The following is a 72,089-nucleotide window of genomic DNA, read 5'->3' as shown; positions in this document are numbered from 1 at the left end:
AGTGAGCCACCAAAAAAGGCATTTCATTTATTAGAATGTTCAACTGTTTTCATACAGTTAATTTTTCCTAATCAGAAGTGTTTATTCTTCTTCGAGAGTACAATGTTTATAACATTTTCAAACAGTAACTTGGTTATTGATCTTAGAAGTCAAAGTTCATTACTCCTCTGAATTAATCAGAATAGAAAACTTTTATTGCTCTACAATAGGGAGATTTGGGGGTGTCTGCACCAAACAATTAACCTGACGCCGCCAGATAGATTTGCTTCGCATATCCATCTGGAAACCTTCCGTTGAAGTAATTTTGGGAAGGGGCGAAAATACTGGTTAGCTGATTGGCCTATGTTGGTGATAGACGGGCCAAATAAACCAATCAGATCAATGAAGCATATGACGTACTCGTCAACATGCTTCGTCGTCGCTCTGTTACGAGTGACGACGAAAACACAACCACAAGCCAAGCTACTCTTGCTGCTGCAGGTAAAGGCTCATTAGCTCAGCAAAGAAATACTGATAAATCTTGCCGATAAAACTTGCTCGATAGCCACACTAACGCTAGTTTCATCAGCTGAAGCCGCCATGTTCTTTAGACTGAACTGATGCGCTTCTCGTTGCGTCACACCTCAACCCGCTTCAAAGCCAACGCTGATTGGACGTTCGTTTGGTGAACGGCTCCAAATTTTCTTTAACGGAAAGTAGCCAGACTGATCTGCGAGTGAAACCTTGAAAGCTCGCGAGATCAGAATGGTCTCACGAGGCTACCAAACAATAAGGCAATTAAAGTATACAGGCTTATAACGCAGAAAGCATACCCAAACTAAAATCAATAACAAAAAACTGCAAAAAAACAAATAAATCACACTGGTCAGCCTATAAATTATAACAACACTGTAAGGAACGATCTCCTAAAATGTTCCTTTGTCCACCTAAGCTAAACCTTTAATTAGGCTCAAGTACCACTCCACTTCTTATTGGCTTTATGCATGAACTGGGAAATATTGTTCAACTATGAATATGTTGACTGTGTTATCAGCTGAAAGTATAAAGCATATAGATGGAATTAGAAATGCCTAAAAATATAGACCAATTTGTTTTGTTTTGTATTGAGCTCAGCACAAAATATTAAACACTTAACGCTCTGCAAAAACTATTGGGCTGCAAATCTTAATGAAAACTTCATTTTTTCAAAGTCAAAGCACTGAAAAAGTAGCCGACTGTGGTTTGTTTTGGATCCAGCTCAGCTCCAGCAAAGAAAGAAAAACGTAGCACTTTATTTTGAAGCAGCGGGCTATAATGACGTCATCGGCTGAAATTAAAACATATTATCTGCGAAACCAAAGCAGCACAAACGCTAATTTTAATGGCACAAACCTGCACAAACGAAGCACTAAAAAAGTTGACCAGTTTGGTTGGATTCGAAGCAAAATGGGGGGATGGTGAAATATTCTTTAATATCTTCAAAACCAAAACAGCACAAACGCTAATTTTAACGGCACAAACTTGCACAAACGAAGCACTAACCATTCCGTCTATTTCAATGAGTTTTTTCTGTGGGTGGGGTGTCAGCTTCACGCAGCTGTATTCATCCCGTAAGCCGCTCACACCCGCAGCAGCGCGAGCTGGGCGGAGCCGCGCGCCTCTGCGTCGTCGTCGTCGTCGGAATTTTCTGGAACTTCTTCCAAAACAAAGCAGGTACAACAGCTAAACTGGGCTCCCTTCTTTGTGATAAAATGACAAAGCGTCCAAGCGGCATAAGGACATAACGCATGCAGTAACATGCTTCATAGTGATGGATATGTCTGCTGTTCTCTGCAGCTGAAAAACCTGCCACTCTTTATTTAACCAACCAAAGTTGGTTAAATAAAGATTTAATTGGAATTCTGTTTGTGTTCTTTATTTAAATCAAATCATTTAGCAAAATTATAAAATGTCCAGGCAGAGCTGCACATAAGATATGGTTTTAAATATTTTCAATAATTATCGATATCGATCAACATGCATTTTTTTTTTAATCGATAAGCTTTTTTTCTATATCGCCCAGCCCTAGTAGACATAAATTTTACTCAACAAGTCACAGTGCTGTATATAATGTGGAAAGCCGAACAACAGAACAACATTGTAGAGGCCAGTGTCTCCCAACACCCAACACCCGCCGAGTACCATCACCTGTTTCAGGAGCTGCATCTGAATTATAGTCTCTTCCAGCAGTTCTTCGGTCTGTATAGGACCCAGCATGAGGACCTGCTGTCCCATGTCGGAGGACACTATCTCCACTGCAGAGCACCTGTCCATCGGTCTTTAGTCAGTAAATAAATCCTAAAGATGCAACATAAAAAACATACTTGTACTTGCATAAAGGGATGAGGGGGATGCTTTTTACAATGTGAATTGAGTTCAAATGGTTGAACTCACGGGAAATTTCACTTCACGCACATCTCTCGTCCACTGCTCCATACGTAGTTTCGCTTCACTCTATTGGTGCATGCACTGCGCCGTTCACTGTTTTGCTTCAATCTTTTCGCCCAGTTTACACCATTGCTCATAACTCATCATCCGCATCATCGACTGTTAATTCACACCTGACTGCTTTTACATAGGGATAACATGTAAACCACCCGCTCTATTTGCCGTGTTTACATTCGGTGTGAAGGCACCTTAAGGCTTGCAAAAGTACTCCTTACTACTCTGGAAAATGTTTCACTTTAGGAGCTCTCTGAAGGACAACAATCCTTTGTGTGTGTGTGAATATCTTATTGAGCTGATACTCTTAGAAAAATCTCAGAGTAAGAGAAATTCTAAGAATGTTCCTAAAATGATGTTACTAACAAAGGTAGCCAGGAAGATGACCGAGACAGACACTTCATCACTATTACAGGAAGACTCACCCTAAATCTCAGAGGGACAAAATCTTGACCCTCTGGTAACCCCAACAGAGAACTCAAACCTCCCCCCAGGCACAAGCCCAGAGTGCACCAACCTCCGCTCTTTTCCAACTTAGTCCAGATGTCGCTTCCCTGGATTACACTAACAAAATAAAAGAGGTTTTGAAAATTGAGACACAACTAATAATAAATGTTACATATTCTCAACACAGCCACCTGCATGGCCCAGCCTTTGCTACTAAACTAGCATCTTTCAAAATACACAGAGCCCCCAACCTCCTAATCTATCTCCTCCACATATAAAGCATGATGAAAATGACTGTGTTCACAACTTTCAAATCACTTAACTGTGATATATATTGGGCACCATTAGTAATTTTATCAGAAATGAAAACTCCCAGGACAAGCTTGGGCCCCTGATGGGAGATAGCTGTAAAATATCTGTGATATGTGGCAGAAAGAACAAAGTTAAAAGGATAACAAACAGTAATATACAATCATACTTAAAAGCCATACATTGTCAGATACAATCTGACAATTGAATCTTATATCAACCGCTAAGTCATAAAAACTGGCTTTATTAAACACTAGATCTCTGTTGGGAAAGTCATTTTTTAATAAATGACTTCATCACTGAACATAATCTTGTTGTTATGTTTTTAACAAAAACATGGTTACATGAATTTAATGAGGCACCTATTTTGATTGAGATGACACCTCCAAAGTACAATTTTATTTGTGAGAGCAGACAGCTCTCACCAAGGAATGGTGAAGGAGGCTGTTTAGTTTAGGGATTCACTAAAGTGTTAAAAGGTGTCTCAAAATTTGACTCTAGATAAAGAGCCCGGTACAAACTATGTTCTTGAATTTTTACAGGCCTCCTAAGTCCAAAACAAACTCTTAATAATTTTAATAACCTTCCATCTGTGATATGTGTTGATTATGACTGTTTAAATACCATGGTAGACTACAACTTTCATGCTAACAACCTTGAACACAAAGGTGCAAAAGAACTACTGTATGTGGCACACTTAACAATTTTATTTTGATTCAGCATGTTAAATAGCCAACACACAATCAAGGACATATTTTAGACTTGATCATCATTAGGGGTCTAAACATTTCCAAGGTTAGTGTAACTGATGTTGCCCTACCGTACAATATAGTGGGAGGAATAGGATGTGGCACACTTAACAATTTTATTTTGACTCAGCATGTTAAATAGCCAACACACAATCAAGGACATATTTTAGACTTGATCATCATTAGGGGTCTAAACATTTCCAAGGTTAGTGTAACTGATGTTTCCCTACCGTACAATATAGTGTGAGGAATAGGAAAAAAAAAAGAAAAGCGAAAATTTAATAAAATTAATAAAACAGGAAATGGAAACGGAACTAAAAGGGCGTTGCACCGGGGAAGCGTTTACGTGGGGACCGGCTAGAGACACTTCCGTTATGGATAAAAGTGTTCGTAACTACTAATTGCGACATATAACTTTCAAAAATGGATAAGCGTCCAGGTGTCTGCAAGACATAGAGTTGTATCATTGCGGGGCTTAACAGTGTTTGGACGAAACCCTCAGGGGTTGTAGCCAGCACACGGTCTCTACTTTTTAAACTAAGCGGGAACTTAACACGTTGAAAACATCTTTCGCCGTTGCCATAGACGTTTAAAAAAATGTGAAAAACACAGATCTGTGTAAGATAGTGAAAAAACAGGCCTGCGTGTGTTTGTGTGAATGTCATCGTCTGTATGTAACGGTATGTAACTGTATGTATCGTATGTAAATAAACGTTTGTCTGAGTGAGGTAATAAGTAAGTCAAATTATAAATTATGGTTTCAAAAATGTTCATTTGGTTATCGAGACTGCAGCTTCCTAATTCAAATGACATTTTTAAGCATGGACTATGTTAACTAAAAGCTAAAGCAGGAAAAGGGAGACTTCAATAACAAAGTTTTTTTTCTTCCCACATTAAATATCCGCCCAAATTGAATTGTTACACTGAGAGATTAACATGACTTGAACGAAAAATATTTCAGCTTTGTTAGAAATTGGAACTGGTAATAAGCCGCACATAAAGCTTCTTGAGTTTACTGTGTAAAATTAGATCCTATCACTTGTTTTTTAGCCCTAATGTAATAGAATTACTGAAATATTATTGCTTGTAACAATAATGATTCATTGCAAACCAGTCCATGTGAAAGAAGTTTAGATATACATGATCTTATAAAACTGTGGTTTGGGTTTAAACAAAACTGTATGGAACTAAGTATGGTTGCTTTTTCTAAGGGTTTTCTATTCATTTATTTTATTTCCTTTTTACTTGGAATTTGAATGCAACTAAAGAGACATTTAGAGAATATCACGAAGGCCACACTTAGCGCATAATCAGTTACAAAATCATCCGATGTTATTAGTTGTGCTGAGCTGAGGTGAACCTCGGAGGGACAGTTTAACCTGAAACAGAACAGAAGATATGATAAACAAATCTGACCATAATGTAAACATCTAAAAGTTTATGGCGAGGCTGGGTCAGTGTGTTCTGGCCTGAGGGGGCATGAAAAATATATCAGCAACAGTAAAATAAAAGGCAAGCTTTTGAAGGGTTAAATTCTGATTCTAATCTCTAATCTAATCTAAGTTTTGGGCAGTCTTCTCAATGTGTTTACGGGGAAACCTCTTATCATTTATAAAAAAAAACACTAGTAGTTCAAAAACTACAAGAGAGAATCATTGCTTTAAAGTTTCAACCTTGACTAATTGAAATTGAAAAGTTATATATATATATATATATATATATATATATATATATATATATATATATATATATATATATATATAAAAGTTTTGCTAACGGCAAATACACATGGTCAAAGGACCAGAAAGAAGTCAAAAGACTGTTATTAGACAATAATCTGTCATATTGGAACACACATTGTGCTCCTTGGGAGACATTTTACTTTTGGGTTTTTATTGTTTTGTGTATTGTTTTGGTTCTTTCTTCTTTTTGTTATTGAACTTTTTTGCAAAGCAGGAAAACATCAAATATTAAACACTCTACATACATAAGAGAAGGATATACACATATATAAGAAAAATAAATAAATAAAAAATAAATAAAGGGAGCCCAAAAGCAGAAAAAACAAACATAACACTACAAATGTCCTCTTGTTGCCAAGCTAAATCTAATAAACCCAGTCTCATTCTCTGAGCTGCATACGCATCCAAATAGTCCAAAAAAGGGTCCCATGTCCAGAATTGCAGAATATGAGGACAATTCCACAAGCAATGAAACAAAGAACCAACAGCAGACTGACATTTGTTACAAAGATTTGATAACGCTGGAAACATTCTATGTCTCTTCTCAGGTGTGATATATAGCCTATGTAGGATTTTAAATTGTCTCTCCCAGATAGAATTTGAAGCTAAGGCCTTAAAAGGTCGGCTACACAACTCCTCCCAGGCCTCAGCCTCTATAGTGCTTTGTTGTTTGGAAGCAGCAGAATTATTTTCAAAATTTCACTCTGTGTTATAGGCCTGTATAGATCATCCTTCTGGGTTTCCGTAATTTTAGGTAAGATCAGTCTTGAAATTTTATTTTTGCATATCCTGTATGTGTAAAGATTTAAACTGAGAGGTATATAACTGCTTATAAAAAGATTTAAACATGTTATTAATTTCTGTAATGTCATATTTAAGCAAACCAGATGAATCTTTAACACACAGGATATTACGAGAAGATGCCTTATTCCGAAGATTAGCTAAGTAGCGATTGGGTTTGTTGGCAAATTCATACAGCCTTTGCCTCATGAAAAACATAGATTTCTCAGCCCTTTTCGTTAGCAGCCCCTCCAAACAAGTTTTGACCACCTGGATTTCATTCCCTAGTTGTTCAGAAGGTGACTCGTTGTATCTAGTCTGGAGATCATGCAACACAAGTTCTAATTTTCTTTGCTCCATCTGATTTTTCTTCTTTAGGCCAGCGGAATATGATATAATTAGTCTGCGGGTATTAGCTTTCAAAGTGTCCCACAGTAGACCAGAAGAAACATCAGGAGTTGCATTTATCTTTAAAAAGAGCTCCAGCTGCTCATTTAAAAATTTCTCGAACTTAGGGTCGTGAATCAAAAAATTATTAAATCTCCAAGTCTGATACCGAGGGGCAGCATTCAAATTACTTAACTGTACAAAAACAGGTGCATGGTCTGATATAAGAATATCTCCAATTCTACAACTACTGATATTCCCCAGTGACAGTTTGGGAGTAAAAATCAGATCAATTCTGCTACTTGTTTTATGAACACCAGAAAAAAATTTTAATTATTTATCATTAGGGTGAAGTACCCGCCAGGTGTCAACAAGATCAAGGTCGTTACAGGTGTCCAAAAGTGCTCTGGCCCTTTTAGAAATTTGAGATTGTCTAGATGGAGTTTTGTCCATGATTGAAGAAAAATAACAGTTAAAATCACTGAGTTATCACAAACCCAATCAGAAAAGGAGGGAAAAGCATGAGTAATGAAGTCAGTAGACTGTACTGGTGGAAAGTAAATATTCAAAAATGACACTGACTGGCCATGTAAAGTGCCCTTAAAAGATATGTATCTACCAGACTTATCACTAATTGTTTGGGCATTCATCAGTGGCAGGTGCTTATGTATTAGAATGTCCACCCCACGACTATTACTCGTAAAGGAAGAACTAAACACCTGACCAACACAATCACGTTTTAACTTAAAGTGTTCCTGAGAAGTCAGGTGAGTCTCCTGCAAAAAAGGCACATGCACCTTTTCCTTCTTAAGAAAGCTCAAAATCTTTTTCCGTTTGGTAGGGTTGTGTATACCTCCCACATTCCAAGTACAAACGTTCAACACTGCGTTATCATTAATCATGCTGCATTACGTGTAAACTCTGATACAAACCTAAGTGACAATAACCATGATACAGACATTTTGGGCTAAAAAAAAAGAACAAAAAACTAAAGCACAGGTGAAAAGATAAATACACGTAAAATAATAAAAACCAACGACCTGCTTTGCTATAAGAATTAACACAAAACTATTTACAAAATATATAAACCTCAAAAGGTAAATGAAAATAGAGGTCAGACAAAGGTCTCCGACACCCAACATGGGGTGCAAGCAAACAAAACAGAGGAAGATGCTGGACCTGGGTAAAAATCTTTTCTCAAAAATCAGTAACATGAGAATAGCTGCCAACCCGCAGCTTTATCAAAGTAGCAACCTATATAATGGGCCTATAAAAAAAGTAAGCATCTCAGCTATAGAAAAATAGGCATATGTCAATAATAATAACTACTCAGCAGTTTTTGTCAATTACCTTACATTGTGAACTAAAAACCGGATTGCTGAAATCCGGAGGAGGGCGAGCAAGCGTGCGGTGACAGTGGTACCTTCACTGCCTTCGGGGAGCCCAATAATATGTATATTGCACGGTCTGCTCCTATTCTCCAAATCATGAATCTTGTCCAAAGCAGCTTCTAGCTTGAGCTCAACTTCGGAGAATTTAGCATGGTGAATAGCCGTAGTATCCTCCTGGGTTGATATGCGCCCCTCGGCCTCTTTCATTTTAGCATCAAGCATGGCTATATTAGATGCAAATGTTTCCAGTCTCTGCAAAACGGGATCAATCTTCTTCTCAAACGAGGCTTCCACACCTTTCAGCACCTCCGCGGTTATCCTTTCCACCAACTTGTCAGTGTCCACTTGGCCGAGGGGTGAAGAGGACAGAGTGTCCGCCATTACAGAAGAAACGCAGCCACTTGGAGGGGGCTGGTTTTCACTGGCTTTGACCGATTTAGTTGCAAGGTTGAGCTTTTTCTGAGTACTAGGCATCTTGCAACAATTAAAAGCTGAGAGACGTTGGGTCTGGGTGATTGGCCGGGACTGGGGCTGGCACTTCTGCTCTCCCCTGGAATATGGTGGGGGGGTGGGGCAGTTATGGCCCTGGGTGTGGCCCTGGGTGTGGGGGAGGTAGCACCTCAGGATCTGGTTTAATTTAGAGCTGCGTTCTTTGAAGCACAATGATAGGAAATTGGAGAGAAAATGGCGCTCTACACACCATGAGGAATCCTACCTAATCTGGAAAAACAGTCTACTGTTAAAGGGTACAAAAAGACCCTCCGCAGAGTTAGAGCAACATATTTTTATCATTAATAGAGGGAAATAAAAATAATCCTAGATTTCTCTTCAGTACAGTTGACACATTTACCCAGAGTCATAGCTCAGTTGATCCATCCATTCCCTTAGCTCTCAGCAATAATGAATTCATGGGATTCTTCATAAATAAAATTGATTCCATTAAAAATAAAATAATTGGTGTCCTCCCAAACATGATTACCTCTGTTTAGAACTGTTTAGAAGCAGTAGAGCTTTCTGAGCTATCTAAAATTCATTCTAGCTTCATCTAAACCTTCAACTTGAATGTTAGACCCAATCCCAACCAATTTATTTAAGGAGGTATTCCCTTTGATCAATGCCCCTATTTTAAACATGATTAATCTATCCTTAGTAAATGCATATGTACCACAGCCTTTTAAAGTAGTTGTTATTAAACCTTTACCAAAGAAACCATCTCTTTATCAAGATGACTTAATAGATTACAGACCTATATCTAATCTTCTTTTCCTATCTAAAATTCTTGAGTAGTTGTTAATAGTAGTAGTTAATAGTTGCTAATCAACTATGTGAACACTTACAATATGATTACCCATTTGAAGAGTTTCAGTCAGGCTTCAGAGCTCATCATAGCACTGAAACAGCTCTGGTTAAGGTCACTAATGACACTCTCATGGCCTCAGATAATGGACTTGCATCTGTACCTGTCCTGTTAGATCTCAGTGCTGCATTTGATACAGTTGATCACAATATTCTCCTACAAAGACTTGAACATACTGTAGGGATTAAGGAGAAAGCATTAGGCTGGTTTAAATTTTATTTGTCTGACAGACTCCAGATTGTTCATATTAATCATAAGTCTTCTTCAAACTCTTGTGTCACTTGTGGAGTCCCATAGGGTTCAGTCCTTGGGCCTGTTGCCTTTACTATATATATGCTTCCAAGTAGCAAAATTATCAGACAACATCGGATTCATTTCCAGTGTTATAGTGAGGACACTAAGTTATATTTATCTATAAATCCTAATGAATCCAATCAATTACTTCAAATACAGGCATGTCTTGATGACATCAAAACCTGGATGACTTTAAATTTCCTGCTTTTAAATTCTGACAAGACAGAAGTTGTAATACTTGGACCAGAGTCCTCAAAAAATAAGCTTCTTAATCAATCACGTAATCTGGATGCCATTACATTGGCCTCTGGTAATAACGTAAAACATCTTGGTGTTATTTTTGACCAAAACATGTCATTTCAATCCCATAGTAAACTGGTTTCCAGGGTTTACTTTTTTCACCTGCGAAATATAGCCAAAATTAGAAATTTTCTGTTCAGGGGTGATGCTGGAAAACTAGTTCAAAAGTTACTTCAAGGCTGGACTATTGTAATTCTTTACTATCAGGAGGTCCACAAAATGCAGTTCAAAGCCTTACGATGATGCAGCAGCGAGACTTCTGATGAAAACAAGAGGGGTCATATTTCTCCAATTTTAGCTTCTTTTCATTGGCTTCCTGTTAAATCAAGAATAGAATTTAAAATTCTCCTTCTCACGTATAAAGCCTTTAATAATCAAGCTCCATCATATATCAGAGCTCTGATTACCCTGTATGTTCCTTACAGAGCACTTCACTCTCAGACTGCAAGTCTACCAGTGGTTCCTAGATTCTATAAAAGTAGAATGAGAGGCAGATCTTTTAGTTTTCAGGCTCCTCTCCTGTGGAACCAACTCCCAGGTTTGTTCCGTGAGGCAGACACCCTGTTTACTTTTAAGACTAGGCTTAAAACTTTCCTTTTTGCCAAAGCTTAAAGTTAGAGCTTAGGTTACCCTGAGCTTTATCTTTAGTTATGCTGTTATTGGTTTCGGCTGTTGGAGGACATCAGGGTCTATTTCTCTCTCTCTGCTGAGTTACCCTACTGTTCTCTAATCTGCATGGTTTGATTGTTATTTCATCTTTTACCTTCTTTTCTCTGTAATTTTTTTTCTTCATAGTAGGTACACCTGGTCTGGCGTTCTGTTAGCAGTGACATCATCTAGGGAAGACAGATCACCCACTCTTACCATATAACGTAGAAAAGATTCCTGGATCAATGTGTGCTTCTGTGCTTTTTTTGTCTATCATATTATGTCTCTGCTCTGTCTTCTCTAACCCCCAGTTGTTCGAGGCAGATGACCGTTCACACTGAACCTGGTTTTGCTGGAGGTTTTTCTTTCCCGTTAAAGGGGAGTTTTCCTTTTCACTGTTGCTTCATGCTTACTCAGTATGAGGTGACGTTGGGCACAGAGCTTGTACTTCCTGCGGAGGATGAGGATAGCCCACCTGCCCCCACCCATCCTCACAACATTTTACAGAAGTCCCATAGAGAGCATTCTGACTAGCTGTCTCTCTGTGTGGTGTGGAGGCTGCAGTGCCTCCGACTGGAAGAACGTGAGGAGAGTGGTGAGGACAGCAGAAGGGATCATCGGGGCTCCTCTTCCTTCCATAAAAGACATTTCATCACAGCGATGTGTGTCCCGAGCCCGTAACATCATTAGGGACCCCTCACACCCCCACCATGGACTGTTCTCCCTGCTGCCCTCTGGGAAGAGGTTCCGCAGCATCCGCTGCAGGTCCACCAGGTTCTGCAAAGGCTTTTTCCCTGCTGCCATCAGACTGTTGAACTGCTGTTGAACTGCTGTTGAACGGCTGAACTACAACCCATAAACTCTGCACAACATTTGCATATTTGCGCACTTTGCATCATTGCATCTCCATCTAGCATTATAAATGCTACCGAACTCTTAGTCCTCAAAAGCATCCTTGCACAAATGCCCTTGCACAACCCAATTCTGCACATTCAATGGTTTGTATACTGTGACCTTCTCCTGCATTGTTTAAATTCCAATTGTTTTTATAGTGTATTTTAAATCTATGTTGTCTAAAGTTGTCTAAATCTAAGTCTAAGACTATGCTCTTTAAGGAGGAGTGAATGCCGCTTGTCAAGACTTGATGCAATCTACTGGGTTTCTTTAGATAGAGATTTTTTTAACCAATCTGTATAATCTGATCCAATTTGTATAATTTGATTGAATTTGACTTTGGAAAGTGCCTTGAGATGACATGTATCATAAATTGGTGCTATATAGATAAAATTTAATTCAATTTAATTAAATCACTGAAATTTCTAGCACCAAAATATATAGTAGACTTGTTATCAGTGTATCAACCCTCCAGAACAACCCTAACGACGACTCGTTACAGAGGAGTGGACCAGTTTCGGTTTAATCCGCTGGCTTAATAGCTTTAACGACCGCCCATTACTAAGGGGTGGACCTGTTTCGGTTGAATGTGCATGTTATCTAAGCCATTACAAGGCCTTTGTTGGGCAGTGGTATAAAGCTTGGTACTCATCATTACTCCAGACTTTTTGAATTGAGAAAGCTTCCTGGAGAGGAAGCGAAACGTCTTCAACTACGAAAAACAAGTCCAGTTGCTTTGTTTTTTACTTTTTTTGGTATAGTTTTTGATAAAATATCAGCAAACAGGTTTTCACTCAGTTTTTTTCTGAAAATCCAATGTTGAAATGTTTTCAAAAAAAAACTGAGTGAAAGTCCGGTTGCCTCTGATTTAATCCTTTTTGGGATTGACTGTTGACTGTTGGGATGACCTGGATAACTGGGAATTTGCACTGGCAACAACAATTTTTTGTTACATTATCTAACTTGTCTCACCCTTAAAATTAAAATATGTGTGGACACAATGATATCCCCTGCCAACACAATGTTACAGCTGGGCCTGTGTGCTCTTTTAACCTTGAGGTCCGTAAGCACCCAGCTGTGATAATCTCCCTTCATTACTGTTACTGGAAACACACACACACACACACACACACATCAAGAAAAAGCACATCTTAAATCATAAATACCATCAGCACATGTGTACACTGGTAATAGCTGGAACTTTTAGATTTTTTTTCTTTCTCGCTATTGACTTGAATCAGCATTAGTCTCATCAGATAACAAAACAGAGAGAGCGAGAGAGAGAGAGAGTGAGAGTGTGTGTGTGTGTGTGTGTGTGTGTGTGTGTGTGTGTGTGTGTGTGTGTGTGTGTGTGTGTGTGTGTGTGTGTGTGTGTGTGTGTGTGTGTGTGTGTGTGTGTGTGTGTGTGTGTGTGTGTGTGTGTTATTGGCTGTCCTCTGCCTAACTGGCTAGACGGACACAGCCTCCAGGAATGTCAAACCTCCAACCTTCATTTTGATGTGGGCACCTGCAGTCACTTGAACACCATCGCCCACCTCAGGTTACTGTGTGCCCAACTCTTTGTGTTTCAAGAGGTATGACTCAATTTGAGTGACAGGCTATGGACTTCATCATAAGCAGAACAAAGGGGTGTAATGGTGTCTCTTTTGAAGCAGTTTTCATTAAACAATTAGATTTTTTTACTTTCAAAATCTTCTTATATTTTAATCTCATAACACTTGTGTGCGTGTGACACACCACAGAGTTTTTGTATGAGTGCTCTTTAAGTGCCAGTGACAGAGGGTTGGCAAGCAATCTGCACTGCCACTCAGTCAACCCTCTGCTCTACCTTTCTCTTTCATTCTTGCTTTTATTTTCCTTTCATCCCTTCACTCCCTCTGTGACACAACCTGTGGTTTTTGAGAAAGTTTTCAATGTGCTCTTATCTCTTTACATACACTGCAAAAAAAGGAATTTCAAGAAAGTAAAAAAAGTCTTGTATCAAGGAAATATGTCTTTGTTGTTCAAAAAGAAACTTAATCTTGTCAAGCATGTTTTGCATTAGAAAAATAATCTAAATTTAAGAAAGTATGACTAACATTTTCTTAATAAGATATTCCAGCTAAGTTTGAGCTAGAACAAACCAGTAACAAGGTAATGCAATGTTTTACAATAAAAGCCAGTGGAGCAACACGATTATTTCCCTTATTTTAAGAGTAAGACCAATTGTACAACTCCTTGATTTAAGAATGCCAATAAACAAGAACATTTAAAAATGTTTATTTTGGTGTTCAGGCCATCTGAACCTGCTGCTTCAATTCCGACATATTATACTGACAGCATGCTGTTCTTTACACAATATACAAGAACCATGATGGACAAAAACTGCAATTCTCATAAACAAAAGAAGGTGACTCAACTGCATTCTCAATCACAATGTAGCATGGTTTATGAAGTAGGATCCTAAGCATCAGCACGACTGCTATTGATTAATTGATTGCTGATATGCTGTTTCATCATTCAATAGGAGTAATTTTAATACATAAAAAGAAGAAACAATCACAAAATAAAAACATCAATAATTTTGTCTTAGAGGCCAACACATTAAACAGTGAGTTTGTTTACAGTTCATCAGATGAGGCTCTGTGTAGCCCAAGCACATCTCCCAGATAATATTTTGTTGGAACATATGTCACATCTGTCATGTTTCGGACGTATTTGGCCCACATGCAGAGAAACACTTGGGAGGACAATGAGCAGTTTAGCTATTTTATTTTATAGAGGGTGAGTCGGCCGGACACAGAACCCTAAAGGGTCAGAGCCCGAGGCAGGACGGAGCCGGTGTGGCGATCTGGGGACAAAGGCGAGATGTTTAGGCTGGGTCATGGTGAGAGGATAATGAGACGGAGGACTGAGCGCTTACCAAAATGCACGGAGACTGGGCCGGGGGGGATGGAGCGGAGGAGAGAACTTAGCGCTGTCAGCTCTGATGGTGGTGGGTGACTGAGTGACAGTGAGCGGCAGGAGCAAAGACGGGGTCTGAGCAGCGCCCGAGGTGGTCGAGGAGAGCCGGGGAGATGAGTCTGATCTGACTTGATTAGATCAGAGAGATTTCTGGAGAGAGCAGACCTGTGGAGAGAGCAGAGGGGACAGCGCCAGCAAAAAACTGCATGGCGCTTCCTGCTGAGTTCTGACAACTTCCTTATGAGTATAACTGTAATATAGAGTGAAATCTAGCACACTATCAGCCATTATTAGGTCAGTTGCTTGTGCCATGTTTTGAATCTCTATTGTATATGCCATGTAATTTATATCATAACAAACAGAAACTCAAAACAATATGATGATGAGTTAATTACATAGATGTTGCTCACGAGTCCAAATTTAGGTAAATCATTGGAATTACAGTTTTTTACAATTGCTATGACAGATTTTTCAATACTTTTAACAATTTTCCAAAACTCTTAACACAGTTAGCACTACATCCGCATGTGTAAGCTATACTATTGACACATTTCTTCTTGCTTTAACACATAATGCATATAATTAAGGCGTCGGGCCTTCGGCGGGAAGGGAAAAACGGGAAAGGTTCGCCCATTGGCCGAACCCGTGCGTCCATCGAAGTGGCGCGTTTTTGGGAGGGGCCAGGCGGCCGAAACATGGAGCGGCCGTACAGGGCTCATACGTTTCATTGCCTGTATGTTTCATTGCCTCTGGCGTCCGGCATTTGTCTATACTTTTTATGTACGTCAGCTACCGCGATATGTACATTTTATATGTATATCAGCTACCGCGATATCTACATTTTTTATGTACGTCACTTACCGCAATATGTGCACTTTATATGTACGTCACTTACCGCAATATGTGCACTTTATATGTACGTCAGCTACCGCAATATGTACATTTTGTATGTACGTCAGCTACCGCGATATGTACACTTTATATGTACGTCAGCTACCGCGATATGTACACTTTATATGTACGTCACCTACCGCGATATGTACATTTAGGACCTTAATTTTTTTTTTTAAAAGATAATGTTCAAATTATTATTAAATCTGTTTCCAGAGTCCTATTAAGAAATTAGAAACATATTTCAAAGTCGCAGATGTTTATTTACTTTAATGTTGTAAATGAGAATGTGATGGCTGAGGTGGGATTTGAAACTTGCCTGTACAGCCTCCCTCCTTCCGTACACCTTGGCCCCTCCTAAACATGCAAAATTAAATAAGCTACGGTCTGTATTTGTGGTCGTGTAGTGCAGTTTCAGACATGTTGGCACTATGCTGGGTGGGCAAATAAGCCATTAACCAATGGAAAATAGGCCCGTACACCATTCCTCCTTCTGTACTCCTATTTTTTTCCACAGTAAGGTCAAAAAACAGATACTGCAGGACATAGGAGGGGGCTACGCGTTCTAAAGTGGGCTTGTTTTGATTTAAACTTTGGTTTGGTACCAAGTTTGTGAGGCTGTGCCGCTGCCATGCCAAACGGTGGCAAAAAACACTTATTTTTAGGAGTCCCTGATTAAGGCCTCATCAAAGTGAAAAAACAGCTGCTGGGAAACAAAAGAAAGAGCTACATGGGCTTGAGTGGGCTTGTTTCGATCGTCTCTATTTACTCTTTCATTTGGTACCAAGTCTGTTACCCTACGTTGCTCCTATGCCAAACAGTGGCACAAAACACTGCTTTCTAGGGGGCCCCATTGAGGCCACCGCATCAAGGTGAAAAAACCAGCTGCTGGGAGAAAAAAGATAGAGCTACATGGGCTCGAGTGGGCTTGTTTCGATCATCTCGATTTACTCTTTTGTTTGGTACCAAATTTGTGAGGCTACGTTGCTCCTACGCTGAACGGTGGCACAAAACACTGCTTTCTAGGCGGCTCCAATTAAGGCCTCCTTAAAGTGAAAAAAACAGCTGCTGGGAGACAAAGGAAAGAGCTACATGGGCTCAAGTGGGCTTGTTTCGATCGTCTCGATTTACGCTTTCCTTTAATACCAAGTTTGTTACCCTATGTTGCTCCTATGCCGAACTGTGGCACAAAACACACTGCTTCTTAGAAGCAGTGTGTTTTGTGCATATCTTTTTCATATTTCAAACGGTTGCCATTCTTAGACGCAAGCACCCAGAGGCACAAAAATCACAGACGGCGGTTGAGGGGTGAGCTTGAACTTATATCTGAATTTTGGTATCGCTGCGCATAAAAAAACCTTTCTGCCTCAGCTTTTGAGACTCAAATACTGTCTTGAGCCCTTAGGAAGTTGGCTGATTTTTTCGGGGCAATCAGCTTTTGTTGTTTTTTTCACAGGAGGCTGATTTTAACATATTTTGTAGGTGAGGAGCAGTACCTGTGATTTTGAACTCTCTGGGTGGTTCCACGTGGACACAGTAGGGGTCAAAAGGTGAAAATGTGCAACCTTTGATGGCACACAGCTCACACACGGTTTGTCTGTTCCAGCTCCAACTCCGCATACAGGAGCCCCTTTGAGGCATCTACCAACAGGGCAAAGCTCATACCTGTATCCCCTTCCTATAGCTACTTCCTTTTAGCAATGAGATAAGAAGATGTGGTTAGTGGCATGTTGTAGAGCACTTCCAGGAAATGAGCATTTATAAGGTTGGTCCAAATCCATGAGCGGCCAAGACCTCAATTATCACAAATTAAATATTGCTTGGCTGGTGGCATAGCTCCAGAAACAAAACGGGCCCAGAGTTCCACTCTTGGCCATATGCTGTAGTACCATTTCCCACCACCATTGGTGCTATTGATATTTGGACAGGCCTGTACTCCATCCCACCTTCTTTACACCTTGGCCCCTCCTAAACACGCATAATTAAATAAGCCACGATCTTGGCCAATAACAAAAGCTTCCCCACTTTTCCCCTCCTGCCCGTAGTTGCCTTCGTGCAGTGTACTTTCCAAACCGTTGGTGGCGCTATGCTGGGTAGAATTGTAAGCCATTGTAAAGCAACGGAACCAGGCCCGTACAGCATCCCTCCTTCTGTACACCTTGGCCCCTCCTAAATGCGCATAATTAAATAAGCCACGGTCTCGACCAATAGCAAAAGCTTTCCCACTTTTCCCCTCTCGCCCGTAGTTGCGTTCGTGCAATGTACTTTCCGACACGTTGGTGGCGCTATGCTGGGTGGGCTAATAAGCCATTGTAAAGCAATGGAACCAGGCCTACACAGCATCCCTCCTTCCATACACCTTGGCCCCTCCTAAACACGCATATTTAAATAAGCCACGGTCTCGGCCAACTGCAAAAGCTTCCCCACTTTTCCCCTCCCGTTCGTAGTTGTGTTCGTGCAGTGCACTTTCCGACACGTTGGTGGCGCTATCCTGGGTGGGCTAATAAGCCATTGTAACGTACAACTATCCTTTCTTTCGTACACGCCCCCCCCCATCCCCCCTGATTTGCCAAATCGAGAAGAGAGCGCCATCACATGGTGCACGGAAGGCAGCACGCCCGTACAAAAGGTGGACTTGGACCAAGCGGGCGAATTGTAGGAGTTTGTATTGCGCGCGTACGTACACTACCGCGTAACGGACACACGCAAACTGTTTGTATGTGTCGATCCGTATGTACACTATTCAAAAGCATTGCAGCTGTACGGCCGAAGGCAATGTTTCGTACGTTTTTCCCTTAGCCCAGGTGAGACGCTTTTCGCGCTGTTTCTTGGTCAACAGTGGCTTGACACGAGGTATGCGGCAGTTGAAACCCATGTCTTTCAAGCGTCTCTTGGTGGTGGATCTTGAAGCACTGACTCCAGCAGCTGTCCACTCCTTGTGAATCTCCCCCACATTTTTGAATGGGTTTTTTTTGCCAATCTTGACTAGGGCGCGGTGATCCCTATCGCTTGTACACTTTTTCTGACCACAGTTTTTCCTTCCCTTTGCCTCTCTATTAATGTGTTTGGACACAGAGCTCTGAGAACAGCCAGCCTCTTCAGCAATAACCTTTTGTGTCTTTCCCTCCTTGTGCAATGTGTCGATGGTCGCCTTTTGGACAGCTGTCAAATCTGAAGTCTTCCCCATGTTTGTGTAGGCTTCAGAACTGGACTGAGAGACCATTTAAAGCCCTTTGCAGGTGTTTTGAGTTAATCAGCTGAGTAGTTTGTGGCACCAGGTGTCTTCAAAATTTAAACCTTACACAATATTCTAATTTTGTGACACACAGAATTTTGGATTTTCATTTGTTGCCACTTCAAATCATCAAAATTAAATGAAATAAACATTTGAATGCATCAGTTTGTGTGCAATGAATAAATATAATTTTGAATGCAATTACTGAAATAAATCAAGTTTTTCAAAATATTTTAATTTACTGGCTTTTACCTGTATGCCTACATGCACATGTACTGACATATATTCACCTGGTGATAGCAGCAGAAGTTCTTCGGATCATTGTACAGGTTATAGCACAGTGTATTAAATAGATTATTGCACATTAGTTATTGCCCAAAGTTATAACAGTTGTGGTTACAGTTACTGATAGCAGCAGAAGTCACTTCTTTCAGGATTATTGCACTGGTTATCGCACAGTGAATTAGATAGATTATTGCACATTGGTTACAGTTACAGTGCAGCAATGTATAATCTGATTGCAGATTATATAGCAATCAGAATGATTGGTATGAATGACTTGCGGTAGAGTCCTACGTAGAGTCCTACGTCTCTGATTTCAGCTTCATAAATGTGAATATTTCTGTTTTCTTTGCTCATTTATGGCAATAAACTGAGTATCTCCATGTTTTGTTGACAGAACAAGAGATTTGGGAAACATTGACATTTTTCAAAATTTTGTAACATTTTATTATAGCAACCAATCAATTAATTGTTAAAATAATCAATAGATTAATCAACAATGAAAATAATCTAGACCCAGAGATTGTCTTTGCATCGTGTTTACTCCTGTGAGCTATAAAAATGAATTAGCTTTGAACTGTTTTTGTTCCCCCTTAGGTCAAGGGACAGGGGATGCAATAGAAAGGTCCAACAGGTCCCTCCTTCCCACATGATGGACCATGTTTTTTCTGTTCCATGTTCTTTTTTGATATATAACTAGTTTCTTAAATTGTTATAATGGTTATTATATTACGTATAATGTCGTGTGTGTGTGTATTATGTATCTGATACGTAAAATACAATCTATTATATCTATTATCTATTATAAGTAAGGCAACATTGGAGGAATCTTTAGAACCTGCACAGTGTTTGAACTGTTTAGAAGCAGTAGAGCTTTCTGAGCTATCTAAAATCTTAGCTTCATCTAAACCTTCTACCTGTATGTTAGACACAATCCCAACTAAGTTGTTTAAGGAGGTATTCCCTTTGATCAGTGGTCCTATTTTAGACATGATTAATCTATCCTTAGTAAATGGATATGTACCACAGGTTTTTAAAGTAGCTGTTATTAAACCTTTACTTAAGAAACCTTCTCTTGATCAAGATGAGCTAGTAAACTACAGACCTATATCTAATCTTCTTTTCTTATCTAAAATTCTTGAGAAAGTAGTCGCTAATCAACTTTGTGAACATTTACAAAGCAATGACCTACTTGAGGAGTTTCAGTCAGGCTTCAGAGCTCATCATAGCACTGAAACAGCTCTGGTGAAGGTCACTAATGATATTCTCATGGCCTCAGATAATGGACTTGTGTCTGTACTTGTCCTGTTAGATCTCAGTGCTGCATTTGATACAGTTGATCAAAATATTCTCCTACAAAGACTTGAGCATACTGTAGGGATTAAGGGAAAAGCATTAGGCTGGTTTAAATCTTATCTGTCGGACAGATTCCAGTTTGTTCATGTTAATAATAAATCTTCCTTAAACTCTAGGGTCACCTGTGGAGTACCACAGGGTTCAGTCCTTGGACCAATTCTCTTTACTAAATATATGCTTCCGATCGGCAAAATTATCAGACAGCATGGGATTAATTTCCACTGTTATGCTGATGACACTCAGCTATATTTATCCATAAATCCTGATGAATCCAATCAATTACTTCGACTTCAGTCATGTCTTGATGACATCAAAAGCTGGATGACTTTAAATTTCCTGCATCTAAATTCTGACAAGACCGAAGTTGTAATCTTTGGGCCAGAGTCCTCAAAAAATAAATTTCTTAACCAATCCCTTAATCTGGATGGCATTAACTTGGCCTCTGGTAATAAAGTAAAAAACCTTGGTGTTATTTTTGACCAAGACATGTCATTTAAATCCCATATTAAACAGGTTTCCAGAGTTTCCTTTTTTCACCTCCGGAATATCGCCAAAATTAGAAACATTCTGTCCAGGAGTGATGCTGAAAAACTAGTCCATGCATTTGTTACTTCAAGGCTGGACTATTGTAATTCGTTACTATCAGGAAGTCCACAAAATGCAGTTCAAAGCCTTCAGCTGATCCAAAATGCTGCAGCAAGAGTTCTGATGAAAATCAACAAGCGGGATCATATTTCTCCAATTTTAGCTTCCCTTCATTAGCTTCCTGTAAAATCAAGAATATAATTTAAAATTCTTCTAACGTATAAAGCCCTTAATAATCAAGCTCCATCATATATCAGAGCTCTGATTACTCCGTATGTTCCTAACAGAGCACTTCGCTCTCAGACTGCAGGTCTGCTGGTGGTTCCTAGAGTCTCTAAAAGTAGAATGGGAGGCAGATCCTTTAGCTATCAGGGTCCTCTCCTGTGGAACCAACTCCCAGTTTTGGTCCGTGAAGCAGACACCCTGTCTACTTTTAAGACTAATCTTAAAACCTTCCTTTTTGACAAAGCTTATAACTAGAGTGGCTCATGTTACTCTGAGCTACCTTTATAGTTTTACTGCTATAGGCTTAGGCTACTGGAGGACCTCAGGATCTAATTTTCTCACTCTATAGAGTTCTACTGTTCTTCAATTATGCATTACGTGTTGTCATTTCTGCTCTAACTTTCTGTTCTCTCTCTTTTATCTTCATAGTAGGTACACCTGGTCTGGCGTTCTGTTAACTGTGACATCATCCAAAGAAGACGGCTCACCCGCTATTACCATCTAATGTAGAACAGATTACTGGATCAATGTGTGCTTCTGTGCTTTTTTTGTCTCTCTTGTTGTGTCTCTGCTCTGTCTTCTGTAACCCCCAGTCGGTTGAGGCAGATGACCGTTCATACTGAGCCCGGTTCTGCTGGAGGTTTTCCTTCCCGTTAATGGGGAGTTTTTCTTCCCACTGTCGCTTCATGCTTGCTCAGTATGAGGGATTGCAGCAAAGCCATGTACAATGCAGACGACTCTCCCTGTGGCTCTACGCTTCTCCAGGAGTGAATGCTGCTTGTCGAGACTTTGATGCAATCAACCGGTTTCCTTATATTGGAACATTTTTGACCAATCTGTATAATCTGACCCAATATGTATCACCTGGTTTCCTTATATAGGAACATTTTTTAACAATCTGTATAATATGATTGAACGTAACTTTTTAAAGTGCCTTGAGATGACATGTTTCATGAATTGCCGCTATATAAATAAAATTGAATTGAATTGAATTATTGCATTTGACCTAATAAAAACATGAATAATGTATTTTATTAGGTCAAATGTGTGTATATATATATATATATATATATATAGTGCATGTGATACCAAGAGGCAACTCATGTGTTTTATATAAAGACAAATGAATTCAATCCAATTTTATTTATATAGTTCCAACATGTCATCTCTTTACAACCCCAGCGGTCCGGCCCGGTGGCCAAATGCATTATCATTATTCAACAGCTGTATCTCCTCGCTGCATCGACCAATCTGCACCAGATTTTTTGTGAGTCGTGGGGGAGCGCTGCCGAAAGGGTTCGTGTGAATCGCCCGGTGGACGGGCAGGGAAAATGCGTGACAGCTTCTGCGGTGGCTGGGGGCAGGCAGTGCGCGTACCCCAGCGGTGCTTGGCTGCGAGGGCCGCTCATCGCCGCTTGCGGCTTTAATTAGGCCCGAGCAGCTAAGCGCTGCGAAGGCCTATTGTAACTGCAGATTTTATTATTAGGCCCGAGCAGCTAAGCGCTGCGAAGGCCTATTGTAACTGCAGATTTTATTATTATTATTATTATTATTATTATTATTTATTCTTTGGACTTTTGAAACGGCTTTTTGGAGGCCTAAACATGCATGAAAACTCACCAAACTTTGCCCAAAATTGTCCCCCGTGAGAAATCGCATGATTTTAGTGTAATTGAAAGCGGGCGTGGCAAACCCGCTCAACAGCGCCAACTAGAGTGAGTTGGGCCAAACCGTAACACGTAGAAAGCTGAATTTTTTTACCTAGGTAGCTTTCTTAAAGTTATGAAAAACAGTCTATTGTGGGTATGCTCTAAAACCCACAGGAAGCCTGCCATTTTGGGTCAAAGGGTAAAATATTGACGGTTTTTGCCTCGAACTTTAACGAACTAGTCCTAGGCATTTTAAGCTATCACTTTCAAATTTTTTCAGCGTGGAGATGACACATTGCGGGTTAAAAGTTATCAAAGGTTTTCTGAAATATGCATATTTGCCTGAGCTGTCGCATTGCAAAAATCAAGTTTGTGGAAAACCATTAAAAACGCATTAAATCAGTAAGCCCCAAGCCATGCTTTGTCTGAGAAATATGAAACTCGGTAAGCAGATGTAACTTTTCAGTCCCTACAAAAAAGTCTCCTGGACCAATTGTGTAAGATAAGATATGTTAATATCTTTTATGGTTATTTTGTGTATAAAAGCAACGGTAAAATGTCGTGGTCTGTGTGACAGCAGAGTGTGTGTGTTTACTTGCTAATTTGCCGCTTTTCTAGCCGGCTGTGAAAATACCTGTTGAGTTAATATTAAGCAGCTGATACTTTGATACGTTAATACTGATATTTACATGGCTGTTTATTAAGCCATTTTTTTGTATGTTTCTTTTCTAGTTTTACACTGGATTCAAAGCAGTCAGAAATGCTGACTAAATGTGTAAGAAGATAATAAAGGAGCAAGCCGCTCACTTCCTGCCTCTTGAATAAGGAGTTTGGCTGGCTGTTTATCTGTGTTCATGCAAGAGCAAAACACATAGAGAGAACAGTACAATCTTGATTATATAACTTCAGCTGTACTTCTTGATTTCTTTTCTGAGTAAAAAGCAATACTTTTGTTTTATCTACCGAAAATTTAAAACTCCATTTGTAAGACCATTGTTCAATCTTATGAATTGCTTTTTGGACTTTCCCTACAATAGATTTAACATTCCTTCTACGTTTCCAAATAGCTCCGTCATCAGCAAACAATGAACAACCCAATTCATTTTCTATTTCTTTAAGTGCATCATTTATCATAACTGAAAATAATAAAGGACTGATAATACTGCCTTGTGTGGTTCTTTTTAATTTCTCCCTGAAAGACTCTTACCAACTCTTACCTGTATTATCCATTCTGGCCTCTGGAAATAAAGTTAAAAATCTTGGTGTTGTCTTCGACCAAGACATGTCATTTAAATCCCATATTAAACAGGTTTCCAGAGTTTCCTTTTTTTCACCTCAGGAATATCGCCAAAATTAGAAACATTCTGTCCAGGGGTGACGCTGAAAAACTAGTCCATACATTTGTTACTTCAAGGCTGGACTATTGTAATTCTTTACTATCAGGAAGTCCACAAAATGCAGTTCGAAGTCTTCAGCTGATCCAAAATGCTGCAGCAAGAGTTCTGATGAAAATCAACAAGAGGGATCATATTTCTCCAATTTTAGCTTCCCTTCATTGGCTTCCTGTTATATCAAGAATAGAATTTAAGCTTATAGTTAGAGTGGCTCATGTTACCCTGAGCTACATCTGTAGTTATGCTGCTATAGGCTTAGGCTGCTGGAGGACATTGGGGCCTATTTCTCTCACTCTACTGATTTCTACTGTTCTCCAGTCTACTGTTCTCCAGTTTTGCATTGCATTACATTGAAATGACTGTTGTCATTTCAGCTTGTAACTTTTTGTTCTCTCTCTTTTTTCTTCATAGTAGGTACACCTAGTCTGACGTTCTGTTAACTGTGACATCATCCAGGGAAGACAGATCACCACTATTACCATCTAATGTATAACAGATCACTGGATCAATGTGTGCTTCTGTGCTTTTTTGTCTGTCTTGTTGTGTCTCTGCTCTGTCTTCTGTAACCCCCAGTCGGTCGAGGCAGATGACCGTTCATACTGAGCCCGGTTCTGCTGGAGGTTTTTCCTTCCTGCTAATGGGTGGTTTTTCTTTCCACTGACGCTTCATGCTTGCTCAGTATGAGGGATTGCTACAAAGCCATGGACAATGCAGACGACTCTCCATGTAGGTCTACACTTCTCCAGGAGTGAAAGCTGCTTGTTGGGACTTTGATGCAATCAACTGGTTTCCTTATATAGGAAATTTTTGACCAATCTGTATAATATGATTGATTTTGACTTTGTAAAGTGCCTCGAGATGACATGTTTATGTATTGGCGTTATATAAATAAAATTGAATTGAATTGTTAAAAAGTTCTCTACCCAATGATAAATTCTTCCACAAATTCACATTTTCCTCAATTTGATCAATAATCCCTCTTTCCACATCATATCATAAGCCTTTTCTATATCTAAGAACACTGCCAAAACACTTTCTTTATTAACTTTTGCTGTTAGTACCTCATGTTGTAAACACACAATTGGATCCATAGTATTCCTTCCTTTTCTGAAACCGCTTTGATAATTTGATAAGTACCCTTTTGATTCAACAAAATAAATTAATCTTTCAATTACCATTTTCTCCATAATTTTACTTAAACATGATGTTAAAGCAATAGGTCTATAATTTTCTGGTTTTGAGCTATCTTTACCCGTTTTTGGAATTGGAACCACAATAGCCTCATTCCAACTTCTAGGTCATTTCCCATTTTCTATTATAAATATCTAAAAATATTAATTTTGAGTATTCACTTAGCTTATTTATCATTATATACCATATTTGATCACTCCCTGGGGTTGACATCTTAACTTTCCTCATGGCTCGTCTTAACTCCGCTATAGAAAAATCGATTTTAATAATACTATTTCCTTCTTCTCTGTTTATCATATGTCCTTTTTCCAATAATGTTATAGCTCTATCCGTTTTCTACTCTTCACTAATATTATTGGAACTATGTATTTGTACAAATGTTTATGACAACATTGTTGCTTTTTCTTCATTAATACCTGCCGTTGTTCTATCACTAACTAAAACTGGATAACTATAATCCCTTTTAATACCATTCATTCGTTTAATCATTTTCCATACTTTCCCTATATCTGTTTCTCTTCCTAATGAATTACAATAATTTCTCCAATATTCTCTTTTTGTATTTCTTATAACTCTTTTTACTATAGCTTGCATCTTCTTGTATTCAATTAAATTTTGAAAATTCTGATTTCCTTATAGAATTTTAAAAGCTTTATTTCGGGATTTAATAGCCTGGTCACATTCTATTGTCCACCATGGAATTATCTTCTTTTTATGTATCCCTCCTTTCTTTGGAACTGACTGTTGAACAGCTTCCATGATTGAACTACAAAAGATTTTGTTTAATGAATCAATACCAAGATTCATGTCAATTTCCTTAATTTTATCTTCACTTATTTCCTTATATTTCTCCCAATCTGCTCTACTAAATTACCAGTTACATAATCTTTCACACCCTCCATATGTTGCCCTATGTTCCCCACCACAATTACAGCATTTATCCTGAACATGTTCACCATATTCTTGTATTTTGTGGTCCCCTCCACATTTTAAACAGCTCTGTTTGCCCCTGCACACTGCAGCAAATGTGACCATACCTCTGACACTTGAAACACCGAAGTGGAGGTGGAACATAAGGCCTAACTGAATAACACAAGAAACCCACTTTGACTCTATCTGGAACTTCTGGAGTAGAAAATTCCAGAAGCACAGATAAGCTGTCAACTCGCTCATTATTAACTGTTTTCTGCAATCTCTTTATATCCTTGACTTTAACATGATTTTATGTTTTAATTTCTCTAGATCTTCATTAACTGGAATTCCATAAATAACTCCTCGGGATCCTTTCTTTTCTCCCAACACTCTTTTACTTTCAACTCTTTTCTTTCCAATACTCTCAACACTCATTGCTTTCCTTTTTTGTTCTTCCAATTTACAAACATTTAACAAGCTTCCATCTCTCAGCGTTTTAGCCATTTCAACTTCCCCTATTTTCTTTTTTGTTTCCTTAGAAACTATTTTTGGGCTCAGAGCAATATTTTCATCTTCCTTTTTGAATTTTAATGTTATCTTCACCTCCTCTTTCATGATCTTTTCAGAGTCTTCAGCTGATCCAAAATGCTGCAGCAAGAGTTCTGATGAAAATCAACAAGCGGGATCATATTTCTCCAATTTTAGCTTCCCTTCATTGGCTTCCTGTAAAATCAAGAATAGAAATTAAAATTCTTATTCTAACGTATAAAGCCCTTAATAATCAAGCTCCATCATATATCAGAGCTCTGATTACCCCGTATGTTCCTAACAGAGCACTTCGCTTTCAGACTGCAGGTCTGCTGGTGGTTCCTAGAGTCTCTAAAAGTAGAATGGGAGGATCCTTTAGCTATCAGGCTCCTCTCCTGTGGAACCAACTCCCAGTTTTGGTCCGTGAAGCAGACACCCTGTCTACTTTTAAGACTAATCTTAAAACCTTCCTTTTTGACAAAGCTTATAACTAGAGTGGCTCATGTTACTCTGAGCTACCTTTATAGTTTTACTGCTATAGGCTTAGGCTACTGGAGGACTTTAGGATCTAATTTTCTCACTCTATAGAGTTCTACTGTTCTTCAATTATGCATTACGTGTTGTCATTTCTGCTTTACCTTTCTGTTCTCTCTCTCGGTGGGCGGGCGAGGAAAATGCGTGACAGCTTCTGCGGTGGCTGGCGGCAGGCGGTGCGCGTACCCCAGCGGTGCTTGGCTGCGAGGGCCGCTCATCGCCGCTTGCGGCTTTAATTATTATTATTATTTATTCTTGGGACTTTTGAAACGGCTTTTTGGAGGCCTAAACATGCACGAAAACTCACCAAACTTTACCCAAAATTGTCCCCCGTGAGAAATCGCATGATTTTAGTGTAATTGAAAATGGGCGTGGCAAACCTGCTCAACAGCACCAACTAAAGTGAGTTGGGCCAAACCGTAACACGTAGAAAGCTGAAATTTTTTACCTAGGTAGATCATGGAGAAACATAAAAAAAGTATTGTCGGAGTATGCTCTAAAACCCACAGGAAGTCTGCCATTTTGGGTCAAAGGGTAAAATATTGGTGGTTTTTGCCTTCAACTTTAACGAACTTGTCCTAGGCATTTTAAGCTATCACTTTCAAATTTTTTCAGCGTGCAGTTAAGACATTGAGGGTTAAAAGTTATCAAAAGTTTGAAGTAATATCCATATTTGCCTTTGTTATGGCACCGCAAAAATCAAGTTTGTGCAAAACCATTAAAAACGCATAAAAACAGTAAGCCCCAAGCCATGCTTTGTCTGTGAATTATGAAATTCAGTATGCACATGCACCTTCTCCGGCCCTACAAAAAAGCCTCTTGGGGCAATGGTGTACACCTAACAGGAAGTCAACATTTTTTCATCAAAGATGTAATTTTCTCATATATTCTTGTGTCGCATATGATGGAACTATTCCTACAAGATTACAGTTATGGCATTCAAAGTTCCTCCATAAATTCTTCACACAGAGAGGATCAAATGTTATCAAAAATATTTTTGCTACGTCCAACCATATTATTTTGACAATTTTTTTAATGTGAATTGTGTTTTGAACGAAAAGCAGTTATAATTTTCAGCACTAGATGGGAGCATTTTTCCAAACCATTTATACACAGTCAAACATAATTGTAACCAGCTTTAAAATATCTTTAGCTGGCCTTTAAAAGAAAGAAGATTTTAATCTTTAATCCTATATAAGGGAACCAGTTGATTGCATAAAAGTCTTGACAAGCAGCATTTCCTCTTGAAGAAGCGTAGAGCCCCAGGGAGAGTTGTCTGCATTGTCCATGGCTTTGCAACAATCCCTCATACTGAGCAAGCATGAAGCATTAGGGGAAAAGAAAACTCCCCATTAACAGGAAGGAAAAACCTCCAGCAGAACCGGGCTCAGTATGAACGGTCATCTGCCTCAGCCGATTGGGGGTTACAGAAGACAGAGCTGTGTTCTTTGTCTTTGATATTTTCTACAATTATACATAACATGTTCTATAGTTTCTAATTCCCCACATACATTACAACTTCCTGATTCATGTTTCCCTATTAACTGTAATGTTGAATTAAGTGCTGTATGTCCCAACCGTAGTCTTGTTATTGTCCTTTCCTGTATTCTGTTCCTCCCAATTTTCCCTCTAACTTCCCCTACCTTCCTTTGTAATCTGTAAATCTATCTTCCTTTTATATCCTCTTCCCACTGTTATTGCCATTTTTCTTGAATCTTTCTTTTAATAATACTTTGAACCTCTGATTTACCCATGTCTATTCTTATATCACTCTTACTTTTATTTATCAACTCTTTAGCTTTCTTATCAGCCATTTCATTACCTTTCACTCCTATATGTGCAGGAACCCAAAGAAACACAATGACAGTTGTATTCTTCTCAGTCCTAACGACATTTCACTCACTTCCACCTGTAAAGCTGATGTTGAAGTTGTCCTTATTGCTCCTGTTATTAAACGCAATGCTTGATATTGTATGATATCCAATTTTTTAAGTACTGTCTCCGATGCTGATCCATACACTATACTTCCATAATCAATTGTAGATCTAATTAGATTTATATAAACTAATCTTATGGCTTTCCTATCTTTTCACCATTCATACCCAACTAAACATCTCAATATATTAAGTATCTTTTTACATTTTTCAATAACCTTATCTATGTGCACTTTCCAGGATAGTTTTTCATCAAACCATACTCCTAAGAATTTAAATTGTTCTACTCTCTGTAGATCTTTGTTCTGCCCTGAATATGTTTAATCTGTTTAAAAGACATTTAAAAACTACTTTGAAATGTTAATATACTGTTCTTTATTTTACATGTATTTGCGGTGCTTTTATGTTGAAAATCTGCCGAACCGGAAGTAGAAAGTAGAACAAGAGAAAAGCGTGTGTGCATCGGCCGTTTCTCAATATGCGTTCTTGAGCGGTCTTGTGTGCACGTGACACGTCATCAGCCTCAGCCCGAGCACTGTTCCAATTGCCGAGAACGCCAAACCAAGGATGCAACGAATCCCCGGATGTTGTTCTCGCCCACCCTCTTTATCGAGCATGCATCAGAGCAGACTTGTGCGTTCTTCAGACTGACCGCTTGCCCAGAATGCACCGCAGCCACAGCTTGATTCGAGACAGCACTAACAGAGCTCACAGCAGTAAGTTAAAAATTCCCTTTTCTGCTGCTGCTGTTGTTCAAAAGTACGTTTTCAGATCGTTTGAGGCGAGAACATTATACTTTTAAGCTTCCTTATGTGGCCCATTTACATAGTTAGTGCCTAATTTTAATAAAAAGTCAGACATTGAGTGGAGCAGAGTGACGCGCAGACCTCCGAGGGAAACCGCAGCCAGGGCTGATGTTAGTCCGTTTTTAGTAGACTTCTGTCGGCCAAGTAGTCTGCGTAGTACCGCTGGTTATGATTTATTTGTTTTGTGTTTATCTGACTGACACATGTTGCTGTATTAACTCAATACTTGTTGGAATAAATTGTAAATGTCTCCCAAGGACGACAGCAGCATATAAATTTAAGAAATAAATAAAATCTACAAATGTTTTTCCTATCTGAGTTTCTTCTGAGTCAGGACACGAATAATTGAGAGGAGAAAGAGGGAAAAAGGGAAAGAAAATAATAGTAATAATAGTATAAGAAAATGTATTTTATACAAATGTTTTATCTTTGGAACAAAATAAAGGTGTAATACATTCAACAAAAGTTACTAACATGGTTTAAAACAAAGAAATAACTCATATTAAGATCTTATACAAATAGACAATGCCTATAAAGTTACAATTAAAAATAGTTGGAATGGAAATTAATTTACTGATTATTTAATGTATTTTTATAGGTGGTGAAAAAAAATCTAATGAAGCAGCATATGAACATGACTAGAACTGATCTACATTAGGTCAGATGTAGTCATGTCAACTTAAACATGCAGCCAGCTGAAGCCGCTCCCTGTCTTCAGCCGCCGGATGGCCGTCCTCCTCTGGGTCGACCTCCTCATCCTCCACGTCTAGCTGGTCCCCTGCCTCTATACTAATATTGTGAAGGATGCTGCAGGCGGCGATTACTTTTGGGGCAAACGGCAGACGGACCTCCAGCGCCCTTAAGAAGATGGAACGCCACTGTGTCTTCAGACCACCAAAGGCGCGCCCAAGATGTTTCTCACCCTGGCGTGGTGTCTGTTGTAGCGTGCCTCCACTTGACCTGTACCAAATATAAAATTAACTTGTAATTTAGGTAATATGCTTAAATGTCTTAATCTTCTGTCCAATTAATATAATCTATGTATCAATTGTGTGTCATTGTTGGCTCTATTTAAGGACAAGAAGGTAAGAGATCTTACTGGCAAGCTGTTTCCCTATAGGATGCACCACAGACCAGCCAGTAGAGGGTCACCAACACCTCTATGTCCTGTGGCCATCCATGGGCCTTCTGGATGGGCAGCAGCTGAAGGAGGAGGACGATGGTGGACCTGTTTAGCCTAACGGCTGGTTTCAGGTCCCCTTCATTACAAATATTTGGAGTATTGGCACAGAGGTGTTTATCCTCACATATTGTGTTTCTGTTTCTTCCTGTAAATAAAAAATGCCAAATGTTGCCATAATTGTTTTTTTCAATTTTCACCTTTTCACAGCATAAAACTATACCTGCTTAACATGCAGATTATTATAGTTCTCAAGAAAGAAAAGGTACAATGTATAGTAAATGTAACAAATGGCTTCCCTTCTCTGATATTTTTACCATTTCACTGAAAAAATAGGCTAACTGCACATAATTTATAGATTAATCACTGTAAAGGTGGGCAGACATAAAAATATGTTTTTTTTCTTTCTTAATGATCAATGCTGTGATGGTCAGTAGGTGGGTGCAAAAAAGTAGCTTAACCCTACTGTCATACTGTTACTGTCAGGATGCAGCCTGAAGGCTGTATTTTGTGCATTTCCTGGCTCCTTCTCCCTCCACTGCAGCCCTGATTACAACCTGATCAGCCACACCTGTCATGCTGCAATCAACCACGGACTCTACTGTCCTTTATAAGCTCACCCCAGTCTGTTCCTGGTTGCCGGGTCGTCTGCAATCTCCAACTGCAACTTCCACTCACTCCACGCCTGTTTATTGCCTTGCTGTTGGAACTCCTGTCACCCAAATGCTTCACTACCCTTGTTTCCTCCAGTCAGCCTGCTCCTGCAAATCTTCAACTCCAGCCCGGTAATTGACTCTGGTTTTCACCTTCCACTACTCCTTCTTGCAATAAACTCTCAAGATCAGCTCTGTGTGTGTGTGCTCTGTCCGGGTTCATGAAGACAAATCATGACAGTACGACTTAGCCAAAGATGAACCCGGACACCACACACACAGCTTTGTGCAGGAGCGGGCTGGATTTAGCTGCTTCTGTTTCCACGTTCTCCACCTGCTGCCGTTCTCCACCGTTCTCAAGTTCCTGTGCTGTTCCACGTTCTCAAGTTCCAGCAGCTGTTCCACGTTCTCAAGTTCCAGCAGCTGTCCCAGCATTCTCAAGTTCCTGTGTTCCCAGTGTTCTCATGTTCCTGCCTTAGATCTTTAGTTTCCTAGTTTAGCTTTTATTTTCCAGATTTGCTTTAGCTTTTTAGTTCAGCTTTAGTTTTCTGGTTCTCTTGTTTTCTAGTTAGTCTTCTAGTTTCTGTCCAAGTTCCCTAGTTTCTGTCTAAGTTTTGAGTTACTTAGCATTCCTTAGTTTTAGAGCATTTCAGTGCTTCTTAGATTTCTTAGTGTTCTTTAGTTCTTGTCTTGCTTTTGTTTTGTAGTCCTGTTTTTATTTTCTAGTTTAGCCTTAATTTTCTAGTTTCACTTTAGTTTTTTAGGCTTCTAGTTCTACCTTATTTTTCTAGTTTTTCTTGAGTTTTCTAGTTTTGGTTAAATCTTCTAGCTCTTGCTTTGGTTTTCCGGTTTTGCTCTGCCCTGTTTAATGCCTGTAGTTCTTGCCTTAGCCCTGTAGTTCTCGTCTTAGCCCTGTATTTTAGTTCTCTAGTTTGTTTCCATTTCATTAGTATTTATATGTATGGGTTCCTGCGTTGTATGGGCTCCTGCGCTCTTTGAGGTCCCTGCGCTCTTTAAGGTCCCTACGCTCTTCACTTCCCCTGTGTTCTTTATTTTTGGTTTGCCCTGGTTAGGTTAGTTTTGTTCTCTCTAGCCTTCCGTAGTTTCTGTTTTGTTCCGGCTTCCCATGGTTTTCTCTGTTCTGTTCATCTAATCCTCTTAGTTTCTGTTTTTCCCTGGTGTTAGGCGTCGCCAGAGCCCTCCGGCGCTCCCATGTCGCCGGCTGAGCCCTCTGGTGCGCCCGGCCTGTCGCTGCCCAGCACACGTAAGCTGCCGCCAGAGCCCTCCAGCGCTCCCTAGTCACCGGCTGAGCCCTCTGGTGTGCTTGGCCTGTTGCTGTCCAGCGCATCCCCTGTTCCCTGGCGTGTTAGGATGCCCTCCGTACGTGTTCCTGGCATGTTAGAACGCCCTCTGACCCCTGTAGTTTTTGTGCTCTCCGGCGTGTTAGGACGGCCCTTCGTTCTGATTCCTTGGCATGTTTGGACGCCTTCTGTTCTTGTTCCTGGTGTTTTAGAAATTCCCTTATGCCTCGGCGGGTTTTTTTTCCTGGCGTTTCTGTTCACTAGTAGTGCTCCAGCGTTTCCGTACGCTGTTGAGCCCTAGTGTTATAGTCCGCCTGCTTTTCTCTCAGGCGTTTCCGTACGCCTGTTCTTTCCCCTGGCGTTTCCGTACGGCTGTTCTTTCCCCTGGCGTTTCCAGACGGCTGTTCTTTCCCCTGGCGTTTCTGTACGCTTGTTCCTTTCCCCCTGGCGCTGTTGTGCGCCTGTTCCTTTCCTTTGGCGTTTCCGTACGCCCGTTCCTTCCCCCCGACGGTTCGGAACACTAGTTGAGCACCAGCGTTTCCGTACGTCTGTTGAGCCCTGGTGTTTCCGTGCGTCTGTCCTATGGTTAAAAACAACAGAACCTTCCTGAAAGCAAACTCTCAAAACAAACCAAATGCCTGTAGCTTGATAAAAATAAAATTATTACATTTACATTTTTCTAACACTCTGTAGTGCCTCAGTGTTCTCTAGCCTCTGTAGTGCCTCCAGTGTTCTGTTTTTGACTCTTGCCCACCATCCTGGGACTCCCTCCTCCCACCCTGGGTAGACGGTTCCGAGCCATCCGGTGTCCGGCCTTGAGGGGAGGGGGGGGGGGTGATGTCAGGATGCAGCCTGAAGGCTGCATTTTGAGCATTTCCTGGCTCCTTCTCCCTCCACTGCAGCCCTGATTACACCCTGATCAGCCACACCTGTAATGCTGCAATCAACCACGGACCCTACTGTCCTTTATAAGCTCACCCCAGTCTGTTCCTGGTTGCCGGGTCGTCTGCAATCTCCACCTGCAATCTCCACTCACTCCACGCCTGTTTATTGCCTTGCTGTTGGAACTCCTGTCACCCTAGTGCTTCACTACTCTTGTTTCCTCCAGTCAGCCTGCTCCTGCAAATCTTCAACTCCAGCCCGGTAATTGACTCTGGTTTTCACCTTCCACTACTCCTTCTTGCAATAAACTCTCAAGATCAACTCTGTGTGTGTGTGCTCTGTCCGGGTTCATGAAGACAAATCATGACAGTTACTAATGTTAAAATTGGTTCTTCATTTGAATTATTTATAGAAAAATAGTCCCATTTTCTACCTGTTCACCTTTTTAATACCATCTTGAATGTTTTTTTTAAAGATAAAAGTAGGAAATAGGCTGTCAATCTTATAATGCCTACCAGTTGGCAATAGATGGGTGAGCAAAGCCTGCCCTCTGAGCCTCCTCTGCCGCATCAATCTTCTCCTTGCTCGGATTTGCCTCCTCAACTGCATCACCTCCTCTTCAGCCTGCTGGTAAAGCTGACCAACAACTGAAGCAACAGCAATATTGTTTGTATTGCTCATTTTGCTTCTACAAAGTGCTGATTTTTAAAGAAAATTCAATCGACTCTGCAACTACAACAATTATAACTCCTAACAAAGAAATTTCCACCATTGCTGGTTTTATACCCATAGTCATGTAATTTTTTTAGATATTTTTTTTACTTTTTAGAAATGAATAAAAAAAATACTTTTTCAATAAGATATGATGGTGTAGTGTATAAATAGTTTTGAATGTTAAAGAAATGCTCAAGAGCTGTGGGTGTGATGACGTCACGAGTATACTTCTGTTCCAATACACAATATGTGCTGCGTACTCGCGTTCTCGTCAAGTCCGATCTTCCTGCGTTCTTACCGAGAGTACGGACTCGCGTTCTCGTGAATTGAGAAACGGCTATCGTCTCAGGGCTGCAACAATGCAATTAATCTCTCAGAAAGCAATGGTTGTAAGTGTTGCTCATTGTTTACATATCGATAAGATATGTTAATATCTTTTATGGGTATCTTGTGTATAAAAGCAACGGTAAAATGTTGTGGTATGTGTGACAGCAGTGTGTGTGTTTACTTGCTAATTTGCCGCTTTTCTAGCCGGCTGTGAAAATGACTGTTGAGTTAATACTACGTAGCTGATACGTTAATACTGATATCTACATGGCTGTTTATTAAGCCAATTTTTTGTATCTTTCTTTTCTAGTTTTACACCGAATTCAAAGCAGTCAGAAATGCTGACTAAATGTGTAAGAAGATAATAAAGGAGCAAGCCGCTCACTTCCTGGCTCTTGAATAAGGAGTTTGGCTGGCTGTTTATCTGTGTTCACACAAGAGCAAAACACATAGAACAGTACAAACTTGATTATGTAACTTCAGTTGTACTTCTTGATTTCTTTGTTTTATCTACCGAAAATGTAAAACTCCATTTGTAAGATCATTGTTCAATCTTATGAATTGCTTTTTGGACTTTCCCTACAATAAATTTAACATTCCTTCCACGTTTCCAAATAGCTTCGTCATCAGCAAACGATGAACAACCCAATAAATTTTCTATTTCTTTAAATGCATCATTTATCATAACTGAAAATAATAAAGGACTTATAATACTGCCTTGTGTGGGTGCATTTTCTATTTTATTTCTCCCTGAAAGACTCTTACCAACTCTTACCTGTATTATCCGTTCTGTTAAAAAGTTCTCAATCCAATTATAAATTTTTCCACAAATTCCCATTTTCCTCAATTTGATCAATAATCCCTCTTTCCACATCATATAATAAGTCTTTTCTATATCTAGGAACACTGCCAAAACACTTTCTTTATTAACTTTTAGTACCTCATGTTGTAAACACACAATTGGGTCCATAGTATTCCTTCCTCTTCTGAAACCACTTTGATAATTTGATAAGTACCCCTTTGATTCAACAAAATAAATTAATCTTTCTTTTACCATTTTCTCCATAATTTTACTTAAACATGATGTTAAAGCAATAGGTCTATAATTTTCTGGTTTTGAGTTATCTTTACCCGGTTTTGGAATTGGAACAACAATAGCCTCTTTCCAACTTCTAGGTAATTTCCCATTTTCCCATATTCTATTATAAATATCTAATATTATTAATTTTGAGTATTCACTTATCTTATTTATCATTATATAACATATTTGATCACTCCCTGGGGTTAACATCTTAACTTTCCTCATGGATCGTCTTAACTCCGCTATAGAAAAATTTATTTTAATAACAACTGCTGTTGTTCTGTCACTAACTAAAAATGGATAACTATAATCGCTTCTTATACCATTCCTTCGTTTAATCATTTTCCATACTTTCCCTATATCTGTTTTTCTTCCTAATGAATTACAATATTTCTCCAATATTCTCTTTTTGAAATTCTTATAACTCTTTTTACTATAGCTTGCATCTTCTTGTATTCAATTAAATTTGGAAAATTCTGATTTCTTTTTAGAATTTTAAAAGCTTTATTTCAGGATTTAATAGCCTGGTCACATTCTATTGTCCACCGTGGAATTATCTTCTTTTTATGTATCCCTCCTTTCTTTGGAACTGACTGTTGAACAGCTTCTATGATTGAACTACAAAAGATTTTGTTTAATGAATCAATATCAAGATTCATGTCAATTTCCTTAATTTTATCTTCACTTATTTCCTTATATTTCCCCCAATCCGCTCTATTAAATGACCAGTTACATAATCTTTCAAAATTGTCCTCTTGTACGTTAATGCTCTCTTCAACCATCATAGGAAAATGATCAATTCCTATAGTTGTATTTCAATCTGAAAAACTCACACAGAAAGAAAAGGCAATTAGAAGAATTTTATTGATACAATATTTTAACAGTTTGGCGCTCAGACCTCAGCAGGAAAAATTCACGCTGAATTATACTTCAATAAGCATAAGCAGGCGTATGAGAATAGGGATATTTCCCCCCTGTTAGAGTGGAGATAAACAAAGTTTGTTCAGTCCATATGATGAACTGTTTGAGCTAGATGTCCAACTTGATAAACACAGGTTTGCATGAACTGTCCATGATGAGCAAGCATGAAGCGACTGTGGAGAGGAAAAACTCCCCTTTGGGAAGAAACCTCTGGCAGAACCAGGCTCAGCATGGCGGTCTTCTGCCGGACCGTTTTAAGGAGTGACTGGGAATTCCATGAGAGTCCAGGAGGAATTACACTCTGATAGGGACGAGGTTGAAGAAGGACCGTAGGAAAGCCAGGCGAAGCTTGCTACGATGGTGGAGAAGGGGATGGAGGTGGGTTGAAACCGGTCAACAGAGTCCAAACCGGACACGGCGCAGCCACCGCTTGCTCGCTGAGCAGAAGGCCGAGACGAGGATGTGGAGTTCATTTTAAGATGAACCCAGGATGCCTATTGGCTTCGAGGAGGAGCAGTTCAAAGCTGATTGGCTTGTGTCGGAGGCAGATGAGTCCCTGATTGATGGAGGTAGGCAATAGAGTTTCTTCAGTCTGAATTTTTGCTTAAGCTGCATTTCAATCTGAAAAACTCACACAGAAAGAAAAGGCAATTAGAAGAATTTTATTGATACAATATTTTAAGAGTTTGGCGCTCAGACCTCGGCAGGAAAAATTCACGCTGAATTATACTTCAATATGCATAAGCAGGCGTATGAGAATAGGGATATTTCCCCCCAAAAATTGCCGAGGTCGAGGCCGGTGCGTCTGTATGGTCGAAAGACAATGAGACTTGGATTAAACTAAAAACAGAGACAAGTAGGATGAGCTATAGAGGAAAAGTGCTGCGAAGGCAAAGAGCTGCGAAGGCCTACCAAAGTTGAGTGAGATGAATGGGGAGATGAGCTGAGGTGTATGTTGAGGTGAATGAATAGAGATGGTCAGTCTCAGGATGATACTTGGAACTGAAAGGCTTGCAAAGGGGAATGTCTGAAGCGAAATACGACATTAGTGCAATGGTTCTTGCGCTTGCCGAAAAGCAGGCCGAGAGATGATTTGGAGTTGTTGTTTAAGGTGAACACTGGATGATGATTGGGCTTCGAGGAGGTGTGGCTCGAAGCGAATGCTCCATCGGAGGCGGACAAGCCTCTGATTGAATGGAAGTAAGCAAGAGTTCTTCGGTTGCATTTCCGGCTTTAGCATCATTTCAAACTAAAGACTCACAAGAGAGAAAAGCGATAGGAATTTATTGATACAATAGTTTAAACTTTGGCGCTCGGACCTCGGCACGAACATAAACAGTGATTTATACTTTAATGTAGATAAGCAGATGTATGAGAATAGGGAAATTATCCCCCAAAAAATGCCGAGGTCCAGGCCAGAGCGTCAGCAAGTTCAGAAGGCAGAGAGAAGGAGAAGGATGAGTAATGAAGGAGAAAAGATGTGAAAGCTTAGCAAAGAGGGCCATTGCCGCAAAGGCTTACCAAAATTACACAAGATGAATGGAAAGATGAGGTGAGGTTGATGGAGAGGTGGAAGGTGAGGTGAATGGTCAGTTTCGGGCTGATGCACTTGATGAATGAATAATCATAGCAGGGAGCATGGTGGGAAGCATGCAGGGGACATGGGAGGGAACACACAGGGAACACAGGGAGCATGGCAGGGAACACACAGGGAGCATAGAAGGGAACATGGCAGGGCAGGCCGCATGCAGGAGCATGGCCGAGAACGCAGAACACACAGGGAGCATGGCAGAGAACGCAGGGGGTATGGCTGAGAACGCAGGGAACACACAGGGAGCATGGCAGAGAACGCATGGCAGAGAACGCAGGGAACACACAGGGAGCATGGCAGAGAACACAGGGGGTATGGCTGAGAACGCAGGGAACACACAGGGAGCATGGCAGAGAACGCAGGGAGCACACAGGGAGCATGGCAGAGAACGCATGGCAGAGAACGCAGGGAACACACAGGGAGCATGGCAGAGAACGCAGGGAGTATGGCAGAGAACGCAGGGAACACACAGGGAGCATGGCAGAGAACGCATGGCAGAGAACGCAGGGAACACACAGGGAGCATGGAAGGGAACGTGGCAGGGCAGGCCGCATGGCAGGGCAAGCCGCATGGCAGGGAGCATGGAGGGAAATATGGCAGGCTGCATGGCAAGGCAGAGGCATTGCAGGCCGCATAGAAGGGAACATGGCAAGGAGCGTAGGAGGAAACATGGCAAGGAGCGTAGAAGGAAACATGGCAAGGAGCGTAGAAGGAAACATGGCAAAGAGCGTAGAAGGAAACATGGCAGGGAGCATAGAAGGAAACATGGCAAGGAGCATAGAAGGAAACATGGCAGAGGGCATGTCAGGGAGTATGGCAGGGAAGGAATGCATGAATGAATGACCATAAAGGAATGAACAGGATGATAGGACAACTGACTGGCGGGACGCCTGGATGACAGGATAAATGACAGAGGATGCTTTGGGATGATGCACATAAATGAATGAGTGACCAAGAGGGAATGAACTGGACAGGACGCAGCTTAATGAGACTTGAATGAGATTTGAATCCACCACCAGTATTCGTAGTTAGATTACCTTGAAGATGAGCATTAGGCGGCTAAGATGAATGAAAAGTCAGAGCAGATGTGTGAGGCATGCTGATGATAGCCATCGCCCAGCGATTGGGCTCCACGAGCGTCTGCTGTTGCGCAGCTCACATCCTGAATGCTGAAATAACTCTAGATGAAAGGCCAAAACATTAACGATTTCTTTGACAATTTCACGAATCTGCAAACCAACTGTTTTTAGAATTCCCCAAAACTTACGGATGCACATCCGTAAAATTTAACGCGTCTACAGACAAAAGACATCATTATAGAAAGTATATTTCAAATCCAGACGAGAAGCAAGCCAGACCAGAAGGAAAGTTCAGAACAGCAACTCTTAACCAGAGTATCCTGTTCAAGGAGGGAAGGGAACAGAATTAGTGAGCTCAAGCTGCCTGAAAATAAAAACGTGACTCGTGAAATGATGCACCTGTGAGATTGAGGTTACCGAGCGAGGAGAGCAGCTGACGCTCAGAAATAACTGATATGAGAATGAAACTAATATCTCGAGAATTCAAGAACTTGTCTGCAGGCAAAAAGCCATCATGGAATAAGGTTGAGATCAATATGTAGAACTCAATGCAGGCTGACAGGTTTAGTTTGAGAAAAACAACTGGGAATAGTGAAAAGAATATCTATAAGAAGAAAACAACCAGAAAATGAAGGACCATTAAACACGGGTAACACTTCTTAAGACATAATCGATAATGTTTGCTTAGCTCATAAATGCGTAGAATGCCAAACGCATACCAAATGCTGTTATGAATTGATTAGCTTATTTACCTTATTCCATGTTGTTTGGATGAATTTAATAATTTATTGAGATTCTGCACTGCATCCTGATAACTGATGATATCATTGCTTAGTAGCTTTAGTTAGTCTCACGCCTGCAGAGAGGATCCGTAATTGAAAATAGTATCAACCAGACAACAGCACCTTCAGTGATGCTCTCCAGATATTCATCTTGAATAAATTCTTGAACCTAAAAGAAGAAATAGACAATCCCTAAATACATGAGCAAGTTGCTGTTAAAGATCGCCCAATACTCAAACCATCCCCACAGCAATCCCAACGTCGGGTCCCAGCTGGCATTCAGACAATACCTACGAACGAAAACCTTAAATAACTTTAACATGTATAATTTCACAACACCTGAAGTAATTGATTGGCAAAACATTGAAATGACAAGAGTGACAGAAGTGGCCTGGTCAGCATAAATGAGAAGTCTGAACCCAATACAGACCAGTCCAAGCGGATGCCAAATTGCACCAGAGTTGCAGCGGTTTAATAACGATTAGTATCAATTGTTGAATTTAAAACGCACTTCATACTCCAACCAGTAGGTGGCAGCAATGCCACCACGAGCCCACTGGCTACCGGCAACACCAGAAGAAGAAGAAAACGAAAACAAACAGTAAAATGAAATACGTTCGCCTGAATAGAGGACGAACATGGGTGAATACATATTACCTGAGCTGGCTCCGAACGCATTAGTGAGTGAATGAGAGAGTAGATCCGGCTGAAAAGTTGCGGCCGGGACAAGCGGCAAGGTGGCGCCGCAAAGCCGAACAAAACCAGAGGAGGTCCCGGATGAGTCGGCGGATCCGCGAACCAAGAGCCAGCCCCACGGGTTCAGTTTGAGAAAGACCCCGGCGCGCTATGAAGCGAAGCTGACCGGAACTTAGGCAGAGTTGGGACGCGTCTGAGTCGCTTGCGAGTTCAATGCGCCAGGAATCGGAGCTGACGAAAACAGAGGTCGGAAAGGAAGATATGCGGCTAGACGGTATTCCTATGGCAGGAGGATTTCAGGATAAGTTATTATCTCTTGAAACCGGTCAACAGAGTCCAAACCGGACACGGCGCAGCCACCGCTTGCTCGCTGAGCAGAAGGCCGAGACGAGGATGTGGAGTTCTTTTTAAGATGAACCCAGGATGCTGATTGGCTTCGAGGAGGAGCAGTTCAAAGCTGATTGGCTTGCGTCGGAGGCGGATGAGTCCCTGATTGTTGAGGTAGGCAATAGAGTTTCTTCAGTCTGAATTTTCGCTTAAGCTGCATTTTTGTTAACCTTCCAAAAACAAAATCCTGCCAGTGAATCAGAAACTAATGTAAGATCAATAGTAGATTCTGTACCAGTCCTAATGTTTAATCTTGTTCCATTTCCATTATTAATACACACTAGATTTTTAGATTCCATTAATTCCTCAATAACGAATCCGTTTTCATCTGTTTTATAATCCCATATTAAACTATGAGCATTGAAATCTCCACACCATATTACTCTTCCATCTAAATGCTTTATTATTTCCTCCAATAAGTTATATGATCATTTTTTTTACAAGGATTATAAAAATGTATCACTGTCATGGTTTAGTTTTGACTCTGCTTTTGTTTACTATTAGTTTCCAGTTTTTCCTCTTTGTTTGGGTTTTTAGTTGGGGTTTGACTTTATTTATGGTTAGCTTCTGTTGTCATCATCCATTCTTAGTCAGCCTTCACCTCACCTTCCTCTGCAGTCAGTCACACCTGGTAGCAATTTACTAATTAATCAGTCTGACCCTTGTTTCACCTGTTAGCTCCCTAATTAAACGCTCCAGGCCGTCAGCTCCTGCCATTATCTGCACCTCTGACCCTCTGTAATCCTGATCCTCTGGCTTCACTCACCATCCAGCATACTTCCTTCAATAAAAACTCTAACTTTTAGTCCCGTGTGTGCATCCTGAGTTCATCAATAAACAAACCTTGACAATCACTTTTTCCCCTCTTTAGTCCAAATTTCTACTGCAACATACTTAAGCGTTTTTCCTTTATATAAGATTCGAAATTGTATCCCTTGTTTCAGAAAAATTACACACCCTCCTCCACTACCCTCCACTCTATCTCTGCGAATACTATTATATCCATTAATAACTAAATCTAATGAAGGTTTTAACCATGTTTCTTGAACACATATAATTTCAGGTTTTATTTTGAGCTTTTGTATAAATCTGTTTAATTCTTGACCATTCGCAACTAAACCTCTGGTATTCCATTGTAGTATTAGCATGCTACTTAATCACCTGTTCCTGCCTGTTTGCTATCTGCCTCAAGTTTTTGTTTAACTTGTTCCCAGGAAATATTCCTCATTCATAAGAATTCTTCAGCTCCTTTAACAATGATTTTGATTTTTTCAGTTTTATTTTTGACCTGGGGCCCGTTCTTCGTACGTCGCTAACTCAGCTGGATTTGATTGTTGACAATTTGACATGATCTTGGAATGTTTGGTTCTTCGAAACTCATCCTGGACTTGGTGTCATAGCAACATGTGCGCCAGCATAAACCTGCTCGCGAGCAGGCTTATTTCATGTAAACAGGATTAGATCGCAGCTTTATAAGCGGAGGAGATAGGGAAGTCTGTCGTAGCCATGTCCATTTTTACGCCTGCAAACTGTTGCGGAAGGTGCAAGAATAATTAATCGCGTATTGCGCAATAGACAGGATCCATTCGCGCAGCGCGACAGTGTAATTGTAGAGAGATTTTTCTTGGTAGCTGTTATAAACAGACAAGCACTGCATTTAACAGTGGCTTTTAAAGAGGAAAAAATGGTGTTAGAGCCATAAATAGAAAATATTTAAGTTATTTGTATGATGGTTTTCTTTTTATTTTTATCATATTCAGTAAGTGTCATTATATTTTTCTGGGATGAACCCGGACACAGCACGCACACAAAGAGCTAGTTCTTAAAGGTGAGTTTATTGAACAGTGTGGAAGATGGATGATGATGGAACCCAGAGTCTTACAACAGATGGAGGTGTAGGGTGCAGAAGCTGGCCGGCAGAAGGAGTGCTGAGAGACTGACCGGGAGGAACTCTGGAGCCGAAGACTTGAGACCAGCACGGAACATCAGAGCCGAGGACTTGAGACCAGAACGGAACATCAGAGCCGAGGACTTAAGACCAGTAGCCTCGTGAGACCATCCTGATCTCGCGAGCTTTCAAGGTTTCACTCGCAGATCAGTCTGGCTACCCTCCATTAAAGAAAATTTGGAGCCGTTCACCAAACGAACGTCCAATCAGCGTTGGCATTGAGGCGGGTTGAGGTGTGACGCAACGAGGAGCGACAGTTCAGTCTAGAGAACATGGCGGCTTCAGCTGACGAAACTAGCGTTAGCGCGGCTGTCTAGCAAGTTTTATCGGAATTACAGAGTATTTCTTTGCTGAGCTAACGAGCCTTTACCTGCAGCAGCAAGAGTAGCTTGGCTTGTGGTTGTGTTTTCATCGTCGCTCGTAACAGAGCGACGACGAATCTGATTGGTTTATTTGGCCCGTCTATCACCAACATAGGCCAATCAGCTAACCAGTATTTCCGCCCCTTCCCAAAATTACTTCAACGGAAGGTTTCCAGATGGATATGCGGAGCAAATCTATCTGGCGGAGTCAGGTAATAAGACCAGAGCTCAGAGCAGAGAACTTAATACCAGAACATCAGAGCCGAGGACTTGAGACCAGGACGGAACATCAGAGCCGAGGACTTGATACCAGGACGGAACATCAGAGCCGAGGACTTGATACCAGGACGGAACATCAGGAGTTGAGAACAGGAGTTGAGAACTTGTGAGCAGGACGGAACAGTGTCTTGGGTGATGCTGGGCTGAAACAAAGCTGAAGTAAACTCTTCTGGTTGACTGGAAAAAAACAAAGCTGAAATAAAGTCATCTGGCTGACTGGAACAAAAACAAAGCTGAAGTAAAGTCTTCTGGCTAAAACTGAGCAGGAGTGAGCACTACGGACCGCCAACGAGAACAGCATGAAGTGAGTATATATGGAGGAGATAACAGGTGGAGACAGAGTCAAAACTGAATACTGAGGGACCAAAGGGCCAGCGAACACGGAGAACCAAAGGACCAGAGAATACGGAGAACCAAAGGTCAAAGAACACAGAGAACCAAAGGACTAGAGAACACGGAGGACCAAGGGCTAGAGAACACAAGGAGCCAAGGGCTAGAGAACACAAGGAGCCAAGGGCTAGAGAACACTGGGGAACCAAGGGGCTAGAGAACACTGGGGAACCAAAGAGGCTAGAGAACATGGAGAACCAAAAAAGGGGCAAGAGAACACGGAGGAACCCAAGGACTAGAGAACACGGAGGACCAAAGGACTAGGGAACACAGAGAACCACAGGGCTAGATAACTCTGGAGAACCGAAAGTCTAGAGAATTCTGGGGAACAGGCGAAAGGAAACACCCGGGAGACAAGACAGGCATGCACCAACGCCAAGGGGGAAGATCATGTACACCAACGCCAGAGAGGAAAGCCAGGCGTACCAACGCCAGAGGGAAGGACATACGCACGGAAACACCAAGACTCAACAGACGTACGGAAACGCTGGCGCTCAACTAGTATACGGAAATGCCAGGGGGAAGGAACGGGCGTACGGAAACGCCAGGGGGAAGAAACGAGCGTACGGAAACGCCAGAGGGAAGGAACGGGCGTACGGGAACGCCAGAGGGAAGGAACGGGCGTACGGGAACGCCAGAGGGAAGGAACGGGCGTACGGAAATGCCAGAGGGAAGGAACGGGCGTACGGAAATGCCAATGGGAAGGAACGGGCGTACGGAAACGGCAAAGGAAAGGAACGGGCGCACGACAGCGCCAAAGGGAAGGAACTGGCGCACAACAGCACCAAAGGGAAAGAACGGGCGCACCACAGCGCCAAAGGGCAAGAACAGGCGTACGACAACGCCAGAGGGAAGAACAGGTGTACTGAAAACACCATGGCTCAACATCACACGCTGGAGCACAACTGGCACACAGAAACGCCAGGGGAACCCGCCGGGGCGTGAGGGAAACGCCGGGGCTTGGGGAAGAGAACGCCGGGGCGTGGGGGAAACGCCGGGGCGCGAGGAAGAGAACGCTGGGGCGTGAGGGAGACGCCGGGGCACAAGGGAAGCAGGAACGTCTAAAACCCCGGGGAACCGAGAACAGAGGGCGTACTAACATGCCGGGGAACCGAGAACAGAGGGCCTCTTAAACACGCCAGGGAACCGAGAACAGAGGGCGTCTAAACACGCCGGGGAACCTAGAACAGAGGGCGTCTAAACACGCCGTGGAACCAAGAACAGAGGGCGTCTAAACACGCCGGGGAACCGAGAACAGAGGGCGTCCTAACACGGCAGGGAACAGGGGATGCGCTGGGCAGCAACAGGCTGGGCACGCCAGAGGGCACAGACGGCGACTAGGGAGTGCCGGAGGGCTCTGGCGGCGGCTTGCATGTGCTGGGCAGCGACAGGCCAGGTGCAGCAGAGAGGTCAGCCGGCGACATTGGAACGCCGGAGGGCTCTGGCAGCCCCTAAACACAGAGGAAAACAAGAACTAAGAGGACTAGGTGAACAGAACAGAGACACCAGGGGAAGTCAAAACAAAATAAAAACTACTGAAGGCTAGAGGGGACTAGACTAACCTAAACAGGGCAAAACTAAAACAAAGAAAACAGGAGAAGTAAAGCGTAGGGACCTTAAAGAGCGCAGGGACCTTTAAGAGCGCTGGAACCCATCCAACGCAGGAACCCATACAGCGCAGGAACCCATACGGCGCAGGAACCCAGACACAAAGACATTAAGGGGATTAAACAAACAAAACTTAGAAAAACTATTACAGAACTAAGACCAGAACTACAGGGCTAGGACAGGGACTACAAGGCTAAGACAAGGAGTACAGGGTCAAGACAGGGACAAGACATGGGCTTCAGGGTCAAGACAGGGACTACAGGGTCAAGGCAGGGACTACAGAGGCTAGACAGGAACTACAGGGGCTAGACAGGAACTACAGGGCTAAAACTAGAACTACAGGACTAGGATAGGAACTACAGGGTCTAAAGCCGGAACTACAGGTCTAAAACGGAAAAATCAAAACAAAACTGGAAAACTAGGAAGGGAACCGAACACTAAAGCAAAACTATGAAACAAAGCAAAACAGGGAGAGGAGGGCAGGTACAGCTAAACTAATGAAAAACTAGATAACTAAAGTTAGAAAAAGGAACATAAAGCAAAACAGGAAGTCTAAAGTAAAAACTGGAACTTAAAAGCTAACCTAGAACAATAGAACCGAGCTGGAAAAACAAAAGCTAAATAAAAACTCAAATACCCTAAGGACAAAAAAAACTAAAAAACTCTAAAACACCAAAAAATCCTAAGTAAACCAAAACTAAGGTTGAGCCTAAACAAATGAACAGAAGGCAGGAACAATTCTTCTAAAACAGTAAAAAATATACAAAAAGCAAGACTAGAAACTAAAGCAGAACTAGAACACAACAAAACCAAACCTAAAAAACTCTAAGAAATCTAAGGAAAAAACTAAGGAACGTTAAGTAACTCAAAACACAAGGGTCAAAAATAACTCAAAACAAAAACAGAAACCAGAAGGGGCTGGGCAGCAAAGTCTTAATATGCTGGGTAGCGGCAGAGGCGGGTCTCGCAGAGAGCGATCCCGGGGAACAGAGTCAAAGGCAGGGCGTCGCCGCACAGCGACCCAGGCAAGATGAACCAGAGGCGAGGCGTCGCAGCACCGCGACCCAGGCGAGACGAACTAGAGGTGAGACGTCGCAACACAGCGACTCGGGCGAGACGTGACCAGAGGCGAGGCGTCGCCGCACGGCGACCCAGGCAAGATGAACCAGAGGCAGGGCAGATCCTGCCAGCTTCTGCACCAGGCTCTGTGCATGCTCGGGTTCATCCCTTGGCCGGTCCGTAATGTCATGATATTTTTCTGGGATGAACGCGGACACAGCATGCTCACACAGAGCTAGCTCTTAAAGGTGAGTTTATTGAACAGTGTGGAAGATGGATGATGATGGAACCCAGAGTCTTACAACAGATGGAGGTGTAGGGTGCAGAAGCTGGCCGGCAGAAGGAGTGCTGAGAGACTGACCGGGAGGAACTCTGGAGCCGAAGACTTGAGACCAGCACGGAACATCAGAGCCGAGGACTTGAGACCAGAACGGAACATCAGAGCCGAGGACTTAAGACCAGTAGCCTCGTGAGACCATCCTGATCTCGCGAGCTTTCAAGGTTTCACTCGCAGATCAGTCTGGCTACCCTCCATTAAAGAAAATTTGGAGCCGTTCACCAAACGAACGTCCAATCAGCGTTGGCATTGAGGCGGGTTGAGGTGTGACGCAACGAGGAGCGACAGTTCAGTCTAGAGAACATGGCGGCTTCAGCTGACGAAACTAGCGTTAGCGCGGCTGTCTAGCAAGTTTTATCGGAATTACAGAGTATTTCTTTGCTGAGCTAACGAGCCTTTACCTGCAGCAGCAAGAGTAGCTTGGCTTGTGGTTGTGTTTTCATCGTCGCTCGTAACAGAGCGACGACGAATCTGATTGGTTTATTTGGCCCGTCTATCACCAACATAGGCCAATCAGCTAACCAGTATTTCCGCCCCTTCCCAAAATTACTTCAACGGAAGGTTTCCAGATGGATATGCGGAGCAAATCTATCTGGCGGAGTCAGGTAATAAGACCAGAGCTCAGAGCAGAGAACTTAATACCAGAACATCAGAGCCGAGGACTTGAGACCAGGACGGAACATCAGAGCCGAGGACTTGATACCAGGACGGAACATCAGAGCCGAGGACTTGATACCAGGACGGAACATCAGGAGTTGAGAACAGGAGTTGAGAACTTGTGAGCAGGACGGAACAGTGTCTTGGGTGATGCTGGGCTGAAACAAAGCTGAAGTAAACTCTTCTGGTTGACTGGAAAAAAACAAAGCTGAAATAAAGTCATCTGGCTGACTGGAACAAAAACAAAGCTGAAGTAAAGTCTTCTGGCTAAAACTGAGCAGGAGTGAGCACTACGGACCGCCAACGAGAACAGCATGAAGTGAGTATATATGGAGGAGATAACAGGTGGAGACAGAGTCAAAACTGAATACTGAGGGACCAAAGGGCCAGCGAACACGGAGAACCAAAGGACCAGAGAATACGGAGAACCAAAGGTCAAAGAACACAGAGAACCAAAGGACTAGAGAACACGGAGGACCAAGGGCTAGAGAACACAAGGAGCCAAGGGCTAGAGAACACAAGGAGCCAAGGGCTAGAGAACACTGGGGAACCAAGGGGCTAGAGAACACTGGGGAACCAAAGAGGCTAGAGAACATGGAGAACCAAAAAAGGGGCAAGAGAACACGGAGGAACCCAAGGACTAGAGAACACGGAGGACCAAAGGACTAGGGAACACAGAGAACCACAGGGCTAGATAACTCTGGAGAACCGAAAGTCTAGAGAATTCTGGGGAACAGGCGAAAGGAAACACCCGGGAGACAAGACAGGCATGCACCAACGCCAAGGGGGAAGATCATGTACACCAACGCCAGAGAGGAAAGCCAGGCGTACCAACGCCAGAGGGAAGGACATACGCACGGAAACACCAAGACTCAACAGACGTACGGAAACGCTGGCGCTCAACTAGTATACGGAAATGCCAGGGGGAAGGAACGGGCGTACGGAAACGCCAGGGGGAAGAAACGAGCGTACGGAAACGCCAGAGGGAAGGAACGGGCGTACGGGAACGCCAGAGGGAAGGAACGGGCGTACGGGAACGCCAGAGGGAAGGAACGGGCGTACGGAAATGCCAGAGGGAAGGAACGGGCGTACGGAAATGCCAATGGGAAGGAACGGGCGTACGGAAACGGCAAAGGAAAGGAACGGGCGCACGACAGCGCCAAAGGGAAGGAACTGGCGCACAACAGCACCAAAGGGAAAGAACGGGCGCACCACAGCGCCAAAGGGCAAGAACAGGCGTACGACAACGCCAGAGGGAAGAACAGGTGTACTGAAAACACCATGGCTCAACATCACACGCTGGAGCACAACTGGCACACAGAAACGCCAGGGGAACCCGCCGGGGCGTGAGGGAAACGCCGGGGCTTGGGGAAGAGAACGCCGGGGCGTGGGGGAAACGCCGGGGCGCGAGGAAGAGAACGCTGGGGCGTGAGGGAGACGCCGGGGCACAAGGGAAGCAGGAACGTCTAAAACCCCGGGGAACCGAGAACAGAGGGCGTACTAACATGCCGGGGAACCGAGAACAGAGGGCCTCTTAAACACGCCAGGGAACCGAGAACAGAGGGCGTCTAAACACGCCGGGGAACCTAGAACAGAGGGCGTCTAAACACGCCGTGGAACCAAGAACAGAGGGCGTCTAAACACGCCGGGGAACCGAGAACAGAGGGCGTCCTAACACGGCAGGGAACAGGGGATGCGCTGGGCAGCAACAGGCTGGGCACGCCAGAGGGCACAGACGGCGACTAGGGAGTGCCGGAGGGCTCTGGCGGCGGCTTGCATGTGCTGGGCAGCGACAGGCCAGGTGCAGCAGAGAGGTCAGCCGGCGACATTGGAACGCCGGAGGGCTCTGGCAGCCCCTAAACACAGAGGAAAACAAGAACTAAGAGGACTAGGTGAACAGAACAGAGACACCAGGGGAAGTCAAAACAAAATAAAAACTACTGAAGGCTAGAGGGGACTAGACTAACCTAAACAGGGCAAAACTAAAACAAAGAAAACAGGAGAAGTAAAGCGTAGGGACCTTAAAGAGCGCAGGGACCTTTAAGAGCGCTGGAACCCATCCAACGCAGGAACCCATACAGCGCAGGAACCCATACGGCGCAGGAACCCAGACACAAAGACATTAAGGGGATTAAACAAACAAAACTTAGAAAAACTATTACAGAACTAAGACCAGAACTACAGGGCTAGGACAGGGACTACAAGGCTAAGACAAGGAGTACAGGGTCAAGACAGGGACAAGACATGGGCTTCAGGGTCAAGACAGGGACTACAGGGTCAAGGCAGGGACTACAGAGGCTAGACAGGAACTACAGGGGCTAGACAGGAACTACAGGGCTAAAACTAGAACTACAGGACTAGGATAGGAACTACAGGGTCTAAAGCCGGAACTACAGGTCTAAAACGGAAAAATCAAAACAAAACTGGAAAACTAGGAAGGGAACCGAACACTAAAGCAAAACTATGAAACAAAGCAAAACAGGGAGAGGAGGGCAGGTACAGCTAAACTAATGAAAAACTAGATAACTAAAGTTAGAAAAAGGAACATAAAGCAAAACAGGAAGTCTAAAGTAAAAACTGGAACTTAAAAGCTAACCTAGAACAATAGAACCGAGCTGGAAAAACAAAAGCTAAATAAAAACTCAAATACCCTAAGGACAAAAAAAACTAAAAAACTCTAAAACACCAAAAAATCCTAAGTAAACCAAAACTAAGGTTGAGCCTAAACAAATGAACAGAAGGCAGGAACAATTCTTCTAAAACAGTAAAAAATATACAAAAAGCAAGACTAGAAACTAAAGCAGAACTAGAACACAACAAAACCAAACCTAAAAAACTCTAAGAAATCTAAGGAAAAAACTAAGGAACGTTAAGTAACTCAAAACACAAGGGTCAAAAATAACTCAAAACAAAAACAGAAACCAGAAGGGGCTGGGCAGCAAAGTCTTAATATGCTGGGTAGCGGCAGAGGCGGGTCTCGCAGAGAGCGATCCCGGGGAACAGAGTCAAAGGCAGGGCGTCGCCGCACAGCGACCCAGGCAAGATGAACCAGAGGCGAGGCGTCGCAGCACCGCGACCCAGGCGAGACGAACTAGAGGTGAGACGTCGCAACACAGCGACTCGGGCGAGACGTGACCAGAGGCGAGGCGTCGCCGCACGGCGACCCAGGCAAGATGAACCAGAGGCAGGGCAGATCCTGCCAGCTTCTGCACCAGGCTCTGTGCATGCTCGGGTTCATCCCTTGGCCGGTCCGTAATGTCATGATATTTTTCTGGGATGAACGCGGACACAGCATGCTCACACAGAGCTAGCTCTTAAAGGTGAGTTTATTGAACAGTGTGGAAGATGGATGATGATGGAACCCAGAGTCTTACAACAGATGGAGGTGTAGGGTGCAGAAGCTGGCCGGCAGAAGGAGTGCTGAGAGACTGACCGGGAGGAACTCTGGAGCCGAAGACTTTTGAGACTAGGACGGAACATCAGAGCCGAGGACTTGAGACCAGAACATCAGAGCCGAGAACTTGATACCAGAACATCAGAGCCGAGGACTTGAGACCAGGACAGATCATCAGAGCCGAGGACTTGATACCAGGACGGAACATCAGAGCCGAGGACTTGAGACCAGGACGGAACATCAGGAGTTGAGAACAGGAGTTGAGAACTTGTGAGCAGGACGGAACAGTGTCTTGGGTGAGGCTGGGCTGAAACAAAGCTGAAGTAAAGTCTTCTTACTGACTGGAACAAAAACAAAGCTGAAGTAAAGTCTTCTGGCTGAAACTGAGCAGGAGTGAACACTACGGACCAGCAACGAAAACAGAATGAAGTGAGTATATATGGAGGAGATAACAGGTGGAGACAGATCAGTGATGATTGCAGCCTGACAGGTGAAACCAATCAGGCTGCGCAGGGAAGAGAGAGAGGAAGGGAGGCAGTAAGAAGATTTGTTCAGGCCATTTTATTGTAAAGTTTAGTTTTATTTTGAAAGGCTTGCTTCCTGTCTAGCCGTATGTTGTATTAGAAAAAAACTATGGATGGATTATCCAGACACGGAGCAATACAGTTTTACCGTGTAAACTGTGTATGACATGGAAAAGGAAGAACTTCATTTTTTAGAGATAAAGAATTTTTTTTGTTAAAATTCCCGGTTTGCACGGTTCCTTTACTTCCAGTGTCTAAGCAATGACACCGAAATTTGGATCTCTTGACATAACAAGTGCCTTTTTTTTAAAAAAAGTATATTAATTAAAGGCTACCATTTTGTAGAATATTCTTGTATTTGACTTTTACTTGTCCCCATGTTCTAGTGGGTCCCATGGAGGCTCTGATATAAAAGGACAAAGTAAATATGAAATTATTAAAATGCAAAAATTCATACTGTAGAAAGTGATAGAAACATCTACCATGGACAGTATTTACACATTAATTTGTCTGCTACTTTTTGCCAGCCCTCACTCCTGGCTTTAGCAGATTTTGAGGTGTTACCTGTCGTTTTAATTAATGACTCAAATTCGGCATTACCTTCCATTAACAGCTCGTGTTCTGCTTGGAAGAAAAACTGTGGGTGCTCTTTGACCATGCTGAACAGCCAATAGCAGCGTTGCTGATCATTGTTTCTACTATCGATACATTTCCCCTTTTAAACAAACGCATGAAGGCGCAGTTATCTCAGATAACTCAATCCAGCAATACTAATCATAAACAACAGATGTGTTTGAAGAACCCAATTAGCCGGATCATGATTAGCCGGATGAAATCATCTTGGATGTGTCATTTGATCTCGGATGTTTTAAGCCACGTACGAAGAACGGGCACCTGGTCCGTGCAGTTAATAACAAAAGCCATAAACAAAACTAGCTTGTCAAACTCAACAGAGTTACATGCTCTGGCTTTCGTCTCAACATTTGTATGTTACCCACATTTTTCTTTTGCTGCTCCTGAACCTTCTTTACTGCCTCAGCATAACTTAAGTTATTTGTTGTTTTCACTTTTTGAATCGCAGCCGCTTTCTTCCCGAATTCACACCCTCCATATGTTGCCCTGTGTTCCCCACCACAATTACAGCATTTATCCTGCACATTTTCACCACATTCTTGTATCTTGTGCTCCCCTCCACATTTTAAACATCTCTGTTTGCCCCTGCACACTGCAGCAATGTGACCATACCTCTGACACTTGAAACACCTAAGTGGAGGTGGAACATAAGGCATAAGGCCTGAATAACACAAGAAACCCACTTTGACTCTATCTGGAACTTCTGGAGTAGAAAATTCCAGAAGCACAGATAAGCTGTCAATTCACTCATTGTTAACTGTTTTCTGCAATCTCTTTATGTCCTTGACTTCAACATTATGGGTGTTATGTTTTAATTCCTCTAGATCTTCATTGACTGGAATTCCATAAATAACTCCTCAGGATCCTTTCTTTTCTCCCAACACTCTTTTACTTTCCACTCTTTTCTTTTCAATACTCTCAACACTCATTGCTTTCCTTTTTTGTTCTTCCAATTTACAAACAATTAACAAGCTTCCATCTCTCAGCGTTTTAGCCATTTCAACTTCCCCTATTTTCTTTTTTATTTCCTTAGAAACTATTATTGGGCTCAGAGCAATGTTTTCATCTTCCTTTTTGAATTTTAATATTACCTTCACCTCCTCTTTCATGATCTTTTTACGCACACCCTTGCTTCCATCATCTGTACTGTCTTCTTCAAGATTTCTTTTGTTTCCTGAATTCCCAGAACCTAGTTACTTCCACAGGAGTAACTAACAACTGGCGTCCAACTATCCGTATCCATATCACTATCTAGTTCTTCCTCATCCTCTACAAACTTGCTTATGCCTACCGCCAACTTTTTCCTTCTTCCTTCAGATAGATTTCTCTGATGAAGCACACACGCAACCTTTTCCAACCAGCCTGTCACTCAGTCTCCTACCCGAGAGCGTCCTGTCTGCTCATCTCCATCAACATGGTTTAACCTCTCCTGTCGGGAAGTTTGAACAACAACAACTCTTAATGCATCTCGTGACTTTTGGCACAAATTTACCGCAGCGTGGGTGGGATTGTTTCGTAGTCGAGCAGAGGCTGTTTTGTGCAAGCAGAGGCTGTTTTGTGCGAGCAGAGACCATTTTGTACTCGAGGAAAACTTATAAATGATATTTTGAGCGCACGGTTGGTGGACAGTTTGCAAAACAATTTTTTGTGTGTGAAACATATCTTTTTGTGTGCAAAACAAGTTTATTTGTATGCAACACCTTTTCTGTGTACAACCTTTTGGCAGGAAACTATCTCCATAACTCTTGCTGCAGCATTTTGGATCAGCTGAAGACTTTGAACTGCATTTCAACCAGTAAACCAATGTTTAAACCAGGGGTGTCAAACGTACGGCCCGCCAAACGATTTAGTCCGGCCCGGTGGCCAAATGCATCATCATTATTCAACGGCTGTATTTCCCCGCTGCATTGACCGATCTGCACCAGATTTTTTGTGAGTCATGGGGAAGCGCTGCTGAACGGGTGAATTGCCCGGTGGATGGGCGGGAAAAATGCGTGACAGCTTCTGAGGTGGCTGGTGGCCGGCGGTGCCCATACCCCAGCGGTGGCCGATAGGCAGGAGCGGCACTTGGCTGCGAGGGCCGCTCATCGCCGCTTGCGGCTTTAATTTGCTATTATAATTTTAATAATAGGTCAGTCCAACTCAAATGGTAGCTATAACAAAATATGGTTCAAATGGTGGTGATCCCAGGGCTATAAGCTTGTAATGATTAATACCAATAATGCATTTATTAATTAATTATTAAAATCTCATCGGTTTCTGACCGATGAGATTTATCCAGCAAGCGTTGAGAACTCAAATTATAACTGCAATTAGAGTTTAATCCTTACTACCTTTACCACCAAAAAATGAAAATGTCTCTGTATTAATATCAGATGTTAACTCGATAACTCTGTATATGTTAACTCTGTATTCTGAAAAACCATGCAACTCTGGATCGAACAAACATTATTCCACACGTTGTTATTTATTGAACCAAAAGCAATTCCCTGTTACAGTAATTATTCTAATTCAACAACCTAGGAAACTCTGCTCACTACTAAAATAAACATGCAAAAATATATGAAAATAAACAAGTCAAAAATGGATTAAAATGAGAGGTAGCAAATCTTAGTTCAACTCCGTTGTTTAAATATCACATTCAAGACGTTGGCACTTGACGTAGCAGCATTGAAAGACAAAACAGCTCTGAGAAACTGGATGGACGTTTCAATGTTTTCCAACATGCTAACTAACAGCTTAGCTATGCTGCACCTTCCCAAGATGGCGACTATGACGACACACAACCTACGACCTTGCGTGATGCGCGAGGAGAAGGTCCTAATGACGTCTTTAGCGCACAGCTAGTGTATAGGGCGAGCTTTGGGAAAGGGGCAGCCTTACTCCTAGACAAAGGATTCGAGGAAAGTACGCAAATTGGAAAGTTACGGACAGATTGAACTGATATAAGGGAAGGAAAAGAAAAGAGGGAAAAGAGGGAAGTTTGGCTCTCGGCGGAGCCACTTATAGAAACCAAAAACCAAACACAGCCAAATTTTTTTGCAAAATGCATGCACATGCATCAGAAACATCCTACAGTTAAAAAAACTCCGTCTTGGAGTAATTAAGCATTAAACTAAAATCTCATAGGTTCTGCCCAGGCACTTTACTCTGACGTTGCCTCAGCGGGTGTGCTGGTCTGGGGTCTGCAAATCTGGTCTTAGCTTCAGCGGGGCCGGTCCTTCGGTCAGCGAGGAAACGGGAGGAAAAATCCCTTCATCTCTCTGGGCTCTTCAGATGCTTTGTTTGGCCAAAACGAAAGCGTAGTCTGACGATCACTTGGAGTTAACGGCTCTCAGTCTTTGATCGAAGTGGATTCAAAGTACTTTTAAAGTCGACCTCCTGCACCGTGACACAGGGATTAAGTTTGCTTCGAAAATTCTCGGTCCAGCAAGAAAATGGAGCATGTGGTGTAAGAGGGTTCCCGATGGGATTAAACAGCTGTGGGTCTTCCCAGTCTGGCGGATTGCCAATTTTAAGAAGAATGAACGTAGTGTGCGGCTGCGTTAAATACATTTATCATAGCAATGTTATCTCGTTGTTATGGTTGGCAGCCATTTTGGGCCGTGTTGCATGATGGGACTTGGTGGCCATTTTGACCTTATTGCATCATGGGAAATGTGGTCTGTCACGTCATAAAAATGGCATAACAATGCGTTTCACTCATCATGCTTCTGAACTGTCCGTCTATTCAGGCAGAACGTATTCCATCCATTCTAATGTTTGTTTTTGTTTTTCTTCTTCTGTTTTGTCGGTTGGCAACGGGCTTGTAGTAGCATTACTCCCACCTACTGGTTGGAGTATGGTTCATGATGGTCTATTTTATGTCTTTGTATCCTACCCATCTATATCATTCATTCATTCATTCATTCATTAACCTTATCCTTAATTCTTTCAAACACTCCTCACATATCTTCTCTTTATTTCATAATTATATAATTCTAATTTAACTCATTGTTCATATTTTATACAGTAATTACTTTTGACCATAGTATGCTTTGATTTTAAGTGTAAATTAAGTTTTGTAGGCTTAAATCTTAACCTTGCTATCACTCTCCTCTTTTGTATTTTTATTCTACTTCTGTTTTCTCTTACTATCTTTGATATGGTAACGTTTTCTTCACGTCTCTGCTTTATCATCGACCTGCATGCTGTATTAGCAAATGATGTCTCAGCATTTTCAAATCTCTGATTTGTCATCCAAAGACTAACTATTGGCAAATCCTTTCTGCATTATGCATCTACGATGACGTTTACGTTCAGTTTACCCGGACTGTGGGGAGACTGTGGGGAGTCGATACTTACCCCATTTAATTTCAGAGGTGTATTTTAAATTCAGCAATTGATACCAATTGTTATTAAAACCGCTGCAACTCTAGTGCAATTCGGCATCCGCTTGGACTGGTCTGTGTTGGATTTAGACGTCTTGCTCATGCTGACTAGGCCACGTTTGTCACTCTTGTCATTTCATCGGTCATTTCAATGTTTTGCTAATCAATTACTTCAGGTGTTGTGAAATTATACATGTTAAAGTTATTTAATGTTTCTTGTTTGTAGGTATTGTCTGATGAATGTCAGCTGGGAGCTGTTGTCGGGATGGCTGTTGGGGGATGGTTTGAGTATTGGCGATCTTTTAACAGCAACTTTGCTCATGTATTTTAGGGATTGACAATTTTTTTTCAGGTTTAAGAATTAATTTCAAGATGAACATCCGGAGAGCATCACCGTGGGTGCTGTTGTCTGGTTGATACTATTTTCAATTGCGGATCCTCTCTGCAGGCTGGTGAGGCTAACTAAAGCTACTAAGCAATGAAGATCATCATTTTTATCAGGATACAGTTCAGAATCTGAGTTAAAGTATTAAATTGTGTGTACAGTGTCGTCCCTTTTTTAAGTCTGTGTGTGGTGAGTGGGGCACTAGGGTGGGATGGTGTGAATGAGATTTATTTATTTATTTTATTTTATTTCTTTGCCAGGTCTGGGTCCGAACCGCTCCCTCTCCCAAGAACATCTCAAGTCTCCGCACCATTGTCAGTTTATCCTGTCCTTTATCCTGTCATGCATTCTGTCCTTTATCCTGTCATGCATTCTCTCGTGCATCTTGTCGCATCTGGTCCTGCGTCTTGTCATGCGTCCTTTAATGCATGCTTTCATGCATCCTGTCTTGCGTCCTGTCATTGTCTTGCATCTCGTCATGACCAGTTGTTTGTTTTGTCTGGTCATGCGTCCCTTTCATGCATGCTATCATGCATCCTGTTATGCATCCGGGTATGCATCCTGTCATGCGTCCTGTGATTGTCTTGCATCTTGTCATGATCACTCATTGTCGCGTCTGGTCCTGCATCTTGTCATGCGTCCTTTAATGCATGCTGTCATGCATCCTGTCACCTGTTTTGCATCTCGTCATGATCACTCGTCAAAATTCCCAAATGTTTTCATTACATACCTCTGTTCAAAAGTTTAGAACAGTTATTGTCCCATCCAATGGTTTTGGAAATGATTGTTCAGCCGCAGAAATACAGAAATGGGTATTTGTATGACATCATAGATGGAGAGTTCATAAAATCACACCTTTTATTTTTAGCCCGACCCTCTGCTTTACAGATAATCATTTACTCTGATGAAATTAAAATTTGCAACCCACTCAGATCTTATCCATCAAAGAATAAGTTGCTTATGTTTTATTACACATTGGGAAACATTAATCCAAAATACAGATCAAAACTAGCTGCAATTTGTCTACTGGCTATTGCAAAGAAGAGCGAGCTGTCTGAATGTGGAGTGGATGGTATTTTGGGCAGGTTGTATGAGGACTTGGTGATGCTGTATGCTGGTGTTAATATTCAAACTGGCAATGGTGAACGTGAAATATTTGGAACATTGGTTGTGATATGTGGTGACACTTAAGCACAACATGAACTTGGGGATTCAAAGAGGTGTTGGCTTTGCATATAGTAAGTGCCGGCAGTGTGAATGTTCGTTTGAGGACATGCAAATGTATTTTGATGAGGACAACTTTGAGCTCAAGACACTAGAAAGACATGTTTGGCAGTGTGGTGAAATTGAGAAGGCTTATACTGTGTATCTTAGAATCTGTTTAAAAATTACATTTGGTATTAACAGATGGAGCAAGCTGGTAGAATTTCCAGCCTTCAACATGATCCAACAAACACCACAGGATATGATGCATATCATTCTTGAAGGCATTGCTCCATTGGAAATAAAGTGTGTTATAAAACACTTTGTTCTCCTAGGTCTACTAGACTTGGATGTCCTCAATACTGCATTAACTGGATTTCCCTACTCTCCACTTGATGTCAGAGATAAACCAAGTCCTATAGCTTACAGCACACTAGCTTCAAATAATGAGTTGAAGCAGTCCTCAGGCCAAATGATTGTTCTACTAAAATTATTGCCATTTCTTATTGATACAGTTAAAGACCATGAACACTACCAAATCATTCTTGAACTCATAGAAATTGTTAAAATTGTGTTTGCTCCTGTCATTGGTCTACAGACAATAAGCAAGTTGAAAACACTAATTGAACAGCATTTAAAACATATGAAAAATATTTTACCTGATAACAACATTACTCCAAAACAGCATTATTTAATTCATGCTTCATCACAGATAAAATTCCTGGGACCAATGGTCCGTCACATGTGCATGACATCCAAATCAAAACATTGTTTTTTCAAACAGTGGGCCTCAAAGCTAAATTTTAGAAATGTTTGCAGGTCTTTAATAGGGCATAATCAAATGTATGAGTGTTGTCAAAATATAAGTAATTCTGAACACACAATTTTTGTGAATGAGTGTGCATCGGGACCAACATCAGAAATATGCAACATGTAATATTTAAAAGAAAAAAATAGGTCTTTCTTTGGAAATAATAACATAAGCAATGCAGTGTCTTTTAAATGGATTACTATAAACGGTAATAAATATATACGGGAGAAGACATTACTTGAGACTGCTGTTACAGTTTTTAAAAATCGCTATGACACAGTTCTCAATACATTTAACAAGTTTCCTAAACTCTTAACGCACCAACACACCTAAAACACACAATTGGCGAAAAGGTGTATTTCATGTTCAAATTCACACATTGTAAAGTAAACTCCAAAACTAATTTTCAAAATACAATAATACACTAATACAACACACAATGTCTAACAAAATGCTGCAAACATGTTTCAAAATTAAATAATTATTCAAAACACTAACACGTGTTCTCTTCCAACAGGAACATTTAGTCAATCATAACACAATGACAAAAAACACTATCATCAGCTGAAATTACAGAAACTGCATTATTTTAGATGTGTTAGGTGTGCCCTTATACAATAGACAGTAACTGTACAAGGGCACACCTGTGTTTTGCACATGCATTTTGTTTTGTTTGCTGCAGAAAGTAGCTTTATAGAATGTACATTTTATGAAACAAAAATCAGAGACAGAATTGCTGCAGTATAAATACTTTATTTGCAAATGGAAATTACTGCAAGATATACAATTAGAAATAATCCAGAATACCGAATTAAAGAAAGAAAAAAAAAACGTTTAATTTACTCGGTGTTCTGCATTTGGCCACATGTTCTCATGCACATCACACCTGATATTGTCTCTGCCAAGGCATCGTGGGAAGAATCTTTTTGCATGCCTTATCCACCCCTGGCAGTGTTCAGCTGTGTTGCCTTGGCATGCAGCATCCATTGCATCCAGGAGGGACATTTGGTCATGTGGACGATGGTCAAATACCTTCCATCTCCAGGCTGAGAAAAACTCCTCAAGGGGGTTAAGGAAAAAAAGAGCTGGACTGCTGCTGAGTGGTCCAAAGTCATGTTTTCTGACGAAAGCAAATTTTGCATTTCCTTTGGAAATCGAGGTCCCAGAGTCTGGAGGAAGACAGGAGAGGCACAGGATCCACGTTGCCTGAAGTCTAGTGTAAAGTTTCCACCATCAGTGATGGTTTGGGGTGCCATGTCATCTGCTGGTGTTGGTCCACTCCTTTTCCTGAGATCCAGGGTCAACGCAGCCGTCTACCAGCAAGTTTTAGAGCACTTCATGCTTCCTGCTGCTGACCTGCTCTATGGAGATGGAGATTTCAGGTTCCAACAGGACTTGGCGCCTGCACACAGCGCAAAATCTACCCGTGCCTGGTTTACGGACCATGGTATTTCTGTTCTAAATTGGCCAGCCAACTCCCCTGACCTTAGCCCCATGGAAAATCTGTGGGGTATTGTGAAAAGGAAGATGCAGAATGCCAGACCCAACAACGCAGAAGAGTTGGAGGCCACTATCAGAGCAACCTGGGCTCTCATAACACCTGAGCAGTGCCAGAAACTCATCGACTCCATGCCACGACGCATTAATGCAGTAATTGAGGCAAAAGGAGCTCCAACCAAGTATTGAGTATTGTACATGCTCATATTTTTCATTTTCATACTTTTCAGTTGGCCAACATTTCTAAAAAAAATCCCTTTTTTGTATTACCCTTAAGTAATATTCTAATTTTGTGACACACGGAATTTTGGATTTTTTCATTTGTTGCCACTTCAAATCATCAAAATTAAATGAAATAAACATTTGAATGCATCAGTCTGTGTGCAATGAATAAATATAATGTAGAAGTTACACCTTTTGAATGCTATTACTGAAATAAATCAAGTTTTTCAAAATATTCTAATTTACTGGCTTTTACCTGTATGTATGTATGTGTGCATATATGTATGTATGTGTATATATATATATATATATATATATATATATATATATATATATATATATATATATATATATATATATATATATATAAATAAATCGAGGTCCCAGTATTATTTTACTTTTTCCAAATCGGACCCAGTCAAATGCGGGACAAAAGCGCGTCATGGTAAATTAGCCTTTACTTTTCGAATTTTAAATAAAGCGTTACAGCGAATAATGACGAGGTCCCTGATTGGTTTATCAGCTAAGTTGCTGGAAGCCAGTGAATACACGCTGAAAGGTGACATGGCCACAGGTGGAAATAATTCATTAATTAACTGGAGCAGCGACAGTGTGTCTGTCGACAGAAACGCTTACCGAGGGAAGTTGTTGTCAGATGGTCAATCCGCTCCACTTCCTGAATTGCTGGTTTGCATAAACCCAAAGAAAACCTTTGACCACCACTGCTTTCATTCATGCATCTGTGGCCAGTTTGAGATGTTCTTCCAAAAGTTATGATTGAACACCGATCATAACTTTTGGTCTACGTATACATCTCTGTGCTGGTAGCAAACGCAGAGCCATAGAGAGAAAGGCTCTGAGCCAGCGGAACCCGGATGTAAACAAGAGCCTTGCTCGTTAGCCTTAAGGCGCTAGCATTAGCGCTAATATTAGCGCCTTAAGGCACTAGAATTAGCCGCAGAACTGAGACTGCTCATCCCACCTCAAGTTGTGGTGGGGGATATTACACTACATGCATATATAATCCAAACAGCCTTACCTGTTTTTCTGCATCCCCTCCTGAATTCTCCAATGTGTGGTGCTAATGTTGTTAGCTGTGACATCACGGACTTCTTCCTCAGGCAAACGGACACGTTTCAGATTGTTGGAGTGCGCCCCCTGCTGTTGGGAAGTCTTCTTCTTCTCTTGTTCTTTATGAACTTTTCTCACAGTGTGTCATATACGTTCAACTGTCTGTTGTTCCTCACAATATTTACATATGCCAGTGTTATGCTTCCCTATTTTGAATAATGTACCATCTAATCCTGTGTGGGCAAATCTAAGTCTTGATATGAGATAAGATAAGATAGTCTTTATTGATCTCACATTGGAGAAATTCACTTGTCGGCTCAATAGTGTGTGTATATATATATATATATATATATATATATATATATACACATGCCTACATACACATGTACTGACATATATTCACTTGGTGAAAGCAGAATAAGTTCTTCTGGATCCTTGCACAGGTTATAGCACAGTGTATTAAATAGATTATTGCACATTAGTTATTGCCCAAAGTTATAACAGTTGTGGTCATATAGAACAGATTACTGGATCACTGTGTGCTTCTGTGCTTTTTTGTCTGTCTTGTTGTGTCTCTGCTCTGTCTTCTGTAACCCCCAGTCGGTCGAGGCAGATGACCGTTCATACTGAGCCCGGTTCTGCTGGAGGTTTGTCCTTCATGTTAATGAAGGAGGTTTTTTTCCCCTGTTGCTTCATGCTTGCTCAGTATGAGGGATTGTTGCAAAGCCATGGACAATGCAGACAACTCTCCCTGTGACTCTACGCTTCTTCAGGAGGAAATGCTGCTTGTCAAGACTTTTATGCAATCAACTGGTTCCCTTATATAGGATTAAAGATTCAAAGCTTCTTTCTTTTAAAGGGCAGCTAAAGATATTTTAAAGCTGCTTACAATTATATTTGACTGTGTAGGAATGGTTTGGAAAAATGTTGCCATCTAGTGTTGAAAATTATAACTGTTTTTCCTTCAAAACACAATTTACATTAACATTTTTTTCTAAATAATATGGTTGGATGTAGCAAAAATCTTTTTGATAACTTTTGATCCTTTATGTGTGAGGAATTTTTTGGAGTAACTTTGAATGCCATAAGTGTAACGGTTTAGAAGTAGTTTAATCAAATGTAACACCCATAAATATGGAAAAATGACATCTTTGATGAGAAATGAATGATTTCCTGTAGGAGGTAGCCCATTGCTTCAAGAGGCTTTTTTGTAGGCCCTGTGAAGTTACATGCACTTAAGGAGTTTCATAATTCTCAGACAAAGCATGGCTTGGGGCTTACTGTTTGTATATGTTTTTAATGGTTTTCCACAAACTTCAATTCAATTCAATTCAATTTTATTTATATAGCGCCAAATCATGAAACATGTCATCTCAAGGCACTTTACAAAGTCAAGTTCAATCATATTATACAGATTGGGTCAGATTATACAGATTGGTCAAAAATTTCCTATATAAGGAAACCAGTTGATTGCATCAAAGTCCCGACAAGCAGCAGTCACTCCTGGGGAACTGTAGAGCCACAGGGAGAGTCGTCTGCATTGTACATGGCTTTGCTGCAATCCCTCATACTGAGCAAGCATGAAGCGACAGTGGGAAGAAAAACCACCCATTAACGGGAAGGAAAAACCTCCGGCAGAACCGGGCTCAGTATGAACGGTCATCTGCCTCGACCGACTGGGGTTACAGAAGACAGAACAGAGACACAACAAGACAGACAAACAAGCACAGAAGCACACATTGATCTAGTAATCTGTTCTACATTAGATGGTAGTAGCGGGTGAGCCGTCTTCTCTGATGTCACAGTTAACAGAACGCCAGACCAGGTGTACCTACTATGAAGAAAAAGAGAGAGAGCAAAAAGTTAAAAGCTGAAATGACGACAGTCATTTCAATGTAATACAATGCAAAACTGGAGAACAGTAGACTGAAGAACAGTAGAAATCAGTAGAGTGAGAAAATTAGACCCTGATGTCCTCCAGCAGCCTAGGCCTATCACAGCACAACACAAACTTGATTTTTGCAATGCGACAGCAAAGTCAAAAATGCATATTTCATCAAACCCTTGATAACTTTCAACCCTCAAAGTCTCATCTCCACGCTGAAAAAATTTGAAAGTGATAGCTTAAAATGCCTAGGACTAGTTCGTTAAAGTTCAAGGCAAAAACGGCCAATATTTTACCCTTTGACCCAAAATGGCAGACTTCCTGTAGGTTTTAGAGCATACACCCAAGAGACTTTTTTTCATAATTTTAAAAAAGCTACCTAGATAAAAAATTTCAGCTTTCTACGTGTTACGGTTTGGCCCAACTCACTCTAGTTGGCGCTGTTGAGCGGGTTTGCCACGCCCGCTTTCAATTACACTAAAACCATGCGATTTCTCACGGGGGACAATTTTGGGCAAAGTTTGGTGAGTTTTCATGCATGTTTAGGCCTCCAAAAAGCCGTTTCAAAAGTCCCAAGAATAAATAATAATAATAATTAAAGCCGCAAGCGGCGATGAGCGGCCCTCGCAGCCAAGCACCGCTGGGGTACGCGCACCGCCTCCCGCCAGCCACCGCAGAAGCTGTCACGCATTTTCCCTGCCCGTCCACCGGGCCATTCACACGAACCCGTACGGCAGCGCTCCCCCCTCCCCCCCACCCGACTCAAAAAATCAGGTGCAGATCGGTCGATGCAGCGAGGAGATACAATTGTTCGACGGGCCGTACGTTTGACACCCCTGGTTTAAACATTATTTTACTGGTTGAAATGCAGTTAAAAGTCTTCAGCTGAAAGGTTGTACACAAAAAAGGTGTTGCACACAAATAAAACTTGTTTTGCACACAAAAAGATATGTTTCACACAAAAAAATTGTTTTGCAAACTGTCCGCCTACCTTGCGCTCAAAATATCATTTATAAGTTTTCCTCGAGTACAAAATGGTCTCTGCTCGCACAAAACAGCCTCTGCTCGACTACGATACAATCCCATCCACGCTGCGGTAAATTTGTGCCAAAAGTCACGTGATGCATTAAGAGTTGTTGTTGTTCAGACTTCCCGACATTGAGAAGAATTCAGTTATCTCTAAACTATTGGGCTAATTTACAGGGTCATAGTGAAGATCATCCAGCACAGAGCACTTTAACATCTTGTTGGGAAATGGAGAAGAGGGAGAGAAAAAGCTTTGGGTAGACAGTTAGACAAAAAGCAATGGAATTAGAATGAACTGATTTAATGTTCAGTTCAACAGTACCACTGACAGCAGTACAACCTTGGATACTATCTGAAGCTAAAGTAGATCTAACACTATTACGAAAGGGAAATACGGTCAGGGTTTTTTTTTATTCAAATACAATACAGGAATATATTAATATTTACTAGTTTCATTCAGATCTACACAGATGCATCAAAAAAAGTTTAGATAACAAGATAGGAGTATCTTTTATTGTTCCAGAGTTTCATATTACAGTAGGAAAGAGGACAAGTGATAATATATCAGTATACACAAGAGAAATGTTAGCAATTTTGTTTTCAATGCAATGGGTAGAAGAAATAAGACCTCTGAGAGTGATTATTTGTTCAGATTCATCTTCATCACTAATCAGTTTACCGATAAAACACTCAGACAGTAGACCAGATATTTTGATAGAAATCCAGCAAACATTATACAGAATTCAAATGATGGACATTACAGTCATATTTTTTTGGGTACCAGCACACATGGGAGTTAAAGGAAATGAAATGGCAGATAAGGCTGCAAAGGAGGCTACAACAAGAAAAGACATTGATGTGTCAGTTAAAATTAGTAAGATGGAAATGATAATGATAATGCATTTAGCCACCGGGCCAGACTAAATCGTTCGGCGGGCCGTACGTTTGACACCCCTGGTTTAAACATTAGTTTACTGGTTAAAATGCAGTTCAAAGTCTTCAGCTGATCCAAAATGCTGCAGCAAGAGTTATGGAGATAGTTTCCTGCCAAAAGGTTGTACACAAAAAAGGTGTTGCACACAAATATAAATTGTTTTGCAAACTGTCCGCCAACCTTGCACTCAAAATATCATTTATAAGTTCTCCCCCAGTAGTTTTTCTTGCAGGTGTTGCAGATACTTCTCTTTTCTTGGATTGATGTCCATAGCAGAGACATCTAAAACACAGTCCCTTTAATTTTACAAACTTCACTCTTTCAGTGATTGTCTTTTCCATGAAATTTTGACATGTCTGAATGTTGTGATTTAATCTCCCACAGAATACACATTTGTTTGTTTCTGTTTTCTCTTCTGTGCTGCTTGCAAATGCATTTGCCCCAACACTGCTAGCCTTTATGAGCTTTGTTTTCTCTGAAGCATTTGCTTTAAGCGCATGTAGCGACGTCACTGGGTTACATGCTATTTTTGCCTCTCTTGTGACAAAGTCAACAAAGTTACTAAATGTTGGAAATGAACCACACTCCTCTTCAATCTGAATAACTTTCCTATTCCATCTTGCTGTAAGCCAATCAGGAAGCTTGCTTCCATGGCAGCCAGTTCAATTCAATTCAATTTTATTTATATAGCGCCAATTCATGAAACATGTCATCTCAAGGCACTTTACAAAGTCAAGTTCAATCATATTATACAGATTGGGTCAGATTATACAGATTGGTCAAAAATGTTCCTATATAAGAAAACCAGTTGATTGCATCAAAGTCCCGACAAGCAGCATTCACTCCTGGGGAAGCGTAGAGCTACAGGGAGAGTCGTCTGCATTGTCCATGGCTTTGCAGCAATCCCTCATACTGAGCAAGCATGAAGCGACAGTGGGAAGAAAAACTCCCCATTAACAGGAAGGAAAACCTCCGGCAGGACCGGGCTCAGTATGAACGGTCATCTGCCTCGACCGACTGGGGGTTACCGAAGACAGAGCAGAGACACAACAAGAGAGACAAACAAGCACAAAAGCACACATTGATCCAGTAATCTGTTCCACATTAGATGGTAATAGCGGGTGAGCCGTCTTCACTGGATGATGTCACAGTTAACAGAATGCCAGACCAGGTGTACCTACTACGAAGAAAAAAAAAAGAGAGAGAACAGAAAGTTAAAGCAGAAATGACAACACGTAATGCATAATTGAAGAACAGTAGAACTCTATAGAGTGAGAAAATTAGATCCTGATGTCCTCCAGTAGCCTAAGCCTATGGCAGTAAAACTATAAAGGTAGCTCAGAGTAACATGAGCCACTCTAGTTATAATCTTTGTCAAAAAGGAAAGTTTTAAGATTAGTCTTAAAAATAGACAGGGTGTCTGCCTCACGGACCAAAACTGGGAGTTGGTTCCACAGGAGAGGAGCCTGATAACCAAAGGATCTACCTCCCATTCTACTTTTAGAGACTCTAGGAACCACCAGCAGACCTGCAGTCTGAGAGCGAAGTGCTCTGTTAGGAACATACGGGGTAATCAGAGCTCTGATATATGATGGAGCTTGATTATTAAGGGCTTTATACGTTAGAAGAAGAATTTTAAATTCTATTCTTGATTTTACAGGAAGCCAATGAAGGGAAGCTAAAATAGGAGAAATATTATCCCTCTTGTTGATTTTCATCAGAACTCTTGCTGCAGCATTTTGGATCAGCTGAAGACTTTGAACTGCATTTTGTGGACTTCCTGATAGTAAAGAATTACAATAGTCCAGCCTTGAAGTAACAAATGCATGGACTAGTTTTTCAGCATCACTCCTGGACAGAATGTTTCTAATTTTGGCGATATTCCGGAGGTGAAAAAAGGAAACTCTGGAAACCTGTTTAATATGGGATTTAAATGACATGTCTTGGTCAAAAATAACACCAAGGTTTTTTACGTTATTACCAGAGGCCAAGTTAATGCCACCCAGATTAAGTGATTGGTTAAGAAGTTTATTTTTTGAGGACTCTGGCCCAAAGATTACAACTTCGGTCTTGTCAGAATTTAGATGCAGGAAATTTAAAGTCATCCAGCTTTTGATGTCATCAAGACATGACTGCAGTCGAAGTAATTGATTGGATTCATCAGGATTTATGGATAAATATAGCTGAGTGTCATCAGCATAACAGTGGAAATTAATCCCATGCTGTCTGATAATTTTACCGATCGGAAGCATATATATAGTAAAGAGTTATAGCAGCAGAACTGCTACAAGAAGCAGCAGTTCTGCTGCTGCTTCTTGCCTTTTGACAGACAGCTTACTTGAGTGGCTTTAACACGCACTACTTGACTGTTTGGACCTTTGGGAAGTTGTTGAAGTGCACAAAGAACCAGCTTCTGTGCAAACTTGTTTTTATAGATGCATCAAGAGCTCTTTTGGCTTGTTTAGCAGCAGTTTTCCATTTGTCATAACTGAGCTTGAAACGAGAATGAAGTCTGTTCATCTTTTCTTCACGCAGCACTTGACCCTTTTCATGGAGTTTTTTCTGTCTTGCACTTTTCCTAAAGCGTTCTACTGAAAAAGCTTCACTTGTGGTCACAGTCTTTCTGCATGGCCATGTCATTGTCCATTTTGTTTAGATCCTTTGGGGTTTATTGTTTAACTTTAGCTTAATTATCTTTACATTAGAAGTATGTAGATTTAGCCTAATTTAAACACACACCCTTTAAATGTGTTCATAAACTTAAATTATTTCTCTAGTTAAAGATCAACTTAGTTGTGCAGTTACAAACACCTTAATCTGAATAATAAATCTTTCAACTATTACAAGACAGAAACTATTTCCATGTAAAACCAAATCACAAAACTTCCCTTTTCGGTACCTTGGTTACCCTTAATAAAACCAACAAACAAAAAACACTCGTATCTGTCTTAAGTTAGCTGGAATCAACTTCCTTGAATGAGATAAAACAAAATGTATATATTTTTCTTAACTTGAGTTTAACTTTTAACATGTGTACACCTGACTTGTATGTATACTGCAGCATGTTACCCTTCAAGCACTTATTGAGTCCCTTAAAGCTTAGCAAGGTTAATTCACCTCTTCACATTTAACTTAATTTAAACGTGTTACTTGGTGGCAAATTAAGCCCGCTGCACTCCCGGACAACAGCTGCTTCTGGTTTGGCTAATTCCTGCGTGCAGTCGGCCTTTCCCTGATGCTATAGAGCGACATCACCTATTAACGAGCTGCTCGTTGTCGGCTCTGCAGCAGCTGCAAACTCCGCTCCTTCTCTAGCCCGAAGCAGGCGTGAGTTCTGGCTGTTACTCCTCCCGAGTTAATCAAGGCTCAACGTTGTTCTTTTGGTTTCAACAGACCAGTATTGCGGACAACATGTCTTTATATGTCTTAGAAAATGCCCTTAAAATGCCGTCAGAACTAAGAGGAAACAGAAATCCGAATTAGAATATAATGGTTTACATGAATAAAGACAAGCAAAATAATAAAACCGTACCTCATTGGCCGCACAACCTCCAGAGGAATAAAGATTCTTTATACAGCTTGTTCCCAAAAAAACCCTTGTTTTCGGGTAAAACTTTTGCTACAACAGTCCAGTGATGCTCTTTAGTCAAACAAATCAAACGTCCTCTTCCTCTCCCCACTGGCGTCCACCCTTCTAAATCCAATACATTCCTCAATTTCTACCTCCATTTCCACCAGAACCATTCACATACCAGTTTATGCCAAAATCCGCCTTTTCCAAATCCGATATAGTTTATGTTTTGTTTTCCGCGCCGCTCCAAATCCAACCTATTCACCAACTCTGCACACACACTTTTCTATTGTTTGCGTCTTTACTTCCGGTTCGGAAGATTTTCAACATAAAAGCACCGCAAATACATATAAAATAGAGAACGGTATATTAACATTTCAAAGTAGTTTTTAAATGTCTTTTAAACATATTCGGGGCAGAACAAAGATCTAGAGAGAGTAAAGCAATTAAAATTCTTAGGAGTATGGTTTGATGAAAAACTATCCTGGGAAGTGCACATAAGGTTTTTGAAAAATGTAATAAGATACTTAATATATTGAGATGTTTAATTGGGTATGAATGATCAGATAGGAAAGCTATAAGATTAGTTTATATAAATCTAATTAGATCTACAATTGATTATGGAAGTATAGTGTATGGATCAGCATCGGAGACAGTACTTAAAAAATTGGATATCATACAATATCAAGCATTGCGCTTAATAACAGGAGCAATAAGGACAACTTCAACATCAGCTTTACAGGTGGAAGTGGGTGAAATGCCGTTAGGACTGAGAAGAATACAACTGTCATTAAATTACTGGGTTAATTTGCAAGGACACGATCAAATCCATCCTACAAAGGTAACTTTACATTCCTGCAGTGAAAAAGAAGGTTCATAATAAGTCATTTGGTTGGACAATTATTCAGAAAGCAACAGAATTAGGATTAAATCATTGAAATATTAGTCCAACAGTACCATTATCAATAACACCACCATGGATCTTACCTGAAACAATAGTAGATTTAACAAGATTGGAAAAGAAAAATAGAGATAAAATGTATATATGTAATTCTTTAATAGTGGAGGAATATAAAGAACAGTTTTATAATTATGTAAAAATGTATACGGATGAATCAAAAAAATCAATTAGGACAAACTGGAGTAGGTGTAATAATTCCAGAGTTTAAACTGCATATAGGGAAGAAATTAAATGAAGGAATATCTGTTTATACGGCAGAAATGATTGCATTATTAGGTGCTGTAGAATGGATTGAGGAAGTGAGACCATTAAGAGCTGTCATATGTTCAGATTCAAGTTCATCATTGATCAGTTTAAAAAGAAATCATTCAGAAAGCCGTCCAGATATCTTATTAGTAATTCAACAAATATTATATCATATAGACTGGCGACCTGTCCAGGGTGTACCCCGCCTCCCGCCCAGTGAACGCTGGAGACAGGCACCAGCAACCCCCGCGACCCCATGAGGGATAAAGCGGCTTGGAAAATGGATGGATGGATTATATCATATTCAGATGATGGGGTTATCAGCTGTGTTTCTTTGGGTTCCTGCACATATAGGAGTGAAAGGTAATTAAATGGCTGATAAGAAAGCTAAAGAGTCGATAAATAAAAGTAAGAGTGATTAAGAATAGACATGGGTAAATCAGAGGTTCAAAGTATTATGCTGCCATCTTGTGGTCAAAAATAATACCCGTTTTTATGACAAAATGACATCTTTGATGAAAATTAATTGACTTTCTTTAGGGTTTACACAATTGGTCCAAGAGACTTTTTTGTAGGGACTGAGAAGTTACATCTGCTTACCAAGTTTCATAATTCTCAGACAAAGCATGGCTTGGGGCTTACTGATTTAATGCGTTTTTAATGGTTTTCCACAAACCTGATTTTTGCAATGTGACAGCTCAGGCGAATATGCATATTTCATAAAACCTTTGATAACTTTTAACCCTCAAGGTCTCATCTCCACGCTGAAAAAATTTGAAAGTGATAGCTTAAAATGCCTAGGACTAGTTTGTTAAAGTTCGAGGCAAAAACCGTCAATATTTTACCCTTTGACCTTAAATGGCAGGCTTCCTGTGGGTTTTAGAGCATACCCACAATAG

This window comes from Fundulus heteroclitus, chromosome 24 (genome assembly GCF_011125445.2).
Source record: "Fundulus heteroclitus isolate FHET01 chromosome 24, MU-UCD_Fhet_4.1, whole genome shotgun sequence".
Lineage (NCBI taxonomy): Eukaryota > Metazoa > Chordata > Actinopteri > Cyprinodontiformes > Fundulidae > Fundulus > Fundulus heteroclitus.
The sequence above is the reverse complement of the archived record's forward strand: the minus strand, read 5'-3'. Positions refer to the sequence as shown.